We start from the raw sequence: 72,089 nt of genomic DNA on the forward strand, positions 1-72,089 counted from the left end.
GTGTATGCATATGTGTGTGTCTGTGTGAGAGCCTGTGTGTGTGGGTGGGTGAAATGGGATCTTGAATGTATGTGTGAGGGTGAGAATGGAAGCTTGAATGTGTGTATGTGTGAGAATTGGAGCTTGAATGTGTGTATGTGGGTGAGAATGGGTGTCTGGGTATGCATTGTGTGTATAGCCTGTGTGTGAGACTGTGCATGCATAAGAATGGGAGCCTGGGGGAGGGGTGAAAGAGTGAGAGCTTATGTGTGTGTGTGTATGATAGAGCATGTAGAGTAGAGCTTGTGTGTACATGTAGCAAATGTGAGTTTGTGAGGGGAGGAGAGCATATGAGAGTGAAAGCTTGTGTGTGAGGGAATCTGTGAGAGAGAGTGTGTGTGAGGGAGGAAAGTAAGAAGACAGTAGGAGAAGAGAGACACTGAAAAGGAATTAGGATATGAGCGAGAAGGGAAAAATGGAAAAAGAGACCAGGAACAGCTGAATAGAAAAATACAAAGATCAGACAACCAGCTTGACCAAGGATGAATGGGACTATGTATCCTCTTGCACTGTTTAAGCACAAAATAAAAACTATCATCAATGACTAGCTGATCACCTCGATCCTCTACCAGTGCCCCAGAAGCCCTGGACATAGCTGTCTATGCATTTTATTACTGATCTGCCTCCTTCCTCTGGAAACACTGTCATCTGAGTGGTCGTTGACTGATTTTCCAAGATTGCCCATTTTGTCCTTCTTGCTACTTTACCTACAGCCTTGAGACTTTCCATCCACTACTTCCACTATATATTTCAGTTACATATACTTCCTGATCATATCAGCAGTGACTAAAGAGTGCAATTCAGATCAAAGTTTTTGTTGTGTCCTCTGCAAAAAGCTGAATGTGACCTTAGTCTTCTCATCAGCCTATCACCCCCATACTAATGTCCAAATGAAGAGGGTTAACCAGATACTTGAGACTTTCCTTAGGGTCTATGTCTCAACCAGGCAGGATTACTGGGTGCAATTGCTCCCTTGGACTGAATTCTGCTACAATAATCAAGTTAGCAAATCTTTTGAATCCTTTCCATTCTACATCGTGTATGGAAGACATCCTAAAATACTGATACTCCTCCAGTAGTCCACAGAGACTTCAATGGCAGACCATCTCTTGTCTAATCTGCAGGAGATTTGGGAAAATACCCAAATACTCTATCTCAGGGTAATCAACTCCAGACTTGTACTACCACAAGCCAGTCAGGTTTTCAAGATATCCACATTGAATATTCTTGAGATATTCATGCATATTCAGAGTGGATATCCTATAAACCTGACTAACTTGTGGCACTAGAGGACTGGAATTGTCTACCCCTGTTCCATCTAATTCAGTTGGAATGGAAGTCAAATAAATAATACAGGAAACAATGTAAAAAAAACACAAGTAGAGAAACTCTGAAGCCTTGAAAATGCTTTCCAACATAGATTTGTAGAAGGGTTTGTGCATGGGTATAGGAAGTTTGTGGTGGGAGTGTGTTTGGGCAAAATGAAAGATGTAGGTATATGAGGTGGCATGTGTGTGGTGTGTATGGGATTGTGCATGGTAGATGGTGTTTTAGTGTGTGAATGGTTGGATGTGATTAGTGGGAAGGTATGTTTGGTAGAGTTGCCAACTGGCTTCAGATTTTCAGGACAGTTTGATCCAGTCCTCATTCAACTCACCTGCATGCAGGTACTTATAGTCTTGCTTTTCTTATGGAATGCAATAGGGAAATCAGAATAAATCCCAGCATACAATGGAGTAAAACCAGGACTGTATCAAACTGTACTGAAAATCTGGAGCCAGTAGGCAATCCTAATGTTTGGAGATTGATAGTTCCATGTATCTCTTTTTGTTCTGTTATTACTGTTCTATGTAAACTGGCATGATGTACCTACGAATGTCGGTAGATAAAAACCTTAAATAAATAAAAATAAATAAATGTTTATGTTAGAATTATTGGGTTATGAGTGTTTGTTTCTGAGGGGATTGATATGTGGGGTTTATGTGCAGTTTTGGGAAAGCAGAGGTTGGTATAAATGGGAGGAATTATGGAGGGGTTTTGTGTATAAGTTGTGCTTTTTGGTGCGTATGGCTGTGTGTTTATAGATTGTGTATGTGGTTGTGAGGGACTATGTTGTTGGGGTTATGTGTTAGTTGGATGTGTATCTGAGAGTTTTGTTGCAGAGGTATGGCTTAGGCAATTGTTTGTATGAAGGAGTTTAGAAGTGTTTGAGAGAGCAAAGAATTAAAAAAACGGCATCTTTTATTTTTTCTGTGCATAGGGGTATAGATGTAGGTGTGCTGGGAGGAGATGAGTGTTTGGAGTGAGGGCTATGGAGCTGTGTGTGGTATATAGTTTGGGGAAAGATGGTGTTGCTTGTGGAAAGGTTGCCTGTATGTATGTTGTGAATATGTATCAGTATGAGAGAGGGAATGGTGGTGTGTGTACTTTGGAAGCACTTTTTGTGTCATCCTTTTCCAGTTGTTTTAGTTATTTTCCCTGTCTGTCTTTCTCTGACTGTGGCAAAGTGCTAGAAAGGTAGGGCTGGGGGGGACTTGGAATGAAGTTCAGCATTCTAACTATTCAAACATCTTCTAGCAGTTTTGCATAGAAATCAATGGGAATTTCAGTTGCTATCTATTTAACCCTATTATCTTAAGCAGATGGAGCCATACAAAAAGAGTTTGCAACCTACTGAAGATCTTAACTGAGATGCCAGATTCGTCATAGCTTTGAGTGGCAGGCAACTTGATCATTCAAGTTCTATAACATTTGTGTCTGTATATCCTGTACTAGTGCTGCATTTTGGCTTTCATTTATCCTACTCCTCTCTTCATCCAGAAGATGGCAGTGCAATATTATGTAGTAATGCATTTCATAGAAGCTGCTATTCCTATTTACTAGAGAGAAAGCAAACATGAAACTAACAAAAAATGACTTGTGAATTAATTCTGAAAGTGAGATATTCTTGTCAAGAGGAAAAAAAATATATTAAATAGTGAAGAATAGCTAAAACAGTTCAAAATTCCAATATAATAGTTTGAGAAACAGTAATTGTATTATGATAAGCTGTCTAGCAGGAAGTATTTTAGTTATATAAAAATTACTGTTAGCTCACCTGGTGGTAGGGATGTTTCCATTAGAATTTTTTTTAAAACCACAAAAGCAATCAGATTCAGCATTCCTTTAGCAGTGAAGATGCAAGGTCTGCTGTTTCAATATATATATATATAATCTGAGATGTTTTATATGTAATTTATGTTATTAGAGAAAACAGTTATTAGAGAAACCAGTTTAGGAGATTAGAGAAACTAGTGTCTTATTCATAGTAACATAGTAATCAACAGCAGATATAAACCAAAATGACCCAGCCAGTCTTGTCAGCAAAGTGTTTAGGGTTGTTTCTGCCACTCTATGCAGGTTACCCCCATGCTTTCTGTTTAGAGTTGTAGCTACCACTCTGTAAAAGTTACCCCTTTGCAGACAAGTTAACACAGGTTACCACAGTTTTTTCATTTTCATTCTGTTGCCACTATCCCACATCCTTTTCAGTTCCACTACCACTGGCAGGGACTGGTCACCACTTCCTCTGGGATGGCATTTCAGGTATCAATCACCCCATCCACGAAAATGTATTTCCTGATGTTGCTCCACAGTCTATCCAAGGAACTTTATTTATTTATTTATTTATTTATTTATTTTATATCATGATCCCTAGTTCTACAGCTTCCTTTCCACTGGATATGGTTTTGTTTTGTGCATTTTTAATACCTTTCAGGCATTTAAAAGTCTGTATCATATTCCCCATTTCTCCTTTCCTTTAGGTTATACATATTTATGTAATTCTTTCTCCCAGGGTCCACTTTCCCAGCCCTGGGAAACATGTAGGTAGCTCACCCAGAGAGGTGAATGTCTCAGTATCTCTAGGTATTGTGGGCTGGGGGGAAGAATACTCTTCAGGGCCTTAACTGGGATGAAGACACTTCCATTCCTCTCCTTCCATAAACTCCACTGTCCACACAGTACTTGTGTTCCAAAAGAATAAATATTTATTTTATTAACACAAAAATAATAGTAGCCAGATCATCAGTTTAAATCATAGTCCATTTCAAAATGCACTTTACTTGGTCAGATCACAAAAATAGCAGTCCCAATCTTATAGTCTTTGTTTATTATTCTATTATTCTTCTTAGATAATTTTTTAAAATCAGTTCCCAGTCTCCAAATCACTTGTAAATCCACACTGCTGAGGTTACTCCGAGAGTATCAATTAACCCGGTTCACTTCTCCTGCTTCCTCACCTGTGGAGGTTACTCCTAATACTTTATACGCCTGGTTCGCCTCTGTATTGAATTTGATCACTTGGTCACACAGGGGCTGTTTCTTATACCCCTAAACAATGATCTAGTCACCCAGTTTTTAAGAACATAAGAACATGCCTTACTGGGTCAGACCAAGAGTCCATCAAGCATAGCGTCCTGTTTCCAAAAGTGGCCAATCCAGGCCAAAAGAACCTGGCAAGTACCCAAAACTAAGACTATTCCATATTACTGTTGCTAGTAATAGTAGTGGCTATTCTCTAAGTCAACTTTATTAATATCAGGTAATGGACTTCTCCAAGAACTTATCCAATCCGTTTTTAAACACAACTACTCTATGGGGTAGATTTTAAAAGCCCTGCGCGCGTAAATCCTGCTGGATATACGCGTGCAGGGCACTCATGTGCCGGCGCACCTATTTTGCATAGGCCGCCAGCGCGCACAAAGCCCCGGGACGCACATAAGTCCCGGGGCTTCGTAAAAGTGGCGGGAGGGGGCATGTCCGGGAGAGTGTCGGCAGGCCAGGTGTGTGTCTGGGGGCGTGTCCGGGGTTAGGGGGCGGTCCGGGGCGGGTCCGGGGGCATGGCGATGGTTCGGGGGCGGGCCGGGAGGGCGGTCCCGAGTCCCCCGGCATTGCGGCCTGTGCCGGGGGATGCCGAGGTGGCGCGAGCAAGTTACACGTGCCTCAAGCAGGCGTAACTTGCACAACAAAGGTAGGAGGGGATAGGTAGGGCTGGGGGGTGGGTTAGATAGGGGAAGTGAGGGAAAAGTGGGGGGAGACGCGGAAGGAAAGTTCCCTCTGAGGCCGCTCCGATTTTGGAGCAGCCTCGGAGGGAACGGAGGCAGGCTGTGCGGCTCGGCATGTGCAGGCTGCCGATTTGCGCAGCCTTGCGTTCGCCGACCCCAAATTTTATAAGAAACGCGTGGCTACATGCGTATCTTATAAAATCCAGCGTACTTTTGTTTGCGCCGGTTGCATGAACAAAAGTGCACGCGCGTGTACTATTTTAAGATCTACCTCTAACTGTACTAACCACATCCTCTGGCAACAAATTCCAGAGTTTAATTGTATGTTGAGTGAAAAAGAACTTTCTCTGATTAGTTTTAAATGTGCCACATGCTAACTTCATGGAATGCCCCATAGTCTTCCTATTATCTGAAATAGTAAATAACCGCTTCACATTTACCCATTCTAGACCTCTCATGATTTTAAACACTTCTATCATATCCACCTTCAGCCGTCTCTTCTCCAAGCTGAAAAGTCCTAACCTCCTTAGTCTTTCCTCATAGAGGAGATGTTCCATTCCCTTTATCATTTTGGTTGCCCTTCTCTGTACCTTCTCCATCGCAACTATATCTTTTTGAGATGCAGCAACCAGAATTGTACACAGTATTCAAAGTGCGGTCTCACTATGGAGCGATACAGAGGCATTTTGACATTTTCCGTTTTATTCACCATTCCCTTTCTAATAATTCCCAACATTCTGTTTGGTTTTTGGACTGCCACAGCATACTGAACTGATGATTTCAATGTGTTATCCACTATGACGCCTAGATCTCTTTCTTGGGTGGTAGCTCCTAATATGGAACCTAACATTGTATAGCTATAGCATGGGTTATTTTTCCCTATATGCATCACCTTGCACTTATCCACATTAAATTTAATCTGCCATTTCGATGCCCAATTTTCCAGTCTCACAAGGTCTTCCTGCAATTTATCGCAATCTGCTTGTGATTTAACTACTCTGAACAATTTTGATTCATCTGCAAATTTGATTACCTCCCTTGTCGTATTTCTTTCCAGATCATTTATAAATATATTGAAAAGTATGGGTCCCAATACAGATCCCTGAGGCACTCCAATGCCCACTCCCTTCCACTGAGAAAATTTAATCCTACTCTCTGTTTCCTGTCTTTTAGCCAGTTTGTAATCCACAAAAGGACATCGCCATTTATCCCATGACTTTTTATTTTTCCTAGAAGCCTCTCATGAGGAACTTTGTCAAACACCTTCTGAAAATCCAAATATACTACATCTACTGGTTCACCTTTATCTACATGTTTATTAATTCCTTCAAAAAAGTGAAGCAGATTTGTGAGGCAAGTCTTGCCTTGAGTAAAACCATGCTGACTTTGTTCCATTAAACCGTGTTTTTCTATATGTTCAGTGATTTTGATATTTAGAACACTTTCCACTATTTTTGCTGGCACTGAAGTCAGGTTAACTGGTCTGTGGTTTCCCGGATTACCCCTGGAGCCCTTTTTAAATATTGGGGTTACATTAGCTATCCTCCAGTCTTCAGGTACAATGGATGATTTTAATGATAGGTTCAAATTTTAACTAATTGATCTGAAATTTCATTTTTTAGTTCCTTCAGAACCCTGGGGTATATACTAGGGATGTGCAGAGCAAAATTTTATGTTCATATTTTTTATGTCCGAAAGGGGGTCCCACTTGCGGCCAATATGGACATAAAAAAAATCCAATGAGTTGGGTATATGTACATATGTGCAAAAAAAAAATTTAAACCCCCTCACCCTCCTTAATCCCCCCCCCAGACTTACCACAACTCCCTGGTGATCGAGCGAGGAGTGAGGACGTCATTTCTGCAATCCTTGGCGAGAAGCATGTGACGTCGGTGGCACGTCGAGTGACGCGGCGTCACGTGATTCCCGGCGAGTTCGCGCCGGACGGCTCGTTCGGCCCAAAAAGAACTTTTGGCCAGCTTGGGGGGGCCTCCTGACCCCCTCAAGCTGGCCAAAAGTTCTTTTTGGGCCGAACGAGCCGTCCGGCGCGAACTTGCCGGGAATCACGTGGCGCCGCGTCACTCAGACGCGGCGTCACGTGATTCCCGGCAAGTTCGCGCCGGACGGCTCGTTCGGCCCAAAAAGAACTTTTGGCCAGCTTGGGGGGGCCTCCTGACCCCCCCAAGCTGGCCAAAAGTTCTTTTTGGGCCGAATGAGCCGTCCGGCGCGAACGAGCCGGGAATCACGTGATGCCGACGTCACGTGATTCCCGGCAAGTTCGCGCCGGACGGCTCGTTCGGCCCAAAAAGAACTTTTGGCCAGCTTGGGGGGGCCTCCTGACCCCCTCAAGCTGGCCAAAAGTTCTTTTTGGGCCGAACGAGCCGTCCGGCGCGAACTTGCCGGGAATCACGTGACGTCGCGTCTGAGTGACGCGGCGCCACGTGATTCCCGGCTCGTTTGCGCCGGACGGCTCGTTCGGCCCAAAAAGAACTTTTGGCCAGCTTGGGGGGGCCTCCTGACCCCCCCAAGCTGGCCAAAAGTTCTTTTTGGGCCGAACAAGCCATCCGGCGCGAACGAGCCGGGAATCACGTGACGCCGGCGTCACTCGACGTGCCGCCGACGTCACATGCTTCTCGCCAAGGATTGCAGAAATGGCGTCCTCACTCCTCGCTCGATCACCAGGGAGTTGTGGTAAGTCTGGGGGGGGGGATTAAGGAGGGTGAGGGGGTTTAAATTTTTATTTTGGCTCAACAATCGCGATTTCCCACATATCAAACATATCTATGTTCGATATGTGGGAAATCCGATCGTTTATGTCGAATCAATTTTTTAAGTAAAAAAAAAATATGAGTTGCGTTTTACTAATGCGGTCAATCCGAATGCACACCCCTAGTGTATACCATCGATCCAGGTGATTTACTACTCTTTAGTTTGTCAATCAAGCCTACCACATCTTCTATGTTCACCGTGATTTGGTTCAGTCCATCTGACTCATTACCATTACCCATGAAAACCATTCTCTTGCACTGAACTTTCTCACAGAAGTCACGCACTTGTACTCAGAATTTAATCAGATCAAAACCCAGTCACTGCACTGTGGGAGCAGTTCCAGGGATGGACCAACCTGCTTCTTTGGGCCAGTGTAGTGTCCTGAGCTCAGCACTGGAATAACCATCTGGTACCTCTTTCCTGTGCATAAACATAGACATAGTTTAGACCTTACTTTTGTTAACTTCATCAATGTTTTACAGTACTTGATAAGATTAGGTAGTGAAGCCATACCATGGTCAGACCATTATCTACCATAATTTTCTTGTTCACTAAAGCCAAAATGTACTTTGATCCATACTTAAAAAAACAAACAAATTTTTATAAACATTCAAATGCTGATCCTGCCCTATTCACTGTAACTTTAACACTTTTGTTATCCAATTTTCCACTAGATATAATTTACGAAACTGTTTCCTTATGGTACAAATCTATTGCAAAGGTAATAGCTACTGTTGCCCCTATTAAATGTATTATATCCCACTGGAATCATAGTTCCCCATGGTTTACCGAGTCCTTAAAGATGATTAAAAAAAAAAAAAAGTATTGAGACGTCATGGGACTGGTTGTGGATAAAACCTATCCCTATGAGAAAAAAAAGCCTTTATGGCTTTGCTGCAAAAATATAGGAAATAAATGGACAAAACAAAAAAAGCATATTATGCAAGACAAATTCAATCAGCTTCCGGGAACCCTCCTACAGTGCACAATATTGTCAAATCTTTGACTACTTTAAAATCTACTACTGATAACCACATAAATCAGATTTACTGTAATGGAATTGCTTCTTTTTTCTCAGAAAAAGTCCATGATATTATTAAAGAATTTACCAGTCTTCCAAAGCCAATTCTTAATGTGACAAACATTTAAGTTAAATGGTTTACATTTGATATCATTGGGATTGCTACAATAAAAAAAAATAGATACATTGAATTTATCATTTAATTCTTTGAATCCATGTCTGACTGTTCTATTAAAATTATCAAAACATATATTTGTTTAATATCTACTTAGCTCCTGTGTCCCTGAGTTTTGACTGCTTCAACATAAGCATAAAATTTATGCAGACAATATTCAATTTTTTTGTACCTTACAATTATCATGGGCTGACACCCTATCACATCACTAGGCCCAGCAAAATTGTCTGTACCCTGGACTAATCAGCATGCACATTTTTGTGCACCTATGTTTTAGGCTCTATAACCGAAAAAAAAAACAAACCCATAATATTCATGTAAAACTTTATGCTCTGAATAAGTACAGACAAAAGTTAACCACTTTGTCAAATTATTTCTGTGAAAACAGTGGTTTCTTTACTGTTAGTATCTTATGATTTTCATTAATAAAAACACATTCTAGTATGTTGGCTTATTAATAGTAAATATAAACATAAATGGAAAATAAAACATAAAACTAGATGCAAAACCAACAAAAACCATAAAAACAGAACTCAAAATATTGACTACATGTACTGTAAAATCTAAATCTGTACTGGGCATGGCAAAACCCTAGAACCACCCCTTGCACTTTTTTGTGCACCTATGTTTTAGGCACTGTATAACTGAAAGAATATAACATTCTTATAAAATTGATGCTCTGTAATAAGTACAGACAAAAGTTAACCATTTTGTCAAAGTATTTGTAAGTTTTGATGGTACAGTCTCTGACAACAGTTGTTTCTTTACTGTTAGTATCATAAGATTTTTAATATAAAACACATTCTAATATTTTGGCTTGTTGATAGTAAATATAAACATAAAGGGCTAGATTTTAAAAAATATATAGGGCAATGCTTCTCAACTACATGGCATACTGGTGAACCTTAGAAAAGTCCTTTGTGTACCCCAGTGATGGCAGGCTAACATGATCCTTCCCCCCCCCCCCCCCTCACCCCATTTGGTCTTTGTCATGACTCTATAAGACAATGCTCCAGATCACCTGTTTGTTGCTTCAGCCCTTCCTTTCTTTCTCTGCAGTAATCAATCAGCACTGAAGAAGATGGGAGAAGGGAAGGTGCTGCAAACTCACACAACAATAATGAAGAGCAAAGAAGAGCCTTTTGTCTCTACTATAATCCCTCTCTTCCTGCCCATTCTCCTCTCTTAAGCACCACCACCAAACTACTGCCTGCCTGCCTGATATACACTACAGCACTCTTCTCTGATGTGCTCTGTTTTCTGGCAGTGGACATTGTTCCAGGCCCTAGATGTTTGTATTACAGGGATTTGGGACTCAGGTGACAGCACAGGAGAGGAGGAAGTCAGTGACACCTGGAGCTCATAATAATTTGTCCACATAACATTTTATTTGCCATTTAGATGCCATGTTTCCCATTCTTGCAAGGTCCTTCTAAATTCCTCAGTCTCCCTACATTTTAACTAATTAGAATATTTTTTGCCATCTAGAAATTTGATCATGCCACTTGTTACTTCCTTTTCTAGATCATTAATGAATGTTAAACCATACAGATCATACATTATCATACGTTATTAAGTATTTAAACTATAGTTCAGGGGTTTTAGGAGACGGTCAATGAAATTGGTATGTTACCCACAAGTGATACAGAAATTGGGAGGATAAAATAACAAAATCCATCAGTTCAAAACAGGAGAAAAGGTGACTAGGAAGAACAGCAAATTAAGGGAGAAAGCTATGACCACAAATACTCATAGTCTGGCATTAAAATCTCAGACCTGCAGGCTCTAATGATGGAGGTGGACTTGGACATAGTTACTACTACAGAAATATGGTTTACTGAGTTTAATGATTGGGATAGGTCATCCCTAGATATACCTTATTAAGAAAGGGCAGAGAAGACAGAAAAGGGGGAGGAATAACCCTTTATGTCAAAAACAATATCCAGAACTCAAAAGCACCAAAATATTCTGGGGAATGTGTGATGAACTATCAAATCAATGAATTAATGCCCCATCGATATCTTTTCTCTAAACATTCAAAATAAACTATTGTATGCTCAAAACAATGAGTCATATATTAATCCAAAAAATTCACTAAGGGCTGCGGAGTCTCTGATGGCTCCTATAGCCCAGCTGTTTAACCAAAACATTTTTGGAAAGATAGAGGAAGGGTTTCATATATATGAGTGTAGAACCCCCATGGGTGAACTCTTTTCGTGTATAATCATTAACCAAACCTCATCCATCCAATGTTTTTATCAATGATTATGTACACCATAGGTGAAAAACTGCATGTATTTTTTTCTCTTTTTAAATTATGTGCCAAAAATCATTAAAAAAGCATGCTTTAAATGTCCCGACTTATCTGGTATAGTTTAAAACCCAACGCAGCCATGTTTCTGGTCGGCTGAAAGACCTTTCTTCAGGGGATATTCTCCTGTTATAATCAGTCGGTGTACCAAGATAGCTGAAAATGGATAACACGATATTTTATATAATTTCCTCAAGGCGCCGTGCCACAAATGTGATTGCTGCATCAATACGCCGTCATTGGCATGTATTAGCTCTGCATGACATTTTTAAAGAGACACCTCTTATTGTGACCACTTGTGGAGCTACATGAAAGATAAACTTGTACATGCTCAATCTTTGCCGTATCCCCAGGTTTCTATAACAGGACATCATCAGTATGGACAGTGTCCCCACTGTGCTAATAGAATAGATGGAAATAGTTGGCAAGAACCAGTTACAGGATACCAAGTTTATCATAAGCATAATACAACATGCAATTCAGATCATGTAATCTATGCGATTATTTGCCCTTGCCCTTGTGTGTATGTCGGTAGGACTGCCCGCAAAATCAGAGAGAGATTGAATGAACACAAATCCAAGTTGAACACATCCACATTAACGGCACCGATAGTAACACATTGTTTGCAGCAAGGCCATTCTTACAATGAATTAAAATGGACTGTGATCGATCATGTACCTCTTACCATAAGAGGAGGAGATCGGGAAGGTTTATTGAATAAACGAGAGGCATTTTGGATTTTTACTTTGAAAATGCAAGCTCCCCAGGGGTTAAATGAAGCACTTGATTGGGTTTCATTAATTTGAATCATACGTCATTACGTCACAGCAACAAGTGTTGTGATTGGTCGTTGAGCCATCTGTACACTCAGGTTAAAAGCAGAATCTGTTAGTAAGCAGCGTTCAATGGTGGAGGAGCGCTCATGGTGCCTTGAGGAAATTATATAAAATATCGTGTTATCCATTTTCAGCTATCTTGGTACACCAACTGATTATAACAGGGGAATATCCCCTGAAGAAAGGTCCTTCAGCGGACCAGAAACGTGGCTGCGTCAGGTTTTCAACTATACCAGATAAGTCGGGACATTTAAAGCATGCTTTTTTAATGATTTTTGGCACATAATTTAAAAAGAGAAAAAAATACATGCAGTTTTTCACCTATGGTGTACATAATCATTGATAAAAACATTGGATGGAGGAGGTTTGGTTAATGATTATACATGAAAAGAGCTCACCCATGGGGGTTCTACACTCATATATATGAAACCCTTCCTCTATTGTTCCAAACATATTTTGGTTAAACAGCTGGGCTATAGGAGCCATCAAAAACAATATCCAAGCACTGATATGCAAGGGAAGGGAAGTAGAGAAAAAGCATCATGGGCTGTCCTAAAAAAAGATGATGGTGCTTCCATTTACATAGGTGTGGTCTATAAGGCTTTGACTTAGCAAAGCAGGGAGAGAGATCTGGTTGAAGATATCCAAAAGATGGGAAATAAGGGGGAAGTATTGCTTGTTGGAGACTTTAATCTTCTGGATGTATAGTGGAGTATCCCTTCTATGGAATTTACAAGATGTAGAAAGATAATGGATGCCTTTCAGTGTACTCTGCTCAAACAAATGGTAATGGAACCGATAAGGGAGGGTGTGATATTCAACCTAATGCTCAAAAGTGGGGATATCTCTAATGTCTGCATAGATGTCCACCTGAGTACCAGTGATCATCAGATGGTATCATTTTGTATTGCAAATAAGATATAGAGAAGTCACATGAAGATTCAAGATTTGAATTCAAAAAATACAGACTTTGTCAAAATGGGGATGTTCTTGGAGGAAGAACTAGAATATTGGAAGAAAATGTGTGAGGTAGAACAACAGTGAGCCAAATTAAAAGGATCTATTACAAAGGCAACAAATCTATATGTTAGAAAAGCAAACAATAGTAAGAGGAAAATAAACTGATCTGGTTCTCAATGGAGGTGGTTGAAATAAAGGCAAAAAGAACAAGGTTCAAGAAGTATAAAGGATTCTAAAAAGAGGAACACAGGGAGGAATATCCGGTGAAACAGAAAGAGATGAGGAAAGAAATAAGGTCAAGGTCAAGGGGAGGAAAGGATTGCCCAAAGAGGTAAAGTGAGGTGATAAAACATTTTTCAGATATTTCAGAGAAAGAAGGGAGGCCCAAAATGGAATAGTAAAATTGAAAGCTGATGAGGTACAATGTGTGGTTAGAGATGAAGAAATGACAGAAATATTAAAGAAATACTTCATTTCGGGATTCACAAAAGAAAACCCTGGAGAAGGATGTTTGCTGGTTGAGAAGATCGAAGATGGGGGTTGGATAGATGAAACTCCATTTACAAAAGAGAATGTATGAGATGAGTTAGAAAAACTGAAAGTGGACAAGGCTATGGGGACAGATGAGATACATCCCAGAATATTAAGGGTGCTCAGAGATGTTCTGGTGGATCCTCTGAAAGATCTGTTCAATAGATTCCTGAAAACGGAAGTGGGGTCATGTGACTGGAGAAGAGCTGTGATGGTGATCCCACTTCACAGAAGTGGAAGCAGAGAGCAGGCTGGAAACTACAAGTCAGTTAGCCTCACCTTGGAGGTAGGCAAATTAATGGAGTCATTGCTGAAGGAAAATATTGTGAACTATCTGCAATCTGACAGGTTGCTGGAGCCAAGGCAGCATGATTCACCAGGAGAAGGTCCTATCAGACATAACATTGATTTTTTTGATTGAATGACTAGAGAATTAGATCAAGGAAGATCGCTAGATCTGATTTACTTGGATTACAGCAAAGCTTTTGATACAATCCTGCATAGAAGGCTCATGAATAAAATGAGAAGCTTGGAACTTGGCACAAAGGTGGAGGAGTGTACTACAAACTGGATGACTGACAGAAAACAGTGTGTATTGGCAAATGAAACAGACTCTAAAGAGAAAACATTGTTAAGTGGAGTGCCCAGGGATCAGTTTTGGAACCATTTCTGTTCAATATCCTTGTGACATTGCAGAATAGATAGATGGTAAAGTTTATTTGCAGATGTTACTAAGATCTGCAACAGAGTGGACATGTCTGAAGGAGTAGAGAGAATGAAATATGAGTTAAGTAAGCTTGAAGAGTGGTTGAAGACTTGGCAGCTGGGATTCAATGCTAAGAAGTGCAGAGTCATGCATCTGAGTTGTGGTAACCCAAAATAGTTGAATGTGATAGCAGGTGAAAGACTAATATGCACAGACTGGGAGAGGGACTTTGGGGTGATAGTGTCCAATGATCTGAAGGTGGTGAAGCAATGTGATAAGGCAATAGCTAAAGCCAAAAGAATGCTGGGCTGCATAGAGAGAGGTGTAATCAGTAAGAAAAAAGTGGTGATAATGCCCTTGAGGCCTCACCTAAGTACTGTGTTTGATTCTGTAGTCCATATCTGAAAAAGGATAGAGACTGGATAGAGACGGTCCAGAAAAGGGTGACCAAAATGATGTGGAGTCCATACTGGAAGACTTATGAGGAGAGGCTGAAGGATCTGAATATGTATACCCTGGAAGACTGGAGGAGCAGAGGAGATATGATACAGACCTTCAGATACCTGAATGGTTTTAATGATGCATGTGGACGAAAGCAAACAATAGGACTAAGGCTCACTATATGAAACTATAGGAGGGGTGACTTAGAACCAATGTCAGGAAATATTTCATCATGGAGAGGGTGGTAGATGCCTGGAATGCCAATTTGAAAGAGTTGGTGAATACAAAAGCAGTAAATGAATTCAGAAAGGCGTGGTATAAACACTTTGGATTACTAAAGACTAGAGTTGGACATTAAGAAAAGGGTGCATGGAACAGCAGCTGCTACCTCTAACAGAAGGCATGGGGATTACTATCCTTAATTAATTAGCATACATGATGTTGATGCAATTGCATCATCATTCTCTGCTTTGATGGTAGAGGGGTGGGAGAAAAGGGGAATTGGATTCAGACAACAACAAAAGCTGGAACCTGACTTTTATGGTTTAGCGTACTGATATGTAGACATTATGAAATAACACAGGACTGCCTCTAAAGGCCAAGTCCAAAAGCAAAGCACATTCAAGCAGCAGCATTGTATGAATTATCAGGAAGGCTGCTCACTCTGTAAAAATGTTGTAAGCAGTAGTTTTGTTGTGGTTTTGAAAGTTGCTTGGTTTTGAATTTTAATATTACTACCTTTAACATAAGGCTTGGGGATAATCTTCACAGAGTAGTAGTTACTACTCTTAACAGAATCATGGGATAAACTTGCATGGAGCAGCAGTTATTTCCATAAGAAGCTTGTTGAACAGGCAGGATGGTCCTTTTGATCTTTTTCTGCTATAATTACTATGTATATGTATATATTTATTTTATTTATTTCTAAAACTTTTATAGACCAATGTTTGGAACATGCCGTCACAATGGTTTACAAGCAAGAAAAAATAAACACAAGAAAATTAATGAACTGTAAAATAATAAAAAATTAAAAATAAAGTTCATTAAAAATGTAATTGAATAAACAACAAGATCTGAATATAACATAATAATCATTAATAAAAATGTTTAAGAATTAATTAAATAATTAAATAAGTACAAGCCTTCAAAAATCATAAAACACTATAAATAACTACTAGGATAAAAATAGAAATTCTAAATATTTAACTAAATTGATAAAAACTAAAACTAAATAAAAGGTGGTCAAAATAATCAAAATAAATAACATTCTAAAATAATGCAATGTAGGTGGAAATAAATTAGCCAATGCCATCCTTATATGCTTGCTCGAAAAGCCAAGTTTAAAGTTGTTTTCTAAACAATTTTAAATCACTCTGTAACCTCAGATCTACTGGAAGAGATTTTCACAATCCGGGTCCTGCTAACAAAATGGCTCTTTCTCTAACTGTATGTACATGTATAGATCCAAGGACAAACATACGGCTGTACAATAAAATGATGCAGGTGCCATTTTGTGGACAACAAACCTGACGCTAGTCTCAGGGCAGGCCAGCACCATATTTAAACATAGAGAGGCAGGAGTGCTTGGGGATAACTCCTGCCCCTAACCATATCAGAAGGCATAGCAAGGGGGTGGGGGAATAATCTGCATGGAGTGGCAATTACTATCCTTAACAGAAGACACATGGGAAAACTTGCACAGAACGGCATACATTACCCTAAATAAAGAAGCTTGATGGGCAGATGGGATGTTTATTGGGGTCATTTTTTTTCATCATTCACTATGTTACTATGTAAGACCCCCATAGAAAGGCTAAGTGGGGGATCGGGGGTACTCTCCAGCCCTGGCGTCTTTGAAGGAGAGATGACAAGGGGAGCTAGGAGGCACAGATAGGCCCTGTCTGGGCTTGGTTTGGCTCAGCATGGGGTAGGGGAGAAGTATAGGAGCATTAGCGATGTCTTTAGGGCCTGAAGAAGCAAACAGAGTGCTTAGGAAGGTCCTTTTTTTTGGGGGGGGGGGGGTTGCTTTAATGTTTGGGGTTTGTTTTTTTTTGGTTGTTTGTTTTGGTTTGGTAAATCAAACTGAAATAAATATTATAGAAATTGAAAAAAATGAAGGCAAACAAAAGTTTTTGTGTGCACATCCCTTCCGTATATCTGCTTGGTAGCATAAGATATAACACAACTTATTATCAAGCTTTTTGAGCAGTTCCATTTTCTGCTGAATGGATAGCATACACCTTTTCCTTTTCACTCCTGAACTTTACTCTGAAGAAAGCTCATAAATCAGACTCTCTCCTGGACTTGATTTTCTTTTTTGAGCCCCTTTACTACCAGGCTCATGACTGCTATAAACACTGAGAACAGATGAGGAACTGCTGATCTGTCATGGCTGGTGTTAATTATGAATAGATTGTGAGCAGAGCTGGGTTATGGCATCTGTGCAATGCACACATTCCAAATCATAGAAGGCTTTTTCCTGGGTAATGGATCGGAACCTGGGAGATATACTTTTTCATCTTGACAAAAGGAATTTCCATATATCTGGACATCAGGCAAAAGTGCTCTACCATACTAAAAATCTTGATATATTTGTATTCTGCATAATTCAGATAAGCAAAAGAGTAAATCATCACAGGGCAGAATCAAATACTCTTCAAACTGCCCCACATTTTATTTTCATTTCTTGCAGACTGAGGAAAAATGTCTCCAATATCTTATAATTCGCCAGAAAAACAAATATTTATTTATTTTATTTATTTAAAAATGTTTCTATACCATCGTTTAGTTAAATACTAGGGATGTGCAGAGCAAAATTTTATGTTCATATTTTTTATGTCCGAAAGGGGGTCCCACTTGCGGCCAATATGGACATAAAAAAAATCCAATGAGTTGGGTATATGTACATATGTGCAAAAAAAAAATTTAAACCCCCTCACCCTCCTTAATCCCCCCCCCAGACTTACCACAACTCCCTGGTGATCGAGCGAGGAGTGAGGACGTCATTTCTGCAATCCTTGGCGAGAAGCATGTGATGTCGGTGGCACGTCGAGTGACGCGGCGTCACGTGATTCCCGGCGAGTTCGCGCCGGATGGCTCGTTCGGCCCAAAAAGAACTTTTGGCCAGCTTGGGGGGGCCTCCTGACCCCCTCAAGCTGGCCAAAAGTTCTTTTTGGGCCGAACGAGCTGTCCGGCGCGAACTTGCCGGGAATCACGTGGCGCCGCGTCACTCAGACGTGGCGTCATGTGATTCCCGGCTCGTTCGCGCCGGACGGCTCGTTCGGCCCAAAAAGAACTTTTGGCCAGCTTGGGGGGGCCTCCTGACCCCCCAAGCTGGCCAAAAGTTCTTTTGGGCCGAACGAGCCGTCCGGCGCGAACGAGCCGGGAATCACGTGACGCCGACGTCACGTGATTCCCGGCAAGTTCGCGCCGGACGGCTCGTTCGGCCCAAAAAGAACTTTTGGCCAGCTTGGGGGGGCCTCCTGACCCCCTCAAGCTGACCCCCTCAAACCAGAAGTTAACTGTGCCCCTGGTATCACATTGTATTGAAGCAAATCATAAGTTTGAAGATCTGTTATTGTTTTCCATTGATCAAGTAAAGATCAATTGGTGAGGCAGGGATATCGATAAATTATTATGTGAAAGGAAATGGCACTAGATCTTTAAATTAAATATTATGTATCCATTAGGATTAAATAAAGACATTGCATCTCAAGTCTAAGATGAAACATTTTGATTCAGCATGCGTTTTACTGCATGAAGAGCTATCTGAGAGGTTCCTTAAGATTTCAAATTAATAATCTTTATATGTCGAGTAGAAAACCATTGGATAATAGTGGCCATGTGAGTTGTAATATCAGCTATATATTTATGCTTTCTTATAGAGAGATACGCACGTAGCCGCGCATATCTTATAAAATCTGGGGTTGGCGCGCGCTGCCTGTTCCCTCCGAGGCCGCTCCGAAATCGGAGCGGCCTCGGAGGGAACTTTCTTTCCACCCCCCCACACCTTCCCCTCCCTTCCCCTACCTAACCCACCCCCCCGGCCCTATCTAACCCCCCCCCCACCTTTGTTGGCAGATTTACGCCTGCGGAAAGCAGGCATAAATCTGCACGCGCCAGCAGGCTCCTGGTGCGCCATCACCCGACCCAGGGGCTGGTCCGGAGGCCTCGACCATGCCCCCGGGCCAGCGCCACATCCCCGGGCCCGCCCCCGAAATGCCGCGTCACTCACGGCATGCCCCCAACATGCACCCGACACGCCCCTGACACGCCCCGACACGCCCCCCATGCAAGCCCCAGGACTTACGCGCGTCCTGGGGCTTGCACGCACTGTTGAGCCTATGCAAAATAGGCTCGGCGCGCGCAGGGGTGTTTGGGGTAGGTTTTCGGGGGGTACGCGCGTATCGTACGCGCGTAGCCCTTTGAAAATCTACCCCTCTGTGAGTGAGCCTCGCTAGTTCCTTGGTGCCTAGGCATTTCTTTTTCTGGCGGATATAAGTGCTATTTTCACATGGTTTTGCCTTAAAATTCAGATGTATGAGAGTATTTTCAATGTTTTTTTGATAGAGATTTTTTTCAATAAGCACAAGCAATATCGATTTAGTATCTATATGCATCCATTATTTATCACTGAGTCACTCTGGAGGTGTTTCAAAAAACTGTTTACAATGGGGTAGATTTTATAAATTTGCGTGAGGGCGTACTTTTGTTCGCGCCTGGTGCGCGTGCGTAGCTGCGCGTGCGTAGCTGCGCGTATCTTATAAAATCCGGGATTGGCTCACGCAAGGTGGTGCACATTTGTGCAACCTGCACGCGCCGAGCCCGGCGCGCATTGCCTGTTCCCTCCGAGGCCGCTCCGAAATCGGAGCGGCCTCGGAGGGAACTTTCCTTCGCCCTCCCCCCACCTACCCCTCCCTTCCCCTACCTAACCCACCCCCCGGCTCTATCTAAACCCCCCCACCTTTGTTGCCAGATTTACGCCTGCCCCATAAAAAGAAGAAATAAGAATAAATATTCATAAAAAGCAAACTATACAATTATATAATACAGTGATTTATTACAGTTCTTACACAGTTCGTACATTGATGGTAATGTTTCCACTGTTTTTGTAATCAATATAACTAGAACAATTTGGAACAAATCAGTGTAATACCAAAATAATTTATAAAGTGAATTAAACAGGATGACAGTTGATAACCAAGAAAACTTCAAATGTTTTAGTCTGTGGGAGCTCTATTGTTGAAAGAGGGGAGAAAAATCCTAAAAATATCCTGACATAAATACTAAGGGGAATCCTTAGCCCCAAGGTTTGCTATAAGAAAGTATTTGGAGGGTTATTTTACCTTGAGTGTATGTTAACTAAAGATCATGATGGGAATGTATATTGCATATTTTACCAGGTATCCCCTTTAAATAGAAATAGGAAGAGACTCCATCAGAGGGAGTGTCTTTTGAGAACCATATAAACCTCTGTTCAAAATTTAGTGGGAGGAGATCCAGGGGAAAACACCAGAAGGCTCGCATGCCCAGAGTGACTCTCCCCAAGGAGAGAGCTGTGCAGGGGCTTTCCTCCTCAAGGGAAAAGGCCCAAGAAAGGAGGAGTGTTTTCTGCCCAAGGGGAAACAACTGGGGGAATCTGGATTTGGTCCCTAAGATTGAAGAAGTGAGTTGGGGCTCCACAATAGAGAGCCTAGGAGGTGTAGTCCAGGAGGTTGGAGGCTTGGGAAGACCATGGATCCCTTGCTTATGGCCCCAGGAATGTTTCTGTGTCATTCCACGAAGATACTGAGTGGGGCCAAGGTGGTAAGAAGAGCAATGCTGTATTCAAAAGATAAGTAATGATGTGACTGCTTGTAAACATGGGGAATGTATTGTAATCTATCCTACTGAACTGAAAGAGGGAAAGTAATTTTGGCATTTTTCCTAGTAACTTTATGATGTACAGAACCGGAGGAAGAAAGTTGTTAGGGTTTTGGTTTTTGGTTTTCTTTTTGCCATTTTTGCAGATATTGCTATAACATCAGTGCTGTGTGAACCTGTGAATCTGATTAATTCAATGCATTTTATAATTAATTTAATGTAATTTCTGGAAGCCTAGAGTTTGCAAAAAATATTTTGTTTGAATATACCCTGAGAATACAACCCTTCTTAATCTCAAGGTGTGGATTAATCTCGACAAGAGACCCCCAGACTATGACCCGAGGGCCAAATGTGGCCTTGGCTGAATTTCATCTGGCCCCAGCAGCAATAGCAGAAGGAGCATGATCTAGCTCACAGCCATGACAACATTGCTGTGGCATTGTAGTGGCATTGATCTGGCATTGTAGTGGCATTAGTGGGAGTGCATTCCGCTGCTACCTCCAGCTCAGATAATTGAAAGCTGGAAATGCAAATAGCAGCATCTCAGACTGGCATGGAGGGGCATGCTGGTACAAAGCCATCTCTGATTGGCTGTATTAATCATTGCTGGTATTAGTGCTGCTTGTGCAGGTAGAGCTTCTTGGACAAAAGACAGGAAAACAGACTGTAATACAGCTTAAAGAAGAGTTTTCGGTCATTGTAGTGGATGGTGCAGACCATGTGGAGGAAGGCCATGCTGGTATCAAGCTGCCAGGGAAAATCATGTAATGGTGGTTCCTATAGTTCCCAACTGTGCTGTCATCTCTTCAGAGATGTGGGGTAGGGGGAATGGACATTAGGGATGCGAATCGTTTTTGACGATTTAAAAAAATCGTCCGATATTTTTTAAATCGTCAAAAATCGGTACAGTGTGTGATACAATAGAAATTTTCACGATTTATCGTGAAAAATCGTTACTCCCGTTAGTGTCCACTAACAGGAGTTATTTGGGGGGAGGGCGGGAAAACTGGCACACCAAAACAACCCCTAAACCCACCCTGACCCTATAAAACTAATCCCTTACCTTCCCCCACCCCCCCAAACCCCCCCCCCCAAAAAAAACTTTTTACGAGTACCCGGTGGTCCAGTGGGGGTGCAGGGACCGATCACCCACTCTCGGGCCATCAGCGCCATTTTGGCTGCCACTCAAAAATGGCGCCGATGGCCCGATTAAAAAAAGCCCCACCCGTCCCTTTAAAGATGACCCCTTAGCTTCTCCCACCTTCCTGATCCCCCCAAAACATTTTTAAATTACCTGGTGGTCTAGTGGTGGTCCCGGGAGTGATCTCCCGTTCTCGGGCCGTCGGCTGCCAATCATAAAGATGGCGCCGATGGCCCTTTGCCCTTACCATATGACAGGGTATCCGTGCCATTGGCCGGCCCCTGTCACATGGTAGGAGCACTGGCTGGCCGGCGCCATCTTTAAAGATGGCCTCCGCCATCATAAAGATGGCGCCGGCCATCCAGTGCTCCTACCATGTGACAGGGGCCGGCCAATGGTGATGATGATTTTAGGGGGTTATGAGATCAATAAATTCAGTAAGGTGTCAGGTTATAAGTTGAATGAAACAAAGACAGAGATACTAGAAATTTGGACCTTCCCTGAGACAAGGGAACAGTTAGAAGTATTATATCATTTCAAGTGGGACAAATAATCTATTCTATGGGATCACAACACCTAGATATTTATGTGGATAGGTTCTAAAATTTGATCTACTTGCCCCTGTTGAGGGATGATTTGACTATATGGGCCCATCTCCAAATTTCATGGTTTGCTAGAAAAGACTCCATTAAAATAAATGTTCTTTCTCAATGTCTTTTCTTATTAGATATGCTGCTTATCCAGATTCTGGCTAATTGTTTCCATAAACTTTAAAAAACTGAACTCTGATTTTGTCTGCAAGGGAAGAAACCTACAGTGTAGTTTCAGGTTCTGCAGGCCCTTAAGTCTAAGGGTAGAGAAGGGCTCCCTGATGTTAGGAGCTATTATTGTGCTACCCTATTGAAGAGTGTTGTGTTTTTGGTTGAATAATTTCATAGATAAGCATTGGATTCCCAAGGACAGAAATTTTGATATTCATTTATGGGCCTCCTATCCTTTCATTTTCTTGATTTTGAATTCATAGTATAGGATCTCCTCTCCTATGAAACTCCCATTATTTCCTTCATCTCTATCTCTCCTTTTTAATAAGCTGGACCTCCCAGATTATTTGTCTAAGACAAATTTCCCATTGTTGTATGCTTGTGGCTTTCAGAGGGTGGGCTAACTTTTTTGATGATAAGTCCTATATTTTGATGGAGGTCTTCAGGAGAGGTTTCATACTACTAATATCTTTGTTTTTTAATACGTGCAACTGAAGGACTGCTTACTTTGAGAGTTTTCAAAACTTTTGTTTTCAAAGGGCTTATGGATTTTGAAAGTCTAGTCTCAAATACTTCTGGTAATAAAAGCCTGATAACTATTGTTTATAGAATATTAATGGATAGGAGTTATGACAAAAACAGAAAAAAATGGAAAAAATCTAATTTACACCAAATATATAAAACATAGAAACAGTAAATTATTTGAACTCTTATAAAATATTTTTCCAACACCAAAAGTTTAAAAAGACTATATAATTGGGAGAATATGCATCAAATGGGCAGCTTTGAAAGCTATTTTTCATGCAAAGCTATATGTCCTGACCATTATCACCTGTCTCACAATAATTTTTGACATTTTTAATTATGCATTTAAAAATGTCCACTCTACTTTTTATATAATAACTCCTTAATAGCACACTCCTTTGGGAAATAATCAAATTTCAGAAATAAATGTATGGAAATGTTTCACATATAGACAAATATTAAGTTTGAATTACTGAAAGGGAATTTCTCCAGAACAGACTTCCACCTCACATCATCCCAGATATCTCACATCAATGTTTTGACCCAGCTACAACCCATAGGACAGACTTAGTAGGTCACTTTGTATATTCATTCTTTCATTTATATGACTTCTTCATGTTTACTATGGGAGTTTGATCTGTTTGAGGTATAGCTCTTGGCTTATCATGAATATTTGAATGGTAATTTTATATTGTGTTTTCCACATAGTATTGTATTATCACCTTTGGTTATTTTAATGATCTTTTGTTTCAATAAAAAAAATTAAAGAGAAAGGCATTTGACAAAGTCCCTCTTTATAGTCTTATCAGAAATTAAGTCATGGGAAAGGAGGCAATATCCTGTGGTCGATTGGTAATTGGCTATAGACTAGGAAACAGAGAGTAGGACTGAATGTTCATTTTTCTCAAAGGAGAAAGGTAAAAAGTGGAGTGTCCTAGGGATCTCTAGTGGGATCAGTGCTTTTTAATATATTTATAAATGATCTGGAATAGGGAGCAATGAGTGAAATGATCAGATTTGTATATGACACAAAATTATTCAAAGTTGTTAAATCACAAGTCATCTGTGAGGAATTGCAAAAAAACCTTACAAGACTGCAGGCTGGGCATCTAAATGGCAGATAATTTTAACATGGATAAGTGCAAAGTGATGCATGTAGGAAGGAATAATGCAAACTATAAGAACATGCTGCTGGGTAAATTATTAGCTATCACAACTCAGGTAAAGGATCTTAGAGTCACTGTACACAATACTTAGAAATTCTCAGCTCAGTGTGTAGCAGTGATCAAAGAAGTAAATAACATGTCAGTTATTATTAGGAAAGGAATGGAAAATAAAACACAAAATGTAATCATGCCTCTGCATTGATCCATGGTGCAACCATATATTGAGAAATATATGCAGTTCTAGTCACCCCATCTCAAGGGAGATACTGCAGAACTAAAAAAGGTATGATAAAGGGAATGGGGAGATTCCCCTATAAGGAAAGGATAAATAGGTTAGGCCTTTTCAGCCTGGAGAACAGATAGCTGAGTGGAGATATGATAAGTGTCTATAAAATAATGAGTGGGATGGAACAGGTAAATAGGGAATGGTTATTTACCCTATCTAATAGTACTAGGACAAGAGAATACTCCATGAAACTTATAAGTAGCACATTTAATACAAATCATAACAAGTAATTTTTCATTCAGTGCACAATTCAACTGTGGAATTTGTAACCAGAGGAGGTGGTAAAAGCAGTTAACATAGCAGGAATTAAAAGGGGTTCAGACAAGGGGTTCCTGGAGGAAAAGCCCATAAACTACTAATAGCTATGTAGACTTGGGAAAATCACTGCTTATTCCTAGAATTGTGCAAGAAGGAGTGGATATATTATTTGGGATCCTACTAAGTGCTTATGACCTGGATTGGCCAATGTCGGAAACAGGATGCTGGAATTGATAGAACTTTGGTCTGTCCAGTATGACATTTCCTATATGTGTAAGTTCAGATCTTGTTTGTTTCTCTATAGTATTAGGGGGTGAGTTTAAAATCAATGGGGCAGATTTTCAAAGGGTTACGCGCGTAACTCCCGAAAAGCTGCCCCAAGCTGCCCCTGCACGCACCAAGCCGAAGCCCCGGAGGCAGGCATAACTTTCACAATAAAGGTCAGGAGAGGTTTTAGATAGGGCTGGGGGGTGGGTTAGATAGGGGAAGGGAGGGGAAGTTGCGAGGGGGGGGGGGCGGAAGGAAAGTTCCCTCTGAGGCCGCTCCGATTTCAGAGCAGCCTCGGAGGGAACGGAGGAAGGCTGTGCGGCTCGGCACGTGCAAATTGCACAATTGTGCACCCTCTTGCACACGCCGACCTTGGATTTTATATCATGTACGCGGCAGCGCGCGCATGTTATAAAATTGGGCATAGATTTGTTCGTGCCGGGTTGCGCGAACAAATCTACGCCCGCGCGCAGGTTTAAAGATCTGCCCCAATATGTATTTGTTAAAAGCTAGGATATACAGCCATTTTAAATTTGGCTTTACATTGGGAATAAAGGTTTTTATCTTTATGTTCTTATATATATATATTTGCTCTTCCTCATTCCGCCCTCCCTCCCTCATCCCTCCCCCAAATTATTGACTTTATTTATCTATAGCATTTATAGGCTGCTTACACCAAGACCCTAAGGCTTACAATAAAAAAAAACATACATGATAAAATATATAAAACAAGACACCCATAACATCATAGGCCAATGTCAGCATTTTTCATGCCTAAATCATATCAAACTTTGAAGGGACAGGAGCACCTGGGGATTCCCTTTGCCCAATCTTGACTTATTCTAATCCATAGTGTTGTGCTGAAGATGGACCCTTGGCCTGGTGCAGGATTGGTACTCCCTCTGGTCGGACCCAGAGAGCGCCTGCCACCAGGAGGCGGAGCACACAACAAGACAGAGGCTAGCTGGAGCTTCACTAATAACAGTCTGGGGTTTCCGCAGGTTGAGCCCTTGGGTACCCGGACCACCTGGACTTAGATGGGCCTCCGGTGGTCTCCCAGAGAAGTATCGGAGAGGTATGCTCACCATGAGCAAGGGTGCGCGGCTGAAGCAGAGTGGAGAAGCTAGACCTGAACCGGAAGCTCCGGAGACTTCGGAAAGGCAACAGTTCAGGAGGTCTTCCGAATGAGACAGGCAGCTCCTGCAGGTCTAGCCACATGCAAGCCACAGTTGTTATCCAAGTACGTTGGCCCGAAGGTCAGAGGGGGCCAGAAGAGAGTGTCTGGGTAAAGCACAAGGGTCAGAGCCAGAATATCAGTCCAAGAGGGGTCAGACAAAGTGAGGGCAATACCAGTATCAGTTCATGCGTACTCAAGGCAAGCGAGGGTTGGTTCCAGGCGGCAGACAGAAGAGTGGTCAGACAGGCAGTAGTCGGTTCCAGGTGGCAGACAGTAGAATGGTCAGGCAGGCAGAGGTCAGTACCAAGAAGTCAGACCCGATAGGTACTACCTGGGAAGGACACAGGAACAAGGATATGCTGGGACTGGAGACGCGGAACAAGAGACACTGGATCAGAGGCAAACTAGCACACACAATGGTGTCGACCTGATTGCCAAGGCAAAGAGCAGTAGTCCGAGCCCTGCTTATGTACAGGCTCAGGTGATGTCATCAGGGTGCACCGTGGATGGGTTTCCCATGCTTGGCTTTTTAAATGTCCTGGAGTCTCACGCGGGTGCACTAGAGGGCGGGGCCAACCCTGTGGAAGATGCTGAGCCCCGACTCAAGGAGCGCTGCAAGAGGGAAGGCCCCGATGGGCCTGGAGTCGCCCGGGGACAGCGCAGATGAGCAGCGCTGGCAGAGGCCGAAAGTGGGGATCTGGTAGATGGGCACGCCTGGTAAGCAGACCCAGCCACGGCACCTACTTGGCCGGGAAGCGCAACACATAGATAGAGTAAGATCATGCATTTTGAAGAGTGGGAGGATAGGGAGAAGGTCTGAAGTGTATCAACTATTCAATTTCACCAGTGCTAGAGGTTATTCCATGGGAAGAGGGGAAGAACCCAGACCCTTCATTTCATTTCTTTTCATTTAATTGAATTGAACAAACATAAAAAAAAAGAAAAAAACAAAAGAAAAAAACAATTTAAAAAAATGAATAAAAAAAAAATGCAATGATAAAAATTAAAGAAAATTATTTTTCCCCATGTAAATCCCTATTGATTGGCACAGCACACAGCTGTTCAACTGTATTCACTATGGAATATAATAAAATAAACTCTATAAAAAGCCATGTGACAACCTGCAATTCATATATAATATTATCACTTAACTTTGCTTCACCTTAATTTGCTACAGTGTTTTTCTTTTCTCCAGATTATTGGAAATGAGGCAATTAGCAACATTAGTATGGTTGATGGTCTTGTCTGAAGAAACAGTAATAGGTTTCACAAGATTAATAACATGAAGAGCTGTAAAATGGAACATCTGCAAAATAATCATTAAACATATTTGTCATAGTAATTTCACCTGTTGTTCATGAATGTAAGTCCTAGTCAACTTGCCAATATTTTAAACCTGAGTTTGTAAACCAGAGAAGGAAAAAATATATTACTATGGTGTAATATATCATGTTTATTAGTATTACACCTAAAAGAAAGTAATTACAGTGTTGCCTGTTAAAATTTAACAAAAGCTGTTAAATGGATTATTAATACTAGGAAATAAAGAACAAGTAGGGACTTATGCACTAATGGTTAGCATACATGTTAAGATCATTTAGCATGCACAAAAATATAGTGTGCTATGCGTGCTAAACAGGTCTCCAATGTCATTAGTGGGTATGTGTATTAGCACCAATCCACATTTAAATGAAGAAACATCATTAATAATTAGGTTTTATTAATACTGATCCACTTTTATACCCTAAGCAACAAGATTTTACAAAGGGAGCCTCATTAAACTGCACATCTCCTTTGAGTTACAAATATGTATTGCAGTCTGAAAGAATAAGATATGATACTTTTTATACTTCAAAACAATAAGTGAGTGAGCAAATGACTAGCAACAGGGATTTTGAATATGGAGGTAGAAATTCTATTCTATAGGCTAGTTTATTTTAGTTGCAGGAGAGTTGAGGAAAAGGTACAGACTTTGGTAGGTTTTTCTCATTTCTTTCAACAGGTAACAGAAGTGCCTAATAGCCAAAAGATAGCCGTGTAAAATCATATCAAGCAACTGTCATCACTTTTACTGCTTTTATTTCTGTTCAGAAAGCTGTCCTGATCCACACTGAGGAACTGATTCAGTGAGAAAGATGTCTGCAGGTTTACTTTCTCAAGATATATGGAACTCTAATAAAAAAAAAAGCTAAATAAACTGAGAATCGTCTGGGAGAATGATGACCACATTGATGAAATGCTTATCAAGATATCATAAATGGAAAACACAAGCAGAAGGAAAGGTATAACTGAACCCCTAGATGACTAGATGACTAGATTACCATGCCTAGTATATCCTACAGCCTGTGTTATGCATGCTGGCTGAGGCAGACCCACAATCTGGCCCCCTCACCTCTCTCAGATGAATCCAGTGCCTGGTTCCTAATCCCTGGCAGCGGTGGGCCGCCGGCTCCATCCTCGGGCCACTCCTGGTGCCTCCAGCTCAGCTGCAGATCCCTGTGCTCTGCATCAGGCCTCTCCGCGTGGCCTGCAGAGACGCCACCACTCAGCTCCGCACCTCCCTAAGCGCGCGCACATGCATCATTGTGTCTTAAGTAGGGCTCGAGGCGGGAACCTGGCCGTGGCCCTGGATGATGACCTCAGCGGAGCTCTAGTACTTAAGACTGGGCTCCGCTCCCTAGGATTGCCTTTGCAACAGGTCTCCACGCTGGTCGTGCACTCGTTGCCTCCTGGTGATTCTCCTTCGTTCCTGGTTCCTGATCCTTGCTGACTCCTGTTCCTGGTTTCCTCATTCCTGTGTTCTTGATCCCTAACCTACTCTTGGATTGTCTTTTCGGATTATGAATTCTGCTTTGCCTGACCATGCCGTTGACTCTTTCCAAGCCCGAACCTCTGCCTTGCCTGACCACACCGATGACTGTCTCCAAACCCAGACCTCTGCTTTGCCTGACCATGCCTTTGACTCTTTCCAAGACTGGACCTTTGCTTTGCCTGACCACGCTATTGCCTCTCTCCTTTTCCGGATCTCTGCATTACCTGACTATTCTATTGCCTCTCTCCAAGCCCGGACCTCTGCAGTGCCTGACTACGCTCTTGACTCTCTCCTCGTCCAGAATTCAGCCTTGCTTGCCACTGCTTCCAGATTACCGCCGGCCTTGATTCCAGCTTGCCCTATGATGCTTCTTCAGTCTATGTCCTGGACTTGGCCTATTCAGGTTTCGGCCTGTTCTTGCTCAGGTGCCCCCTGTTTGACTTTGGTTTTATTGGCGCTGGGTCTCCAGGACTCTACCTCGTCCAGTACAGACTTCTTCTCTCCACTGTTGCTGCCTCTGGGCTGAACCCTCGATCCTTCCATCGATGACGACATACGGAGTCCCACCTAAGTCCAGCCAGCCCCAGTACCCAAAGGCTCAACCCATGGGGAACAAGGACAGGTATTGGTGAAGCATCAGCCAGCCTCTGTCCTTCAGTCCACTCTGCCTGCCGATGGTGAGGACCAGTAGGATTCCTCCTACAAGTAGCGTCAATCCCACCTCGGCCCAAGGGTCCACCTCCAGCGCAAAAGGTTGCAAAGGCCATTGGCTCAGCAAAGCCGCGTGCCCTCCAGGATATTCCTGGCCTGGCTTCAAAGGTACAAGAATAGCAACAGTTTCTCTAGGCACTGGCCTCCTCTCTTGAGCATCTACATGCCCAATTTGATCCCCTATCCGGCAACTCAGTTCCAATACCGGCTTCCTCTCATCAACAGCCATCTCCTTCCACTCCTAAACCCTTGTTGGCTTTACCAGCTCCGCCTCGTTTCAATGATGACTCAGCGGACACAAAACACCAATGCTGAGTCCTGCTGTGTCCCCAACACTGCCAGTTGGGCCACACTTTAACAAACATGCTGCTGCTGCTTCCTAGGCCCGAGAAGCCATTCCCAGGGCCACCACACATTAATACTGAGTCCTGCTGTAGACCAAATACTACTACTTGGGCCACCTTCAACAAACATGCTGCTGATGCCTCTAAGGCCAAATAAACCATTCCCAGTTCCACAATATACCAATTCTGAGTCCTGCTGTTCCCCAAACATGGTCAATTAGGCCACAATTCAGCAAACACGCTGCTGCTCCTTCCTAGCCTGAGAAGCCATTCCAAGGGATTCAACACACCAATGCTGAGTCCTACTGTGTCTTCCAACGACACCAGTTTGGCCATACAATCTGGCATCCTCCTGCCATATCTCCAGAAACACTACTGAACACAAAAAGGACTGATACCTTCTGCCTCCCATGGCCTTGAAACATCACAGGAGCTAACATGCCTTCTGTCTACCTTGCCATGTTTTCCATCACTGGGGCCAACAAGCACTGATACTTTCTGCCTGCCTTACCCTGTTTACTATTACTGGGGACAGCATGCATTAATGCCTACATAAGAACATGCCATACAGGGTCAGACCAAGGGTCCATCAAGTCCAGCATCCTGTTTCCAACAGTGGCCAATCCAGGCCATAAGAACCTGGCAAGTACCCCAAAACTAAGTATGTTCCATGTTACTGTTGTTAGTAATAGCAGTGGCTATTTTCTAAGACAATTTAATTAATAGCAGGTAATAGACTTCTCCTCCAATACCTTATCCATTCCTTTTTTAAACACAGCTACACTAACTGCACTGACCACAACATATTCCAGAGTTTAATTGTGCATTGAGTGAAAAAGAACTTTCTCTGATTAGTTTTAAATGTGCCACATGCTAACTTCATGGAGTGCCCCTTAGTCCTTTAATTATCCAAAAGAGTAAATAACTGATTCACATTTACCCATTCTAGACCTCTCATGATTTTAAACACCTCTATCATATCCCCCCTCAGCCATCTCTTCTCCAAACTGAAAAGTCCTAACCAATGTGTCTCTGATGTGGTGTTGGTGAAAGTGGGAACAAGCGGTATCAGCAGGAAACAGGAAGACCTGACCTCAGCAGCACTCCAACACATCTCCATTCAATCGGCACCCCCCCCCCCCCTATTTTACTGCTCCCTCTCTCTCACAGCAGACCTGGTCTCTTTATTTGTAATATACCACTGCTCACTCATGGGATAATGATAGCAGCAGCAGCAGTATTGGGTTTCCCTTTCTTTTATTGCTCTGGACATCGGGCTTTCCCCCAGGTATTTTTTTTATAATTTCTGGGCACCCTATTATATTCCCCCCCACTAAAACTCAATGCTGTCCCCAATATTGCTTATAACCATCTAATTACACACATATCACATTCACACTTTGACCCTTTCCAGTCAAGGTAAGATGGAAGATAGAATACTTAAAGTTAAACATATTTTAATGTTTCTTATCACAGTACATTCTAGTCATAACAAGTTTCCTCTCCCATTTGAAGACACATGTAGGTAAAGAAGCAACTTTTCCAATTCAATAATCCATTGCAAAAGCTTCATAATTATTTCTCTTGCACCTTCCAGCTTATCTTTCTCCTTGCTTTTATGGGGATATGAAGTAGTCAACTTCTATTACACATTATCTCTAATACATTACAAAGTGTTCGTAATAGTCATGTAATTTTCCCCTATTATATCAAATGGGCCTTTTCATTGCATCATCTGTGATTTCATTTAAAGTAAATCTTTCCTCTGCATTTTTAGTTTCTACCTCATAATATTCTGGAGGATCAGTTTCTGGTTCTGCTTCTATTCTTTCTATTGGCATCTCTATTAAATACCAATTTTTCTTGTTTGTTTCTTCTCTAGATTCATCTGAGGTAGATGGGATCTCAGTTTGATCATTGTTAGGTTTGGGTTGTATTTCAAATGGATTATTATCCCCAATGAATGATTCAGGGATTAGAAATAGTTTTATATTATTTCTATGTACAACATTTGTTCTACCATCCATTGATCTAATCTTATAACTTTTTTGGGCAGGTTCATATATGTGTATCAACTTGTAGGGATGTTTTTCCCATATATCTGCAAATTTTCTTCCTCCTCTGCTTTCAAAGTTTTGTAGTACCACTCTGTCTCCCACATTGATGTTTGCATCTCTGGTTCTTCAGTCTAATCATCTTTTTCAATGTTGAAACTGTCTGGTGGATGTTTGTTGTGCTATCTCATAGCCTGTCTTTTCTGATGTTGTTCTACCAACGGATTCAGACCAGATGATGATTTTTCTATTTGTGTCATCCTGGCATTTCTCTCAAAAAGTAAAAACCTGTGAATAGCCTGTGGAGCTATTAATGCAGCTATTATATGCCATTATTAGTTCAGGAAGAAATTCTGAACACCTCTTCTTTTGCTCACACAATTTTTAAAAATATTCTTGCATGGTTCAATTGAATCTTTAACATTGGGCAATTCCCTCTGGATGGTATGGCATGGTTCTACTCTTGTTCAAATTATAACATTTGCACAGATCTTTATTATGGCTGATTCAAAATTTCACCCCTGATCTGAATGTAGCTGAGTGGGGCATCTGTAATGGTTTATCCATTTGTGAACAATAGCTTTTACACTAGTTAATACTGTCTGATTTTTAGTGGGTATTGTTGTGGAGGTGGAGCCATGGCCTGAGGTCGTGTTGGTGTCACGTATGGGGGAAACCCCCACAGGCCCCCACTATCGGGAGGCCAGACCAAGCAGGAAGTGGAGGCCAGACAGAGCTTTGCTAATACCAGCCCTCATACCCCGCAGGTTGAGCCCTTGGGTACCAGGGCCAGCTGAAATTAGGTGGGCCTCTGCATGGATGATCCTGAAAGAGTAGACCAAAGAGTGAAATGCCAGAATGCATCAGTGATGAAGGGTCCCAGCAGGAGGCGAGACGAGGTCCGAGATTAAGTCCAGGCAGGCGGTCAAGGGCAGGAGGCTAAGAGCATGGTCAGGGTCAGGCAGAATGGTCAGAGGCAGGCATCAAGGTTCGCAGTCAGGTTCAAGTCCTGGTCAAGCCAGGGAGGTCCGTCCAAAGTAGGCAGGAGCAGGAACTGGAACAGAAGCAAGTACTGGAGCAGGAACTGGAACAGGAACAGGTACTGGAGCAGGTAGTGGAACAGAAACAAAACACACAGAACAGCATGGAGACCTGTTGCCAAGGCAGGCCCAGACTGTATGAGCCAGTTGATATCCTCATCTGGGGCCACTGGAGACTTTCCCACCATGGCCCCTTTAAATCCCGGGGAGATGCACGCACACGCGCACCTAAGGCTGACGAGCTGAAGAAGAGGAGGTGTCGGCAACTCCCCACACAGCAAGGAGGGAGGCCAGGTCAGCCCCGGAGAAACTCACCATAGAGCTGGAGGGTCCAGAGAGTACGAGAAAAGTGTGGGTGCAGAGGTAGCTGCCCTCCTCCACCAAGGAAGTCAGGTAAGCTCCGGAGACCCAGCATTGAGGGTGAGTGAACCCGGCCGAAGCCTGGTCATGGAGCACAAGATGGCCGGCGCCATCTTGTGCTCCTACCATGTGACAGGGGCTGACCAATGGCACCGGTAGCCCCTGTGACATAGTAAGGGCAAAGACTATCAGCGCCATTTTGATTACTGGCAGCCGATAGCCTGAGTGCAGGAGATCGCTCCCGGACCCCCGCTGGACCACCAGGGGCTTTTGGCAAGTCTTGGGGAACCCTCCTGACCCCCACAAGACTTGCCAAAAGTCCAGCGGAGGTCCGGGAGCGATCTCCTGCACTCGGACAGTCGGCTGCCAGTATTCAAAATGGCGACGATAGCCTTTGCCCTTACTATGTCACAGGGGCTACTGGTGCCATTGGTCAGCCCCTGTCACATGGTAGGAGTACAAGATGGCGCTGGCCATCCAGTGCTCCTACCATGTGACAGGGTCCGGCCAATGGCACGGATACCCTGTCACATGGTAAGGGCAAAGGGCTATCGGCACCATTTTGATTAGTGGCAGCCGACGGCCCGGGAGCAGGAGGATAACCCGGAGTGGGAGATTGCTCCCGGGACCCCCACTGGACCACCAGGTACCTGTAAAATGTTTTTGGGGGGGTCAGGAGGGTGGGGGAAACTAAGGGGTTAGTTTGAAAGGGTCGGGGTGGGTTTCTTGTTTATCGGTCCGGGCGCAGCCGATAAACAAAACCGTGATCAGGCCCAATGGAAAAAAACCCACATGTGAATCGGAACCGGAATCCGATTCACATCTCTTCTACAGATTGCATTGTCCGTATAACAACTGATAGGAAAGACAAAAAAAATATAAAACCAAATCTTTTTGAGAGGTATGAGTGGAGCACTGAGACTGTGCTTCCTCTCTGGTCAAATTCATCATTATCTCTCTTTAAATTCACAACAGTTTTTTTGCTTTTCTGGCTTCACTAGTTCACTGTGCAGTAATGTCATCAGGTTCAATTTGTTTCTAATGTTGGCTAGGTATTCCCTAAATCAGTGTTGGTCAGCCTGTCTAAGTCCTTGGGTCACCTATATAAAAGTTCAGAAATGTTTCTTTTATTTTTATTACAGCAATGCTTGATATCTTAAATTGTACCTGTGCCTTAACCCATCTTATATTGCTGTGCTGACCTGCTTACTGGTTGATAGCAATGCCATTTCCACATAATCCCCAGATACGGCTTCAGAATCTCCAAGGTTGCAATGGTAGTCCTTGCTTTCCTGGGTTTTTTTGGCCTCTCCACTAATTTTGGGGGTTGTCAGAGGTTACCATTTTTTAATTCAAAAAGGTTCATTGAGTTGTTTTTTTTTAAATACAAAACATATTTCCTATTTTCCACTAAACACATACCGGCCACCACTGGTTCCAAAAATCATTCCTTAGCCTATTGTGGACACCTGCAGTTATTGTTAAAAATTTCTCATTTTTAACTCTCTAGTAGCATCTGTGCAGTGGTCCTCAGGATCCTGTGTGGTGTTCCCCACAAATATTCTCCACTTTTTGATTGTTGTAAGGGGTCTTTAGCCCCCATAATATATAAAGTTCCCATCAGAGCTGGCACTGATTGCACAAGTGACTTATGAGGTCAAAAGTTGGGGTTGGTCAGGTGGCCAGGGTCTCCATACTTGGCTTAATTTCCTTTATTTTTAATTACATTGAGGACCCTACCTTGGGTCATAAGCATCCCATTAATGTCATCAGTGACATCAACGGGCCCTGCCTGGCCATCCATATTGCGGTTTCAGGGCTTCCCAGAGGCAACAGCAGTGAAAAGGATCAGGCACTGGTAGGCAGTCCTGGCAGGCAGAAGAAGTCCCCGCAGGGAGAAGGAGCAGGCAGCATGCACAGTAACATCATCTCATCAGGACTTCCCCAAGGCCTCAACGTGTCTCCAATGTGGTGTGGGTGAAGGAAGGAATGAGATGCTTCATCAGGAAACAGGAGGGCCTGTCCTCAGCAGTGCTCCAATGCCACTCAACTCTACCGTATCCTCCCTTTCACTGCTCCCATTTTTCTCACAGCAGAGCCAGCCAGCATCCTTCTTTGCAGCTTATCACTACTCACTCATGGGATCTTGGCAGCAGCAGCAGCATTGGGTCTCCCTCTCCTCCATAGCTTTTAAAATTGGGCCTTCTCCCAAGTATTTATTTATGTATTTATTATTTCTGGGTACCTTATTACACATAGATGCATCAAGCTATGATTTTTTGTGGGAGCTGTCCCACTATCACAAAGGGGCAGATTTTAAAAGCCAGCTGGATTTACGCGTGCAAAAGCAAAGCACACGTACGTCCCGGGGCTTTGCTTGGGGGGCGTGTCGGGGGCGATGCAGCATTCGGGGGCATTCTGGGGGCGTGACCGAGGCCTCCGAACCAGCCCCGGGCCGGGGAATGGTGTGCTGGCAGCCCGCCGGTGTACGCAAGGTATGCCTGCCTCACAAGGCGTAACTATCTGCATAAGGTAGGGGGGGGATTTAGTTAGGGTGGGGGGGGGGGGGTTAGGAAGGAGAAGGGAGGGGAAGGTGGGGGGGACTGGAAAAAAGTTTCCTCCGAGGCCGCTCCGATTTTGGAGTAAATGGGAGGAGTAAATGAAAATGAGGGGTGCTTAATGTTGCGTGCGATAACATAATGCACACTATCACAGGATTTAATCTGTAAATAACTACACCTTTTTTCCTGGCGTTATTGTTGCAATAGCTGAACTGGGATTTGTGATAAATATTGCAAATCCCATTTCGGGGAGGTGGGGAGAAAGAGAGAGAGAGAGAGGCACACATATTAGTCAACTTTTTATACCACTGTAAGAGGGGGAATTCTGAACTCGGGGTGAGGTTTTGGTGGTAGGCTAAGTTTTGGGGGGCAGTTTTACATGCACAGTCAGAGGTACAAACAACACAGTTACCATCAGTAAAGATGTTATATGATTTGCAGTGACGAAAGGAATAAAAAGATGAGATTTGTACAATGTACTTTTGACCTAGCTTGATGCACTCTCTACCTAGCTGCTATCAAGCTAGGTCGAGAGTACAATGTACAGATCGTATCTTTGTGTACTTTTCCTCACTCCAAATCACATAAAATCGTCACTGATGTCTACTGTGCTGTTTATACTTCTGACTGTGCATGCAAACCGCCCCCCAAAATGTAGCCCACTACCAAAACCTCACCCCAAGTTGCTAGTTGCCCTTTTTACAGTGGTATAAATTGTTTACTTATATGACAGCATTATAAAGAGTCTCTCATTCTCTCTCTCTCTCTCTCTCTCTCTCTCTCTCTTTCTTTCTTTCTCAGCAGGAGCCTAAAATGTGATAAATCCTATCTGGGATGTGATAAATTTAACACATATTGTAGTAAAATAGCTATGCAATGTGGTATCAGGAAAATTACCCTAACCATGACCCTTTTTATTGTAGGTGCTATTTTCACAAAAATTATAGCAAAATGATAAATCTAGGCCTAAGATTTATTATGGTATGATCAGAAGGGAAGTTGGCAAGACAAATTTGTTGTGTGTATAAATTAAACCACTTTGGGAAGAACATGTTTCAAAATATTTCAGGCTATCAGAATTAATACTGGATTCTTAATATTTTATGTTTAGAAACAGTTCTCCCTTTATCCTAAAATCTACTAATAAGGCATTATTGTAAAACAGGGCTTGAGAACATTAGCAAGGCAGGATGGAAAAGGTTACACTCCTAATGTCCTAGCTGGAGCTCTTCCATGTAGAAATAAGATATCTCATCTACTATTATATATTTATGATTTAAGCAGCTGTGACATCCTGGCCCCTCATCTTGCTTCCCTGACTCCCCCTCCCCCATCCCTGCCTCATCCCCCACTTTCATCTGAAAAGCAAAACAACTTCAAAGAACCATAGAAAACACTGATGCATGGAATTATGGAATTATGGCTTTATAAAAAAAAACAATAATCCGGTATGTAGCAGTACCCAAACCAACAGTCCCTTATTTTTCCTCTTTTTAAAGGATAGTTTGTCAGTATTAGCATGGCCATCAGAGTAATCCATCAAGGTGCCGCTGTCAGACCAACTAGGCTGCTGTGTTCTCCACTTCAGTTTTATACCCCCGCCATGTGGCTTGGCTGCCCTTCTTGTACATAACTAAACCCAGCACATATCTAAAAACAACTGGGATCTTCCAGTACTGCACAAACCACAAATTCTGGTGACCAGAAATGGTGTAGCCTTCTGATACTCTGTCCTCGATAATTTTCACCCAGAAGAGTTCCTCCCCTTCCCTTGAAAGGGTTAGCACCTGATCACTTGAAAAGATTTCCCCACAAATACACTCCAGGGTTTAGATAGTAGGGATGTGAATCGTGTCCTCGATCGTCTTAACGATCGATTTCGGCTGGGAGGGGGAGGGAATCGTATTGTTGCCGTTTGGGGGGGTAAAATATCGTGAAAAATCGTTAAAAATCGTTAAAAATCGAAAAATCGAAAAATCAAAAAACCGGCACACTAAAACCCCCTAAAACCCACCCCCGACCCTTTAAATTAAATCCCCCACCCTCCCGAACCCCCCCCCCCCAAATAACTTAAATAACCTGCGGGTCCAGCGGCGGTCCGGAACGGCAGCGGTCCGGAACGGGCTCCTGCTCCTGCATCTTGTCGTCTTCAGCCGGCGCCATTTTCCAAAATGGCGCCGAAAATGGCGGCGGCCATAGACGAAAAAGATTGGACGGCAGGAGGTCCTTCCGGACCCCCGCTGGACTTTTGGCAAGTCTCGTGGGGGTCAGGAGGCCCCCCACAAGCTGGCCAAAAGTTCCTGGAGGTCCAGCGGGGGTCAGGGAGCGATTTCCCGCCGCAAATCGTTTTCGTACGGAAAATGGCGCCGGCAGGAGATCGACTGCAGGAGGTCGTTCAGCGAGGGTTCCGGCGCCTCGCTGAACGACCTCCTGCAGTCGATCTCCTGCCGGCGCCATTTTCCGTACGAAAACGATTCGCGGCGGGAAATCGCTCCCTGACCCCCGCTGGACCTCCAGGAACTTTTGGCCAGCTTGTGGGGGGCCTCCTGACCCCCACGAGACTTGCCAAAAGTCCAGCGGGGGTCCGGAAGGACCTCCTGCCGTCCAATCTTTTTCGTCTATGGCCGCCGCCATTTTTCGGCGCCATTTTGGAAAATGGCGCCGGCTGAAGACGACAAGATGCAGGAGCAGGAGCCCGTTCCGGACCGCTGCCGTTCCGGACCGCCGCTGGACCCACAGGTTATTTAAGTTATTTGGGGGGGGGTTCGGGAGGGTGGGGGATTTAATTTAAAGGGTCGGGGGTGGGTTTTAGGGGGTTTTAATGTGCCGGCTCACGATTCTAACGATTTATAATGATAAATCGTTAGAATCTGTATTGTATTGTGTTCCATAACGGTTTAAGACGATATTAAAATTATCGGACGATAATTTTAATCGTCCTAAAACGATTCACATCCCTATTAGATAGTCTGCAACAGACATGGGGCAGTAGCATATTTTCCCCAGACCACAAATTCATATGAAACTTTATTGAATGACATGATTATAAGTGCAAATTGTTATAAGAGTAAATCCATGTTTAAGGTCTAGGGATTTTAATAGTTAGTGGTTGACCACATAGTATTATGGACAAAGGGATGAAACATCTGCAACTGTAAAGCTGACCAAAGCTTGCCTGGAATGGCTTAACCTCTCCTAAATAATACAGACTAAGCATAGATGAACAGAATTATTTTTTTTACTTCCTACAGGGAAGCTTAAACTGTGTACCATGAAATATAATACAATTTTAATTTGTATTTCAGTTTTGTAATATGGAAAGTGCTAACAGCAATTAAAATTCATCATTTAAAATCCAATATATAATTGGCATGTGCAGAGGCAACATTTTCATTTCTGTTCATTAATGTATTTCATAGGGCATCTCCATTTGGTTCATTTTGAATGATTTTTTTTTTTCATTTATTTTATTTGTACATTTGTTTACCATTAAAGGCAATGGAGGAAGCACATCAGCCTATTTTAGGCTCCAAAATTGAAGCTTTCTCATCAATTATAAAGAAGCTTGTGGGAAGACATCATTAGAAAGGGGAAAGAACTCGAAGGCACTTAGACTGTGGCAAAGTGGCATCAAAAGTGTAAGAATAGTCAAAGGCACCATAAAGGGGCAAAGGGGTACCAGCAATGGCAGGAGTTCTCCATGGCACTGTGAGAGGAGTAAAGAAAATGTAAGAGTGGGAAGAACACACTAAAGCTTTAAAAGAGGGTGCCAATAACACTGGCATGAACACATTAAGGCAGCATGAGAGACCTGGCACCAAGCGTGGCATCAATATCCTAAGGAACCGAGAAGGGGGAATGAAGCTGACATGGTGGCAGGAAAAACCCCAAGCCACCGATAAAGGGATAAAATAGCACAAACAGTGAAACAAATATACCAAGGCTCCACGAAAGGTGCAAAATAGCTCTTCCCCCACACTAAAGTGGCAAGAACATACCAAGGTGCACAATCTGGGGTATGACAGCAAGGCAGATAGACAGCAAGACCTTCAAGATCACAGTCTGGGTTGGCAGCAATGCTGAATAGAAGAAATATTTCTAAGGTATAAGATAAGGGGTATAGCAGCAAGGCAGAGTGGCAGGGGAGATATCTGTCTTTCTGTTGAAGCACTTGTCAGATTTAGTACAAGAGAATGACTTGTCATCAGTATCATTTATGTGACATAAATTTGATTATATTCCCTACTTGAATTTGATCTTGCTGCTGGGTGGAATTGTGGGTTCTTGTAAAATTTGCTTACCGATTGAAAATTTTGACATAATTAGATTATGACAATGGTCTTTCATCAGTATGGTTTTACAGTAATTTGTGAGGTTTACTATATTAAGAAAGCTTTTCCCATATTCTGTAGCTAAACACAGTCTCTTTCCTTTCTCGATTGTCTTGATTAGCATTAGTTCTCTCTTCCTACTAAAACCTTCCCCACCATTTACAGCATATAAAATTTTGCAGTTGTGCATGCTTGTTATTGTGCCTGCGTTGTTTCCTTCTGACAGATGGTTTTCTTATAGTCTGTATAGGCATATTGTCTGTCATCAGTATCAGATCTCTGCTTTGATTTCAGAGTTACAGGATCCCGTCACTCTTCTCTGTTTTGAGTGATATTACTGGCACTATGCTCATACACAGGATAATTCTCATCTGAATTTCCTGATGAATTTCTTTGCTTTTTATCTGAGATATATTTATTCCTGATTATTTTTCCCTAGTCAAAACAAGAGGAAGCATCCTCTCTCCCTCTTTATGGTAACATTTCTTTCCCTTCCAGAATCTCACTGAGCTTCCAGTGATGTGTCTCTGTATTACTGTTTCTGGAATCATCTTTTTCTGAAGATTGCAGCGTGGCATGGGATAAATACAAGAGATCCATAATGGTTAAAGAATGGAGATGGAGAAAAGGGGTAATCTATGTTAATTGGGATAACATACAAAGAGTGGAAGTTACTACCCTAAGGGATTAAAATCTATATAATATAAAATAAAATAAAAATAATCTGGCTGGGCAGACTGGATGCACCATTTGGCTCTGTTTCTGCCATTATTCATTATGTTATTGGTGTGTTAGAAACAGAAAAGGGGTATTTGTATTTATGTAAGGAGGGCAGACCTTGCTGATGTCATGGGGGTAGCCCACTGTCCACTCCGTAAGCCATTTTGGATTGGGTATAGGTGAAGTGGGCCCCTGTGTGGAACATAGCTAAAGTGCCACAAAGGAAAGCCTGGATGTCTACCTTGTCCACAGGCAGAGAAAGTCCAGGTTCAAGCACTGAGTGGATCAGGTGGAAAGCAACATACTCCAATAGAAGATCTAGGGTCAGGGCAGGCAGCAGGCAAGAAAAATACAACGCAGTCTTGGATCAAGGCAAACGACAAGCAGGCAAAGGTCCAGAATGGTCTGAGGTCAAGACAGGCATCAAGCAGACAGAATCCAGAACAGTCCAAGGTTAAGAAAGACAGCAGCATCCAGACTCATGACAAACAAGACAGGAACCAAGAACAAGCCAAGGAACCTGTTGGCAAGGTGAACAGATCCAGGCAGAATAAGTAGTCCTGAGCATGTGACATCATCATCGGGGTGATCATCCAACTCTTCTACCAGAGCGCACTTAATCATGCATACTGATGTGCACATACGCCATATGAATCTCTTCACCGGGTCCTAGCAACACATGCATCAGAGCACCCTGCCATGCAGTGGGTGTCTGATAGGGGTGTGCATTTGTTCCCTATAAATTGGTAATCCGCAACGTATAGGGCCATATTCATTGTATTCATGGGGAAGCAAAATTTATCGCAATTCCTCATGAATACAACGAATCTTCACCGAATTATTTGGCCGTCTAAAGGAGCCAATTTTCCCACCCTCCTGACACTCCCCCACCCCAAGACTTACCAAAACTCCCTGGTGGTCCAGCGGGGGGGTCCAGGAGCCATCTCCTGCATTCACACCCTCAGCTGCTGGTATTCAAAATGGCGCCGATATCCTTTGACCTATTATGTCACAGGGGCTACCGGTGCCATTGGTCAGCCCCTGTCACATGGTAGGAGCAGTGGATGGCCGGCGCCACCAGGGATTTTTGGCAAGTCTTGGGAGACCCTCCTGACCCCCACAAGACTTGCCAAAAGTCCAGCGGGGGTCCAGGAGTGACCTCCTACACTCAGGCCATTGGCTGCCAGTATTCAAAATGGTGCCGATAGCCTTTGCCCTCACTATATCACAGGGACCGACCATCGGCCCCTGTGACATAGTGACATAGCAATGGATGGCGTCGGTTCCTGTGACATAGCAATGGATGGCGCCGGCCATCCATTGCTCCTACCATGTGACAGGGGCTGACCAATGGCACCAGTAACCCCTGTGACATAGTAGGTCAAAGGCTATCGGTGCCAATTTGAATACCAGCAGCTGAGGGTGTGAGTGCAGGAGATGGCTCCTGGACCCCCCGCTGGACCAACAGTGAGTTTTGGTAAGTCTTGGGGGGGGGGGTCAGGATGGTGGGGGGGGGTTTGTAGTTAATTTAATTTTAGCCGGGAAACGAATAAGAATTAACATATAAATGTATTGGGGGCCCCCCTTGCCAAATGCAACGTATGCCCCCCGAAGAATATGAATCCCGAATGCAACATATGGCGTCCCTCTGCACATCCCTAGTGTCTGAAGCTGAGGAGTCTGGGAAGGCAGCCATATTCTAACAATTTTATTTATCTATTTATTTATTTAGTTAGTTAGTTACAGTATTCTTTTTGGGGACAAAACACCCCAGCATAAACAAGAGAAAAGAAGAACTAAGCTGGATTCCAAAACAGTAAGGTAGAAAACAGGAAAAAAGATGAGGTGGAAAGACAAACTTGTATTTTTTAGTTTTTTTTACATTTTAGTTTGGGGTATTATCATAAAAGAAATGTAGAATAACTAGGCTGGGGTCTAAGTAGAAAATAAAAAGAAGATAAGATATCAAAATCTCTAAGGTATAGCATTCAGGTTATGGCAGCTAGATGTAGTGGCAGCAAGACCCTCAAAGTGAAACATTTAGGGCATGTAAGTTTGACAGAGAGGCAGCAACACCCCCAAGGTGATACACCTGGTACATGGCGATAAGACCCCTAAAGTTGTATATCTGTGGAATGGCAGGTAAGTATAGTAGCAGCAAGACTCCCAAGGCAGCACATCAGGGGCAGGGTAGCTAGACATAGGAGCAAGAAGACCCCTATAGTGGTAAATCTGAGGCATGACAGGTAGGCAAAGTAACAGAAAGACCCCAGTGTAGTACATCAGTTTCATGGAAGCTAGACAAGGTAGGTGTGGCAAGAAGCCCAAGAGGGTATATCAGGGGTATGGAAGCTAGGCAGATATACACAAGACCTATAAGGTGTCTTTTGTCATCTTGGCACTTGCATTGAAGTTCTGCAAAGCTGAGCAAGGCAGACTGATTTTCAAAAACATCAACTTTACTATCAAACCTGGTGTCAGCCTGAAGCGAGGAGGGTTCACAATATTCTCTGCCATTTAGAAGACACATTAACTGGGCATGCTAGTCAATGGGCAAAAAAATATAGTGCTGAGTCACCTTGGCTAGCTCTGACCAGACTGCAGATTTGCGTGCTCACTATGCTAGTGCATTTGCATCCATAAGAACATAAGAACATAAGAAAATGCCATACTGGGTCAGACCAAGGGTCCATCAAGCCCAGCATCCTGTTTCCAACAGTGGCCAATCCAGGCCATAAGAACCTGGCAAGTACCCAAAAACTAAGTCTATTCCATGTAACCATTGCTAATGGCAGTGGCTATTCTCTAAGTGAACTTAATAGCAGGTAATGGACTTCTCCTCCAAGAACTTATCCAATCCTTTTTTAAACACAGCTATACTAACTGCACAAACCACATTCTCTGGCAACAAATTCCAGAGTTTAATTGTGCGTTGAGTAAAAAAGAACTTTCTCCGATTAGTTTTAAATGTGCCCCATGCTAACTTCATGGAGTGTCCCCTAGTCTTTCTACTATCAGAAAGAGTAAATAACCGATTCACATCTACCCGTTCTAGACCTCTCATGATTTTAAACACCTCTATCATATCCCCCCTCAGTCGTCTCTTCTCCAAGCTGAAAAGTCCTAACCTCTTTAGTCTTTCCTCATAGGGGAGTTGTTCCATTCCCCTTATCATTTTGGTAGCCCTTCTTTGTACCTTCTCCATCACAATTATATCTTTTTTGAGATGCGGCGACCAGAATTGTACACAGTATTCAAGGTGCGGTCTCACCATGGAGCGATACAGAGGCGTTATGACATTTTCCGTTTTATTCATCATTCCTTTTCTAATAATTCCCAACATTCTGTTTGCTTTTTTGACTGCCGCAGCACACTGAACCGACGATTTCAATGTGTTATCCACTATGACACCTAGATCTCTTTCTTGGGTTGTAGCACCTAATATGGAACCCAACATCGTGTAATTATAGCATGGGTTATTTTTCCCTATATGCATCACCTTGCACTTATCCACATTAAATTTCATCTGCCATTTGGATGCCCAATTTTCCAGTCTCACAAGGTCTTCCTGCAATTTATCACAATCTGCTTGTGATTTAACTACTCTGAACAATTTTGTGTCATCTGCAAATTTGATTATCTCACTCGTCGTATTTCTTTCCAGATCATTTATAAATATATTGAACAGTAAGGGTCCCAATACAGATCCCTGAGGCCCTGCACTGTCCACTCCCTTCCACTGAGAAAATTGCCCATTTAATCCTACTCTCTGTTTCCTGTCTTTTAGCCAGTTTGCAATCCATGAAAGGACATCGCCACCTATCCCATGACTTTTTACTTTTCCTAGAAGCCTCTCATGAGGAACTTTGTTTAACGCCTTCTGAAAATCCAAGTATACTATATCTACCGGTTCACCTTTATCCACATGTTTATTAACTCCTTCAAAAAAGTGAAGCAGATTTATGAGGCAAGACTTGCCCTGGGTAAAGCCATGCTGACTTTGTTCCATTAAACCATGTCTTTCTATATGTTCTGTGATTTTGATGTTTAGAACACTTTCCACTATTTTTCCTGGCACTGGATTCAGGCTAACCGGTCTGTAGTTTCCCGGATCGCCCCTGGAGCCCTTTTTAAATATTGGGGTTACATTTGCTATCCTCCAGTCTTCAGGTACAATGGATGATTTTAATGATAAGTTACAAATTTTTACTAATAGGTCTGAAATTTCATTTTTTAGTTCCTTCAGAACTCTGGGGTGTATACCATCCGGTCCAGGTGATTTACTACTCTTCAGTTTGTCAATCAGGCCTACCACATCTTCTAGGTTCACCGTGATTTGATTCAGTCCATCTGAATCATTACCCATGAAAACCTTCTCCATTACGGGTACCTCCCCAACATCCTCTTCAGTGAACACCGAAGCAAAGAAATCATTTAATCTTTCCGCGATGGCCTTATCTTCTCTAAGTGCCCCTTTTTACCCCTTGATCATCTAACGGTCCAACTGACTCCCTCACAGGCTTTCTGCTTCGGATATATTTAAAAAGGTTTTTACTGTGAGTTTTTGCCTCTACAGCCAACTTCTTTTCAAATTCTCTCTTAGCCTGTCTTATCAATGTCTTACATTTAACTTGCCAATGTTTATGCTTTATCCTATTTTCTTCTGTTGGATCCTTCTTCCAATTTTTGAATGAAGATCTTTTGGCTAAAATAGCTTCTTTCACCTCCCCTTTTAACCATGCCGGTAATCATTTTGCCTTCTTTCCACCTTTCCATGTCCTTGATGGGCTCTGTGAGACAGCATCTCACAGAAATTTCTGCTGCAGTCTCTTTGCTAGGGTAGGCCAAGAGTCTCTGTTGCCAGCTGCTTTAGCTATGGCCTATTTCAAGAGAAATGTTTGGTGCAGGCAATGCTGCTTGGTTAAATTGAGGTGGGGAGGAAGTGATAACTGACATTATGTTACTCCTATTTGTACTACTCTCTGGCGTGACCACACTTTCTTGTGCTACATCCTCACTGTGCCTCTGCCTCTGGTGTTCCTATTCAAATGCATGTACCTGCCAATACCTCCTTCATGTATGTGAAATGCTTGGACTGGAGGGTGAGACTCCCTTTCATCCATGTGTCAAAAAGTATGGCAAGCATTCAGTATATGTATGTATTGTTTTGTCTCAGAGATTTCAGTCTCACTTGCTGTATAAAGAGTCTGCAAACTGCAAAACTCTGCTTCCATTCCCTCTTCCTCACAGGAGCCTTTTATCTTTTCCTCCAGAATATGTACTGTAGGGATGACTCCACCCAGGGTGATACTTTCAGAACTCAGATTCTCCATGGCATTCTTGAAAGCTTCAGGATTTATATCAGCTGCCTCATCATTTCCCAAACATGATCCCCCAAGGGGTGATCCACACTTATCTCTGTTTTTCCAGACAGATGAAGAGAGGGTACAGGCTGCTTCACTAACCTCTGCAACATGAGACAGGAGGAATTCCAGCAGGTGCCAAAATCTTGAATTAGGTACTTATGAGGCATCCCAAATTGTTTCTGCTTCTCGTGGAAAAGCAGCTCCCAATTCATACTTCAATGGAAAGGCATTGTTGCACTTCTAATTTAATATATTTATTTATATTCTGCTTTTCAGTCACATCAAAGCAGATTACAATATGGTAATGTAGGTATTTCCTTCTTTCCAGAGGACTCACAATCTGCTTGTACTTGAAGCAATGGAGAGTGAAGTGTCTTGTCCAAGCTCACAAGGAGCAGCAGTAGGATTTGACTCCTTGATTCCCTGGTTTGTAGCCCAGGACTCTAAGCACTAGGCTACTGCACTCTCTCAGGGCCTGAAAGATAAATGTAGTAGATGTAGTAGGCCCCTAAACTGGAAGAAGGAAATGTTGTCTTTCCTTACATGTTGGAGCATGTGCAAGCATGCAGCAGATCACCTCGCTATCAAATGGAGAAGAAACAGCCAGGCCTGTTGTCAAGAGCAAGAGCATGGGGAAGCAGCAACAGGGACCATGCATGGTTGGGAGGAGGAACAACTGCCACTGTAGAGATTAGGAAACTCAATCCCTTATTTCATAATAAAAATTCCTGGCTTCAGAATAAAATTGATCTTCAGGTCCCAATTTGTCTCCAGAGCAAACTGTTAAATTCAATGTGACATGACCAAAATACTTTGGCATGAAACCAAAATCTCTTTTAGTGGTTTATTACACAAAGTACAATTCTAAAAGAAAGATAAAGAAAAAGCAGTTTGCTCTCCCTGTATCCTACACAGGCAACTCGTTATATACTTTACATTTTCATTACCCACATAAACAGCCAATCAATACATTATTACCCAATTCCTTGCATCATAGTCTCATAACATCATCACCTCATAGAGCCAATCAGGCAGGAGATGTATTCATTCATATTATAATATACTGATTACTTCACCCCTTTTCTCCATCTGATGTTTTTCACTCTTAAAACTGAAAACAAGTTCATCTCCTATAAAAAAAAGTGAACAATTGCAGTTTCATTTTGATATAATACCCCAGGTGCAGGCTTCGAAAAACATCTTGTTACCAGACAGTTATGATTAAATTAGTCATTTAAACAAACTGCTTAGCTCAGCTATTTGTTCAAACAATACTATTTGCAAAATTGGCCTGTATTGAAGACTCTAAGACACCTAGAGGGTCTTTTCTATTCTAAATTCCACACCACCACCCCTCCCCTGCGGTCATGAACAGGAGAAGGAGTCAGGATGCACATGCACAGGAGCAAAAGGTAGAGCATTGGCAGCACTTGAAGCTCATGGGATTCTTCTTTTTATTTTGGTCCGTACAGGCTGAAGAAGGAGGTTGTTGGGGGGAGGGCAGAATGAGCAAGTGAAAGAAGTGTTTGAAAGTATGTGTGTGTGTGTTTTCCTGAAAGCATGTGTGGAGAAAGCATATGGATATGTGATTGAAAGCGTGTGTGTGTGAGAGAGCATATGTCTGAGTGTGTGATTGAGATTATGAGGTAGATCTTAAATAAGTACGCGCGTGCGTACTTTTGTTTGCGCAACCGGCGCGAACAAAAGTACGCCGGATTTTATAAGATACGCGCATAGCCTCGCATATCTTATAAAATCCAGGGTCGACGCGCGCAAGGCTGCGCAAAATCGACAGCCTGTGCACGCCAAGCCGCGCAGCCTGCCTCCGTTCCCTCCGAGGCCGCTTCGAAATCGGAGCGGCCTCGGAGGGAACTTTCCTTCCGCGTCCCCACACCTTCCCCTTCCTTCCCCTACCTAACCCACCCCCCGGCCCTACCTAAATCCCCCCCCTACCTTTGTTGTGCAAGTTACGCCTGCTTGAAGCAGGCGTAACTTGCGCGTGCCACCTTGGCATCCCCCGGCACAGGCCGCAGTGCCGGGGGACTCGGGACCGCCTTCCCGGCCCGCTCCCGAACTGTCACCACGCCCACAGACCCGCCCCGGACCGCCTTGTGACCCCAGACATGCCCCGTACATACCCCCTCCCGCCCCTTTAACGAAACCCCGGAATTTACGCGCGTCCCGGGGCTCTGCGTGCGCCAGCGCGAATGCCCTGCGCGTGTAAATCCGGCAGGATTTACGCGTGCAGGGCTTTTAAAATCTAGCCCTAAGTGTCTGGGTGACAGAGAGCATATGTGTGTGTGTCACAGAGCGAGAACCTGTGTGTCTGTGAGAGACAGCATGTGAGTATGACATTAAGCCAGTATATGAATGTGGGTGTGTGTTAGAGAGAGAGCATGTATGTGTGGGTGGGACAGAAAGAAGAAAATATATGCACAACAACATTCCCACCCCCTGTGAATCCCATCCCATCTCCCCAACTAATCATGGTCATGGTTAACAACACTTCCAAAGACTGCTTTTATAGACTTCAAGTTCTAAAACGTCTGAAACCTCTACTATTTTTCCAAGATTTCAGAACAGTTCTCCAAGCGTTGCTATTTGCCAAGATAGATTACTGCAGTGCCCTTTTCCTTGGCCTCCCCAAATCTACTACCAAACCACTGCAGATGATTCAAAATGCTGCGGCGAGATTATTGACCAACACCAGCCGTGGAGATCACATTTCTCCCATCCTTAAATCTTTACATTGGCTACCAGTGAATTTTAGAATACTTTATAAATCAATCACCCTAATTCACAAATTCATTCATCATCAACTCCAACTCGACCTCGAAATCCCTTTCAAATTACACTCCTCCAACAGACCAATTAGAGATATTCTCAAAGGTACTCTGAATTTTCCCCAACTAAAGCCACACGCCTTTCCTCGACCAAAGTCTGAGCGTTTTCAATAGCAGGACCTTCTATCTGGAATAACATTCCCTCAGGCCTCAGATTAGAACCCTGCCTCTTAACGTTCAGAAAAAAACTCAAAATGTGGCTATTTCATCAAGCCTTTGCTGACCCTCCAGACAATCTCTAGTCACCATTATTCTCTCCTGGACGAATTTATCCCCTCCCAGACGAATGGTTTGCTATCCTCTCGAAAGATGGACTTCCAGGTTAAAGCACCTTAAGTTTTAACCCACATCCTATACTATTATGTTACAATACTTCCTGCCTTTATTTTTTTCCAGCTATTTTTAGCTTCCAAGTTTCTACACCTTGTTGAATGTAACTTTACCTTTTTTCTCCTCTATTGTTAATCACTTTATTTATTGCTTCAGTTATCTTTGTTATATGTAAACCGATCCGATATGGTTATCACTATGAAGGTCGGTATAAAAAAGTGTTAAATAAATAAATAAATAAATGAAAATCGCTGGGTATCTGGAAATCAAAGGTTCTTAACTTTGGCGAGCATGTGAATTTTTAATACCTATTGGTTTAATTATTGGATGTTACTTGATGTGTCTGCTGATTTGAAATATCTTATTGGTGTTTATAAAATGTTTATAAAATTTAGATGAATTTTCATTATTGGGTGTTCTATTTGTCACCTGTTTTAAAAATATTTATTCTTTTTATTAGTATAGCTTTACTCTTCTGATTGATGTTTCATATTTTGTTTGATGTTTTATGAGGAATGATGCTTCAGTAACTACAGCAAGGGTTATTTTTCCCTATATGCATCACCTTGCATTTGTCCACATTATATTTAATCTGCCATATGGATGTCCAATCTTCCAGTCTTGTAAGGTAAGGTTCTCCTGGAATTTATCACAATCCGCTTGTGATTTAACTACTCTGAATAATTTTGTGTCATCTGCAAATTTGATCATCTCACTCATCGTATTCCTTTCCAGATCATTTATAAATATATTAAAAAGCACCAGTCCAAGTACAGATCCTTGAGGCACTCCACTGTTTGCCTCTCTCCACTGAGACAATTGACCATTTAATCCTACTCTCTGTTTCCTATCTTTTAACCAGTTTGCAATCCATGAAAGGACATCGCCTCCTAACCCATGACTTTTCAATTATCTTAGAAGTCTCTCATGAAGAACTTTGTGAAACGCTTTCTCAAAATCCAAATACACCACATCTACTGCATTACCTTTATCCACATATTTATTAACTCCTTCAAAATAATGAAGCAGTTTTGTGAGGCAAGTCTTCCCTTGGATAAATCTATGCTGGCTGTGTTCCATTAAAGCATGTCTATCTATATGCTCTGTGTTTTATTCTTTATAATAGTTTCAATGCTTTTTCCCAGCACTGACGTCAGGCACAAAGAACTGTAGTTTCCTAGATCACCTCTGAAGCCCATTTTAAATATTGGGGTTACATAGCAGAAGTAAAGTTGCACGACAGTGGACCTGGCCATGTGCTGGAGCATGTATTTACATGCACGTATCTTGTGCCATACCTTGAAATGCCCACACCTTATCAAGACCATGTCCATACCTCACCCCTTTTTAAATAAAGTCAGATGTGCATGTTTCTGGGTGGCTTCTAAATTTTGGTGGACACCCTTGAGCCTGAGCTGTGTGTTGATCTCTTGATTTTGGCATGCGCTAGTCTTTTAAAATTCACCTTTTAGGGAATAGCCATTATTTATCACTGTGCAATAGCAGCATGGGATCAATTTACTGTTTAGGATCTTTCCAGGTATTTTTGACTTGGATTGGCAACTGTTTGAAACAGGGTACTGCACTTGATGGACCCTCAGTCTGACCCAGTATGATAATTCTCAAGCAAGAAACTTTGAGGTCCATATTCAAAAGCATTTAGCTGGATAACTGATAAGTTATCCAGCTGAATGAAAATTTGGGCTCTTATCCAGCTAAATTCTAACCACATAATAAGTTAGATGGCTAGAATTTTGAGGGATAATTTAGGGGCATTCTGGAGTTTTAACTGGGGGGAGTTGAGTTAGCGGCCTTGGAGGGAATGGGGAAAGCCATCGGGGCTCCCCTCAGGCTCGGTGCATGCAAGGTGCATATGTGTGCACCCCCTTGCGTGCACTGAGCCTGGATTTTATTACATGCGTGTGGCAGTACGTGCATGTTATAAAATCGGGCGCAGATTTGTTCGCGCTAGGTTGTGGGTATATTTTAAGATCTGGTCCACAATGTTATCAAGCAGAAGTCTGGCTTTATATTACAGAATCTGTTCCCTATCAGAGAATCTAGCCCTGACTTATGCATTGATTTCCTTGGATAGCCTTTCTGTAAAAATCTCTAGGTCAAATCCTTCCGTTGGTACTGGTTTGGTTCGTTATTTCATTTATTTGCCATTTAAATTTATTTAGTCATAGCAATCGGAGCCGGACCATTGAAAGGCACCAAGCCAGCAGGCGCTCATGAAGGGGAGGGCTACCCACCAGTGCTGAACACCTTATAACATCTAACATCCAAGGTAGAAAAGAAAAAAAATTGCCTTTGAAATTGAGAATACTGTGGGGAAAGCCATGATTGTGAGACCCACCCCCTCCCCAGACATCATAGCAATCAGAGCCAATATTTGCTGCAATTGAATCATCGTGGCTGAGAGAGAGAGAGAGAGAGAGAGAGAGAGAGAGAGAGAGAGAGAGAGAGAGAGAGAGAGAGAGAGAGAGAGAGAGAGAGAGAGAGAGAGACTTACTATAGTGCCTATGCCCTAGACAGGTATTTTAATCCCTATGGGAGGGCCACCTGCTAACTCGGGGTGGGGATTAGGTATCAGTTGTTTTGATAGATCATTTTTATAAGGGGCATGATGTAATTGATTCGATTTCTCATGATCTTCTCTCTTGCCTTTCTGTCGATTAAATTAATTAAAAAATTGTGTTTAAAATTCTTTACACTAAATACACTAAATAGTTCTTTACACTAAATAGTTTTATGGTCAGTCCTCGGCTTAAATAACATCTATGGGACGATTTGCATCTTTATTATTTTTTGAAAAATTGCCGTTCTGATATATTTCGTTTTTGAGATACACTTCGATAACAATATTTAAATATATTAGTGTACGACAATTTTTTGATTTTTCCAGTTTTCACAATAATTGTTTGATTTATTCTTCTATCCATAATTCCTTTTGGTTCATTAGTTACTAGTACAATTTTTACAATTTAACATAAGTCTAGTATGAGTAAAGTTTGTTTCAATCACAGTAACTAAAAAAATAAAAAATAAAAAAAGATTTCTTATGTTTTGCAGTATGAATTATGTGATTCCATGTGCTTCTGGTTAAGTAAAAGAGTCTTTGTTCCAGAAAATCCATTTTTTTCCAAAAATTATTTTTTTCTTATTAGAAATGTTTGTTTTTAATAGGGGGTGTTTCATATATATATTTTTTAACAGATACTGATTTATATTAATATATAGCTGACCTTTATTTATTTTAATATAGATGAATGTACATTGTTGACTTTATCCAGACCATCATCTGAACACTGTTCTTTGATTATTCAGGTATTATCTTCTGATGCTCTTTTTTATCTTAGTTGTTGTTGATTTTATTGTCTCATTTTATTTGTTTATCCTCTCCATTGTCATTATTAGTTAACTTATTTATGTATTTATTTATTTATTTATTTTTATGTTTTCTGATGATTTGATGCCTATATGTCTGTGTGATTTTAAATATTTAAGTTTTTAATATTAATTTTAATATTTATGTTATTAAACACTTTATATGTTTGTTTGTAGCCCCTGAGGCAGCCACGACAGGTGGCGAAACGGCCAGAGTCGGGCAATTGTACTTGATTTCTCACATCTCCTTGATTAAAATTTGAAAAAGACGCTCTTGTGGCATCCTCTTGTTTGTTGCTTCACTTCTCACAATAGCATCTTTTAAGGAAATCATCAGGTCATTCATCAAAATGCATTATGGCATTAACATACATGATAATGCACGAGTTTATGCGATATCGCATATGATTACAACACTATCGCACAGCGCAAATGCAAATTTTGGAAAGGGACGGGATTAGGGAGGAGTTAGTTTTAATGCCAGCTTTTGCATGGTTTTAATGCCAGAAATAACTATACCTTTTTTCTCTATTCAAGCTGTGTGATATGACCGAAACAGCTGTAACACAATTCACAATAACTTTTTCAAATTGCATTTTGGCCATTTCTTAGCTTTGGAGGGGGGAGAGAGAGAGAGGGAGTGGAGGGAGGGATATAGAGTGAGAGAGAGAGAAGTATCATGGGGTGCGAAAAGTTTACTGCACCGTGTGATACTACCTATGTGAACTGCTACGTTACCGCACAGTGTGGTAATTCTAAAAATTACCCGAAACTCCCCCCCTTTCTCTTACTGTGGGCCTTATGCAATGCAATGTTATAGCATTTTGATTAATCTAGGGGCAAGTTAGAAAAAAATAGGAAAATGACTACCTCTTTCTGGAATGCCCTACCTCTTGCTCTGCATCTTGAAAAAGATTGTAATAAGTATAGGAAGGGTCTTAAACAAAATACTTTTTAGCAAGACCAATGAAACTTTATTATGTTGTGTAGACTTATTGTGTTGCTTTTGTCTTTTATTACTGTTTTTTGTTTTTATGATTTCATTTTTATGTTTTTTGGTTTCTTATGTATTTTTTTTATATATATATAGCTGAAGATAGCCTATGAAGCTTAGTATGTTGTCTAGGTTTTATATCTTGTGTTTGTCGTTTACTGTTATATTTTTTTATGGTTACATATTTATGTTTTAGTACTGTTATGAATGTGGGCCCTTATATCGCGGTAAGACTACCGTCGACGGGCAAGGCCTTGCTCACCTAGGACTCTTGCTAGAAGACTTCACCCTGGAAGCACGCGACCCCCCCAGGAGAGGCCCGTAGGGGTCTGGCCACTGGGACTTAGGCGATTCCTCTGAGGACTGTAGAAGGTCTGGATGCAGGCGCCTCCTGCAGGTCGTGGGTTCCAGACGGCTGGCGCCTCCAGCAGGTCGTGACAGTCTTGAGGATGGAATTCAAGAGAAGTCCAAGTCCGGTCCAAAGTTCAAAATACCAGCGAGATCCAAATCCAGTCCAAGTGAAAAGCAGGAGAAAGGTCCGCAGCCGTACCAGGGTCGAGGCAGGAGAAGGGTCCAAAGCCGTACCAGGGTTGAGACAGGAGAAGGGTCCAAAGCCGTACCAAGGTCGAGCCAAGAATCAGTCCACGGAGCAGGAGAGGAGACGGGATGACGACCAGGAACCAGGAGCCAGGAACACACTCTAGGCAGGAACCTCAATACTAAGGCAAGGACTGGATGCACAGCCCTTGCCTTAAGTACAGGAAGCGGAAGGAGGAGCTGTGGAGGGAGCCATGACACTTCCTGTCATGGCCCCTTTAAGAATAGCAATGCAGTCGCGCGCGCTGCCCTAAGGAGAGCAGGGGGAGGAGTCAGCTGGCCGCGGAGCCATGCTGCCGGCTCGGCACAGGCGGCGGTGAAGACGTGAACAGGCAGGGCAGGCTGTCCAGCAGATCCCCGGCGTCCACCTAAGTAATCCGGGTGAGTCCCCTGCTACTCCGGGTCCGTTCTTCGTCGCGGCCGACCGCGGCCGGCGGCCATGACACCCGGTCCCGGTCGCGGTCTTCCGCGGCCGATAGCGCTAACAGTACCCCCTCCCTTAGGCCTCCCCCGAGAAGGCCGGGGTTTACCGGGGTGTGCGGAATGAAAGTCAGCGAGCAAGGATTTGTCCAAGATATTCTTTGCAGGTTCCCAGGAGTTCTCCTCCGGACCAAAACCCTCCCAGGCCAGGAGATACTCCCAAACGGAGCCCCGTTTCCGGACATCCAACACTTCCTGAACACGATAAACCGTTTCATCCAGTGCCTGAAGGGGTGCAGGCTCCGGCGGCTTCCGATGAGGCCATCTGAGGATCAATGGTTTAAGAAGAGACACATGGAAAGAATTGTGAATGCGCAAGGAAGCCGGCAACCGGAGCTGATAGGTCACAGGACCCAGTTGTCGCAACACCGGAAAGGGACCAATATAACGAGGAGCCAGTCTCATAGAAGGGACCCTCAGGCGGATATGCCGGGTGCTGAGCCATACTTTCTCCCCGGACTGAAACTGCGGAGCTGGACGTCGATGTGGATCCGTAAATCTCTTCGCGGAACAGGCCGCCTTCCGCAACAGCAGTTGCGTATGGGACCAAAGACGTTTTAGTTGGGAAGCAGTCAACTGAGCAGCCGGAGAAAGCACAGGCAATGGTACAGGTAAAGGTGGGCGAGGTTGGCGACCGAAGACAATCTGGAAAGGAGTTGCTCCCGTAGAGGTGCCCGCATGTGAATTATGGGAAAATTCCGCCCAGGAGAGAAGGGATGCCCAGTCATCTTGACGAGAGTTAACGTACAGCCGGAGGAACTGTTTGAGCGAACGGTTAGTACGTTCAGCCTGACCATTCGCCTGCGGATGAAACGCCGTGGTGAAATCCAAGGAAATCCGGAACTTTTTGCAGAGATGAAGCCAATAGCGAGCCGTGAACTGCGGTCCCCGATCCGAAGTGATATGAAGAGGCAGGCCATGGAGACGGAAGATGTGGAGCATGAACAATTGAGCCAGTCGTGGGGGCAGACGGGAGGGAGGGAAGCGGAATAAAATGGGCCATTTTAGAAAAGCGATCCACCACCACCCATATCACAGTATTGCCCTCGGAAGCGGGAAGTTCAACTATAAAATCTGTGGAGATATGCGTCCAAGGGCTGGTGGGAACGGGCAATGGTTGTAATAAGCCCCAAGGTTTCCCGGTGAGAACTTTATGTTGAGCGCAGACTGGACAAGAGTCCAAATAAGCCCGTATATCCTTATGCATCTCGGGCCACCAATAATACTGTTGTAACAGCGCCTGCGTTCGCCGTCGTCCCGGGTGTCCCGCCAGTCTGGAGTCATGACCCCAAGCTAAAACTTTATTGCGTAGTCGTTGGGGCACCACCGTTTTCCCGGGTGGTACAGTGAAGGTAGCGGACAGGATGATACGGGCTGGATCAATGATATGTTGTTCTGAGTCCACAATATCTTCAGGGGAGAATGAACGGGATAAGGCGTCGGCTTTAACGTTCTTATCGGCAGGGCGATAACGTATTTCCATATTGAATCGAGTAAAAAAGAGAGCCCAACGGGCTTGACGTGGGTTTAATCGTTGAGCTTGTTGCAAATACGTTAAATTTTTGTGATCCGTAAAGATGGTGATGCGATGTTGGGCTCCTTCTAGCCACTGTCTCCACTCGTCCAGCGCCATCTTAATAGCCAGCAGCTCCCTGTCGCCAATGGAATAGTTACGTTCCGCTGCAGAAATTTTTTTAGAGAAATACGAACAAGGATGCGTAGCTCCGGATGTAGTAGTCTGACTCAGGACGGCCCCAACTCCTTCAGCGGAAGCATCGACTTCTATAAAAAATGGACGCTTGGGGTCGGGGTGCCGAAGACAGGGCTGCCGAAGGAAAGAGTCTTTAAGGGTTTGAAAAGCTTCTTCGGCCTCCACAGGCCAGATCTTGTTGTTAGCTCCTTTACGAGTCATGGCAGTCAAAGGTGCAGTAATTTTGGAGAAATTCTGAATAAAACTGCGGTAGTAATTAGCGAACCCTAAAAAACGTTGAAGTGCACGCAGTCCATTAGGCTGAGGCCATTCTTTGATACATTTTAGCTTAGCAGGGTCCATTTGAAATCCTCTGTTAGATATAATGTAGCCCAGGAAAGGTAGGGACTTTTTTTCAAAAATACACTTTTCAATCTTAGCGTACAATTTATTTTCTCTTAACCGCTGTAATACTTGAATGACGTGTAGTCTGTGAGCTTGTAAATTAGCCGAGAAGATCAAAATGTCATCCAAGTAGACCACAACACAGATATAAAGCAGATCTCGGAATATTTCATTAACGAAGTTTTGAAATACAGCAGGGGCATTAGTCAGTCCAAACGGCATCACCAGGTATTCATAATGTCCGTCTCTCGTGTTGAATGCCGTTTTCCATTCATCACCCTCGCGAATTCTGATAAGATTGTAGGCCCCTCTGAGATCCAATTTGGAAAATATTTGAGCCCCTTGTAAACGGTCAAAGAGTTCGGCAATCAAAGGTAATGGGTAGTGATCTTTAATGGTGATAGCATTGAGTCCACGGAAATCAATGCAGGGTCTCAGAGTTCCATCTTTTTTTCCCACGAAGAAAAACCCAGCTCCGGCCGGGGAGGTAGAACGTCGAATGAACCCTTTTTGTAAATTCTCCTGAATATAACTGGTCATAGCCTGAGTCTCTGAAGCGGATAGGGCATAGACCTTCCCTCGGGGAGGAGAGGCCCCAGGAACAAGGTTAATGGCACAGTCAAAATCTCGATGAGGCGGCAGGATCTCCGCAGCCTTTTTAGAGAAGACATCCGCGAACTGGCTATAATGGGCAGGTAGCCCTTCGAGTCGTGTAATGCATAGGTAGCTGTCGGTAGGCATGGGTTCCTGAAGACAGGTCTCTTGACAAGCAGTTCCCCATCGCAGGAGATTCAGGGTTGTCCAGTCAAACTGCGGATTGTGCTGTTGCAACCAAGGAATCCCCAATACTACGGGGTGCATGGCCCTCTGGATAACGTAAAATGACATTTGTTCGCAATGTTTGGGTCCAATGTGACACTCCAGAGGAACAGTCTGATGGGTTATCCTCCCCGGTAGCGGGTCTCCATGAATAGAGGATATAATCAATGGTGTAGGACAAGGCTGCAGAGGAATATGGAGTTTCTCCACGATCTCTTGAAGAATAAAACTCCCTCCGGCGCCCGAGTCTACTAGCGCCATGGTGGAGAAATGTAGGTCCTTAAGAGCCAGTGAAATCCGGAGAGTAAGTGGAGGAGCTGGAGAGGTACTGCCTAGGGTTACTCCTCCGCCAGAGCCTAGGCTTTGAAGTTTCCCGGACGAATCGGGCATCGGGCTATGAGGTGACCCGATCCTCCACAGTACATACATAGGCCTGACCGACGACGTCTCTGTCGCTCCTCAGGGGAAAGAGGACCACGTCCCAGTTGCATAGGTTCTTCAGTACTACCTCCAGAAGATGTGGAAGGTTGTGGGATGGTGGATACTGGACGAGGAGGGTTCCAGGAACTGGTTCATTTGGAATTAGTTCCTTCACGGGCTCTTTCTTGCAGCCGCCGGTCTATCCGGTTCACTAAGTTGATGATAGCGTCTAAGGACTTCGGTAGTTCTCGAGCCGCCATCTCATCCTTAATTTTTGGCGACAACCCCTCTAAGTATATAGAACGTAAGCAGTTCTCTTCCCAATGCAGTTCTGAGGCCAAAGTTCTGAACTCGATAGTGTAGTCTGCGAGGGCTCGATTACCTTGTCGTAATTGTAGCAATTTAGAACCGGCTACCACCTGTTGTCCTGGATCATCGAAAATTGTAACGAAAAGTTCCCAGAATTTTTTAAGGTTCTGCAGGATGGGGTCTGATCGTCGCCAATAAGGAGATGCCCAGGCCAGGGCCTTTCCTTCCAACAGTGACAAAATGTACGTGGTCTTAGTAAGATCGTCTGGAAACGAAGAGGCTTGAAGTTGAAAATGCATATTACATTGATCAATGAATCCCTGACACAAACGGGGATCTCCCGCGTAGCGTGGAGGTATAGGTAACGGAATTGTGGATCTGCCAGGGGTTGGCACCAACACTGGTACGGCAGCAGCGGCGGCCTGAGCAGCTGCCATGGCTTCCATACGTGCGTTCATTCGTTCTAATGATGATGCCATGGATTCCAGAATCCTTTGTTGTTCCATAACCTTCTGAGCCAACCCTGGAATGGCTTGGCGAGCCGAGGCCTCCGCCGGGTCCATGGCCTTAGTATTCTGTTATGAATGTGGGCCCTTATACCGTCGACGGGCAAGGCCTTGCTCACCTAGGACTCTTGCTAGAAGACTTCACCCTGGAAGCACGCGACCCCCCCAGGAGAGGCCCGTAGGGGTCCGGCCGCTGGGACTTAGGCGATTCCTCTGAGGACTGTAGAAGGTCTGGATGCAGGCGCCTCCTGCAGGTCGTGGGTTCCAGACGGCTGGCGCCTCCAGCAGGTCGTGACAGTCTTGAGGATGGAATTCAAGAGAAGTCCAAGTCCGGTCCAAAGTTCAAAATACCAGCGAGATCCAAATCCAGTCCAAGTGAAAAGCAGGAGAAAGGTCCGCAGCCGTACCAGGGTCGAGACAGGAGAAGGGTCCAAAGCCGTACCAGGGTCGAGACAGGAGAAGGGTCCAAAGCCGTACCAAGGTCGAGCCAAGAATCAGTCCACGGAGCAGGAGAGGAGACGGGATGACGACCAGGAACCAGGAGCCAGGAACACACTCTAGGCAGGAACCTCAATACTAAGGCAAGGACTGGATGCACAGCCCTTGCCTTAAGTACAGGAAGCGGAAGGAGGAGCTGTGGAGGGAGCCATAACACTTCCTGTCATGGCCCCTTTAAGAATAGCAATGCAGTCGCGCGCGCTGCCCTAAGGAGAGCAGGGGGAGGAGTCAGCTGGCCGCGGAGCCATGCTGCCGGCTCGGCACAGGCGGCGGTGAAGACGCGAACAGGCAGGGCAGGCTGTCCAGCAGATCCCCGGCGTCCACCTAAGTAATCCGGGTGAGTCCCCTGCTACTCCGGGTCCGTTCTTCGTCGCGGCCGACCGCGGCCGGCGGCCATGACACCCGGTCCCGGTTGCGGTCTTCCGCGGCCGATAGCGCTAACAAGTACTTGTCATATTTTTGATATTTTAGAATTTTCTTTGTTAGACATTTTTTCTTTTACTGTATGTCAACTTGAATTTTTATGAAAAAAAGATGATTTTATCAAATTAAACTAACTAACTAATCTGTATAACTAAGCATGGTATCATATTGTGTGAGGTCCTGCCCAGTCACACAAAGAGTCTGTAGAAATACCTTTGTTTAGTTAATCATGTTTTGGGGTGTTTTCTTGTCCTTTCTTGCTACCTCATTATTTTCATTCCCTTATCTTCCTTTGTTCTTTTTCCTTTTCCCTTCATTAAACTTGAAAATGTTTCTGTGACAAGGGAAAAATATGTTTCAAAGCTGTTAAAAATGATCAGAAGTCTGGACAAGAAGAAATGGCACAACTATTTAAATAATAAAGAAAACATAAAGTTACAGCACTGTCCTTCTTAAAGGAGAAAAAAAAATCTCTATTCAAGCAAGTGTACTTTCCCAGGTTATTATAGTAAACCAGTCCCTCGGAAAGGCCCTTCCCTTATCAGTGGCTACTGAAAGTAAGGAATTTCTGATGATAAAAATTATAAGAGGTTCTAAACAAATAAAGAACATACGCTTTTTGGGGGCGGATTTTAAAAGCCCTGCTTGCGTAAATCCGCCCGTATTTACGCGAGCAGGGCCTATTTTCCATAGGCCTGCCGGCGCGCGCAGAGCCCCGGGCCTCGTGTAAGTCCCGGGGTTTTTTGTCAGGGGCATGTCGGGGGCGGGGCCGATCGACGTGGCGTTTTGGGGGCGGGACGCGGAGTTTTGTGGGCAGGCCCGGGGGCATGGTTTCGGCCCGGGGTGGTCCGGGGGCGTGGCCGCACCCTCTGGAACCGCCCCTGGGTTGCATCTTGGCGCGCCAGCGGCCCGCTGGTGCGCGTGGATTTACTTCTCCCTCTAGGAGGCGTAAATCCGTGGACAAAGGTAGGGGGGGTTTAGATAGGGCCGGGGGGGGGGGTGGGTTAGGTAGAGGAAGGGAGGGGAAGGTGAGGGGAGGGCGAAAGAGAGTTCCCTCCAAGGCCGCTCCAATTTCGGAGCGGCCTCGGAGGGAACGGAGGCAGGCTGCGCGGCTCGGCGCGCGCCGGCTACCTAAAATCGGCAGCCTTGCTCGCGCCGATCCTGGATTTTAGAAGATACGCGCGGCTACGCGCGTATCTACTAAAATCCAGCGTACTTTTGTTGGCGACTGGTGCGCCAACAAAAGTACGCGAACGCGCATTTTTTAAAAATCTACCCCTTTGTTCTTTTCTTCACTGGGTTCTTTTATTTTGTATGGGCAAGCCCAGCCCAGTAATAGTTCTCCAGAGGTTGAGATGGGAAGCATGGTTTAAATAAACAGTGAAAAAAAGAATACAAATAAGTAGAACATTTTAGTTTTACACTTTTTACTTACAAATCTAAGCACAAAAGGACTATTTCATTTAAAACTTTTGAATTGTTGTGGTTTTTTTTAGGTTTGAAAATGTAATTAATTTCAAGGTACCAGCGGTGTCCAAAGAGTAATATCAGATAAGTAACTTTAACAAGTTTTTCTCATAAGACACTATTTATATTAACATTAGCATATTGGTAAACTTTGTTTCTATTTTTCTTTCCTTAACTCTAGAGTGAAGTTTAGAAGAAACTTCAACAAAGTAATTGCAGGTATTTCCCTGTTTGTAGATTTTGTTTTTGTTTTTTTTGACTCTTTGTTTTCTCTATGTATGTCCTGGCTAGAAAACAAATTAAAATGTCTTCCAAATAGTCTGCTCACAATTCTGAGCTTGGGTTTTCTGGTTTATTGCTGGAATCCTATCCTCCCAGTTCTTCAGGTAACTTTTACATCATTTTCTAGTCACTGGGGAGGACTTTGAGGGCACCAGCTAAAGCCAGCATAGCACTCCCTGTTTTGTTCTGACCAATGTCTACAGCAGATATTTGAAGAACATACTGATTCAGGTGAATCATGTGAAGGATTTGAAGAATTAGAGGAAAAGAATATTGAAAATCTAGAAGCTGAGTAGTGTTTGGAGAATCTAACTACTAGTAGACACAGGTGGTAATTAATACTGCCTGAGTCAAGAGCATCTCCCAGAAACAGCAGGATATCTAGAACATGAGAGATGCCCCTAGACTTTTATCTCCTGGTCTACCCAACTCCCTCCCCAGAAGCAGTACCCAAGGATCCAGAAAGATGATCCTATAAGTCATCAGAAGTGCAGAGGTACTATAGAGTTTTAGAGGATAACATTTTGCAGAATACATTCAGTGACATAAGTCCATCAGTAGAGGAAGGGCACTGGGCCATAAGTGGTATGCAGAATCATTTGCAAAAACATATATTGGTTGGTTTTAGAGGAGGTTGTTGCTAGTATGGCAACCCTATCCTCCACTCAATGCTGCAGCAACAGCAGGAAAGCAACAAAAAAGGGAAAGTTCATCTCCCAAGTTGACTACCTAACCCTGTGCCCCTGTGAAGTGGCAGGCCAGTGGCACCCAGCCACATATCAATGGTGAGAAATAAATGGGATAGAGCCCCACATCATTCTCATTGCAAGAGGAAGGCAGCATCAAAAGGTGCATTAGAGAACTGATTACTCTGGACCACCTGCCTTTACAGATGATTGAGAACATGGGATTTAAATAGCTTTTGCACCTCTTAGCCCCATATTACAAAGTGCTTTCTGGGATATCATTTTATAGGCAAATTATCCCCACCCTGTGTACTCAGTGCCATATACAGATGCAGGTACAGCTGGCCAAAATGGAGGGGAACATCCATTTTAACCATCTCATCTGGACCAGCCAGAATGATATGCACACTTACCCCTCTTTGATGGCACACTGGTAGCAGCTGGACGAGGTAGGGTCAGGCAGCTGCTCTAGCAGAGGCAAAATGATACAGGACAAGTGTGTTATGCTGCATTTTCAGGTGATAGACCAGAGCCATACTTCAATCCATATCTTAGCAGCAAAAAGTAGGATAATGGAGGAGTGGCTGCTAGGCCAGAAACACATGACTCTTCCTGGGGGGTTTTTTGTTTGCTTTTTTGCTATGTAGATGTCTGGTGACCTTCCTGCTAATGTTGTTGGTTCCCTTTTTCCTCTTTTGGTGCCTTGGGATATTCATGTGTCTATGTGCCACTTTTGCCCTTCTTTTCATGTCCTGAAGTCTTCCTGCCATTATTGATGACCTGGGGTTAGAAGATGCAAGAATTGCTAAGCTAAGCTGTACATTGTGTAAATTAAAAAAGAATAATCAGAAATGTGTTGTAACTATTCTATTTCTTTACTTTACAGCAGCATTATAATAATGCTACTATATCATTTGAATATTCTCTTCTGAGTCTGCTTCAGGGTCATTAGCCTTAGGGCTAACTTCTTGTGTTGCAGGGATTCCATGTTTCATAGCTATGCTATATAGAATACAGCAAACCATAAAAAATCTGACAGGCCTTGTCTGAGTGACTGAGTAATTGCCCCACTGGGTGATCCATGTGTCTCAGCAACACAGAAAACTCAGCAACACAGCAACACCGCAATACATATTTAATATATGTATATTAGTTTCATTAAATCTATGGTAACCCTCCGCTACCCTACCCCCCCCCCCCCACCTTCCAACCCCCTTACAATCCCTCATTCCCACCCCCTCCCTCAGAATACCTTGTTACCCCAAAAAGCCAACTCTTATCAGTTCTTACCAGTTTTGACACGTTACTCCCCATGCTTAAGCTGTATCCAAGTTTTTCTCTCCCCCTGTTCTATGTAAGACAACGTTGTCACTGTTTTTTATGGTTGCCATGTAAACCGGAGTGATAATTAACACTGTTATTTGAACTTCGGTATAGAAAAGTTATAAATAAATAAATAAATAAATAAATAAAGCTTGATTTCAAAGTGCCAAAGGTTCTTTCAGTAATCATTTTGGTGCAGCATGGTGCTTCATTGTAACTTGTTGAGCTGAAGTCTCAGGTTATGAGAAAGGCATCATAAGCCATATGTCATGAGCCAGGTCTTGCTAGGATAGCTATGATCACTTGTGAGGGATGGAAATGATTGGTTGAGGATGGGAAAAGGAAGCAGCTGTGCAGACTTGCATATGAGTGAGTGTTGGAAGATGGGAGTGAGGTATGGAGTCCTACAGCCCCATGGAGCCCCTTGGGTGGGAGTAGGCATTAGGGATGTGAATCGTTTTTGAACAATTAAAATTATCGTCCAATAATTTTAAAATCATCTTAAATCGTTAAAGAACATGATACAATAGGAATTCTAATGATTTATCGTTAAAAAAACGTTAATCGGGTTAGTGCGCACTAACCAGGAGTTCGTGCGCACTAACAGAAAATGATGCAAATTGACATTTTTCAGGTCAGTTAGGAATGAATATGTATTCCTATTGGCTGGCTGCCCTCTTATTTATTGATGTTACCAAGGTTCCCACTGCGGTGATGGTTGGGGGGATGGGAAATGGAAACGGTTGGTAGCTTGACAAAAAAAGTAATGTGATCAGTCAATGTGACTAAAACTTGTGCCTATCCCTGATACCGGGAGTGTTGTGATCTTCCTGCACACGGTTCCCTAACCCTGATACCGGGAGGGTTGTGATCTTCCTGCACTGAGCACGGATACGGCACTGCATGCAGGAAGATCACAACACTCCCGGTATCAGGGATATGGCACTGAGTGCAGGAAGATCACAACCCTCCCGGTATCAGGGATACGGCACTGCATGCAGGAAGATCACAACACTCCCGGTATCAGGGATAGGGCACTGCATGCAGGGAGATCACAACACTCCCGGTATCAGGGATATGGCACTGAGTGCAGGAAGATCACAACACTCCCAGTATCAGGGATATGGCACTGAGTGCAGGAAGATCACAACACCCCTGGTATCAGGGATAGGGCACTGTATGCAGGAAGATCACAACACTCCCGATATCAGGGTTAGGGCACTGTGTGAAGGAAGATCACAACACTCCCAATATCAGAGATATGGCACTGAGTGCAGGAAGATCACAGCACCCCCGGTATCAGGGATAGGGCACTGCATGCAGGAAGATCACAACACTCCCAGTATCAGGGTTAGGGCACTAGTGTGTGCAGGAAGATCACAACACTCCCAGTATCAGGGTTAGGGCAGTGTGTCCAGGAAGATCACAACACTCTTGGTATCAGGGATAGGGCACTGTGTGCAGGAAGATCACAACACCCCTGGTATCAGGGTTAGGGCACTGTGTGCAGGAAGATCACAACACTCCCAGTATCAGGGATATGGCACTGAGTGCAGGAAGATCACAATACCCCTGGTATCAGGGATAGGGCACTGCATGCAGGAAGATCACAACACCCCTGGTATCAGGGATAGGGCACTGCGTGCAGGAAGATCACAACACTCCCAGTATCAGGGATACGGCACTGCATGCAGGAAGATCACAACACTCCTGGTATCAGGGATAGGGCACAAGTTCTAGTCACATTGACTGATCACATTACTTTTTTTGTCAATCTACCAACTGTTTCCATTTCCCATCCCCCATATATTGTCAGTGGGAACCTTGGTAACATGAATAAATAAGAGGGCAGCCAATAGGAATACATATTCATTCCTAAACTGACCTTAACTGACCTGAAAAGTGTCAAATTGTATCATTTTCTGTTAGTGCGCACTAATCGGAAAAAACGATTTTTTAACTAAAACATCGTGCCAAACACGATTTTCTTCTCCTGCCAGACGATTTCGATCGTTAAGACGATCAGGCACACGATTCACATCCCTAGTAGACATGCAGATAAATTTCAAAAGGAGGCTGTTAGACAGTGAGAAGATGTGCAGAATGGTGAATGCTTGAAAAAAAAAAGCATGTACTTACACAGCAACAATTCTCTTGTTTTTGCCCACTTTTAAAGAAATGAAGTATGCCTGATTGTGCCAGGACAAATAAGTCATGGAAAGAACAAGGGTAGTTAGCAGAAGCATCAGTGATAAGAGTTTTAGCAGTGCAAGAATCCTGCATATTAAGGTAATGGATTGATTTCCTGTTTCTATAACTCCCTTCTTGTTCCCAAACTAGAAGAAAAGTGAGCAATATGATAAAAGCCAATCATGATTTGCTTCTGTGGATGTGAGTGTCAAGGAATTGAATACATTGTCTGGTTATCCTGAACAGTGTCTGAATACTGAGAAGAGGCCACTTGGTTTATGCCTATACTGTCCCCCAGAGTAATCTAAGAGATTCTGATAGCTAGGAATCCTAGGGCATTGGCGACTTTAATATCCACGGGCAAGGCATTGCCCCTGTGGGTTTGATTTTTCAAATCCCTTTTTAACTCCTGATAGAAATTGTGAATAGATTGTTTGTCAAATTTATAACTGACAACACTGGGTTGTCTGTTAATCCAAAAATCTTTATGTCTATAGACTCTTGCAGGAGAGTATCTCTTCTTTTGGTGTGGCCTCTGCCTTTCCTCCTTGTCAATGATGAAGATCCAGAGCAGACAACCACTCAGGGTGGGGCAAAGCAAAGAAAGAGGTTCCAGACCCCCAAATGAAAGCACCTGAAAGGCCGCTAGTAAATACTTCCAACCTGTGCTAGAAACCATTGCAAGAAATAATATCCTAACTGGTCCTTTAAGCAGTATCTAGGAATTGTACCCAAAATCTGTGCCAAAAGTAGTAACTGTTTACACATCAACCTGTCCCAAAGCAGTGGTAAATGTAATCCAGGATAGCATACAATTGTAAACATAGCACCTTGGAAGGAGGAGGAAAGAAGTGATAAAGCAAACACCCAGTCTAGCTGGAGAAAATTAAATTTTAATTCCCTGTATACATAGCATGTGGAAATGTCTGCGGGTAAATGGCTTAACATCATCCTACAGAGAATGCTGAAAATCTGTGACATGTGTGTACATTATAGTCCCCAGACCATCTCTAAAATGACACTTTTTCATGCATGCAAAATTGTGCATGGAGTGGAATATGCACACATTTTTTTGCCTGGGTTAAAATGAGCAGATATACAGAAGTGCCATGCATGTGAATATAATACTATTTTTTTACATGAATATTCTTCTCATTTTGTTCTGAAAATTACCCCCAATAAATGTAACTGTAATTTTTCTCTACTATCACTGGATGGAAGCATAACATTTTAAAAAGTCAGCATGCAGAATACAGAATAGAAATGAAAGATCAAATTATTTTGAAGATTGTACAAGATGACAGCTGTAGGCTATGGGGAAGGAAATAGGATGTGTAATGTACTGAATATCAGACAGGATTAGAAAAGAAATTAAGGATGTAATGAAGAAAACTAAACTTGGAATAGAGTGATACTGTTACTTTCATAAGGGAAATCACTATTAATTCATTTAATTAACATTACAATCTCTAAGGTTTATTCCTAAAATCTTAATTTTCTCTAACAGTTTTTTTTTAAGACTAGAGCCTTACATTTTCCCCTTTGGTGTTTTCATTAAAAAAAAGCAATTATTCATATACCAAAATAACATTTCAGCAGCATTTTATGGTAAGAATTAAAAATGTACTTTTTCCATTGCCAGGAGGTATAACTTAGTGATTACAGAAGAAATATAAGCTGAGCAGAAGAGAAAAGGCTATCAAACTGCAAACATAAAGCAAGAATACCAGTATAGTTTTTTCTTTTTTTAACATGAAAAACTGATCAGAAATTTCAGTATGCAAAAGAATATAGATTTATATAATGTTGCCCTTTTAAATGGCTAACTAGATTAAAAATAAACCTAATAACAATTTCTACTCCAATTGTTCTCTACTGGTCCTTGTGAAAACTGGATTTTATTACTTTATTAGGTCTACATTTAAACCAAGATGATATCTAGTAGGGATGTGAATCGGGCTTCGGACAATTGAAAATATCGTACGATATTTTCAAAATCGTCAGAAATTGGGGGCTCCCCCCAAATGATAGGAAAACCCCACGATATTGTACATGGGGGTTCTCTTATTGTTTTGGGGGAGGGCGGGAAAAATGGCACACAAAAATAACCCCTAAACCCACTCCGACCCTTTAACACTAATCCCTTAGCTTCCCCCACCCTCTTGACTCCCCCAAAAACTTTTTACAGGTACCTGGTGGTCCAGTGTGGGTCCCGGGAGCGATCTCCCGCTCCCGGGCCATCAGCTGCCATTAATCAAAATGGCGCCGATGGCCCTTTGCCCTTACCATGTAACAGGGTATCCGTGCCATTGGCCGGCCCCTGTCACATGGTAGGAGCACTGGATGGCCCGCGCCATTTTTAAAGATGGAAGGAAGGCAAAACGATTACCGACATGGTTAAAAGGTGAGGTGAAAGAGTCTATTTTAGCCAAAACATCTTCATTCAAAAACTGGAAGAAGGATCCAACAGAAGAAAACAGGATAAAGCATAAGCATTGGCAAGTTAAATGGAAGACATTAATAAGACAGGCTAAGAGAGAATTTGAAAAGAAGTTGGCCGTAGAGGCAAAAACTCACAGTAAAAACTTTAAAAAATATATCTGAAGCAGAAAGCCTGCAAAGGACTCAATTGGACCGTCAGATAATCAAGGGGTTAAAGGGGCACTTAGAGAAGATAAAGCCATCAAGAAGGATTACATTATTTCTTTGCTTTGTTGTTTACTGAAGATGATGTTAGGAAATACCCATTCTGGAGAAGGTTTTTCATGGGTAATGATTCAGATGGACTAAACTAAATCACAGTGAACCTAGAAGATGTGGAAGGCCTGATTGGCAAACTGAAGAGTAGTAAATCAGCTGGACCAGATGGTATATTCCCCATGGTTCTGAATGAATTAAAAAATGAAATTTCAGATCTATTAGTTAAATTTTGTAACCTATCATTAAAATCATCCATTGTACCTGAAGACTGGAGGGTGGCTAATAGGGATGTGCAGAGCAAAAGTTTATGTTCATAAGTCCATAAGTCGAAAGGGGGTCCCATTTGCGGTCAATATGGACATATGGAGAATTCCATAAGTTGAGTCTATGTCCATATGTGCAAATACAAATTTAAACCCCCCCCCCCCCTTAACCCCCCCCCCCCCCCAAGACTTACCAAAACTCCCTGGTGGTCCAGCGGGGTCAGGACGCCATTTCTGACCTCCTTTGCAAGGAGCACGTAACGCGGCGTCACGTCGGAGTGACGCGGCGTCACGTGATTCCCCGCGGGTTCGCTCCGGGACCCTCGTTCGACCCAAAAGGAACTTTTGGCCAGCTTGGGGGGGCCTCCTGACACCCCCAAGCTGGCCAAAAGTTCCTTTTGGGTCGAACGAGGGTCCCGGAGCGAACCCGCGGGGAATCACGTGAAGCCGCTTCACTCCGACGTGGCGCCGACGTCACGTGCTCCTCGCAAAGGAGTTCAGAAATGGCAGAAATGGCGTCCTGACTCCTCGCTGGACCACCAGGGAGTTGTGGTAAGTCTTTGGGGGGGGATTAAGGAAGGTGAGGGGTTTAAATTTTTATTTTGGATCAACAATCGCGATTTCCAACGTATTCAACATAGCTATGTTGAATAAGTTGGAAATCCGATCGTTTTCGCCTCATCACTTTTTTAAGTTAAAAAAAAAAAATAAGTAGCGTTTTACATTTAAGTTCAAAACGAATGCACACCCCTAGTGGCTAATGTAACCCCAATATTTAAAAAGGGCTCCAGGGGTGATCAGGGAAATGACAGACCAGTTAGCCTGACTTCAGTGCCAGGAAAGCTAGTGGAAAGGGTTCTAAAGATAAAAATCACAGAACATATAGAAAGACATGGTTTAATGCACCAAAGTCAGCATGGCTTTACCCAAAGCAAGTCTTGCCTCCCAAATCTGCTTCACTTTTTTGAAAGGGTTCATAAATATGTAGAAAAGGTGAACAGGTAGATATAGTGTATTTGGATTTTCAGAAGTCATTTGACAAAGTTCCTCATGAGAGGTTTCTAAGAAAAGTAAATAGTCATGGGATAGTTGATGATGTCCTTTCGTGGATTACAAACTGGATAAAAGACAGGAAACAGAGAGTAATAGTAAATGGTCAATATTCTCAGTGGAGGGGGGTGAGCAGTAGAGTATCTCAGGGATCTGTACTGGGACCCGTGCTTTTCAATATATTTATAAATGATCTGGAAAGAAATAAGATGAGTGAGGTAATCAAATTTGCAGATGTTACAAAATTATTCAGAGTAGTTAAATCACAAGCAGATTGTGATACATTATAGGAGGACCTTGCAAGACTGGAAGATTGGGCATCCAAATGGCAGATGAAATTTAATGTGGACAAGTGCAAGGTGATGCATATAGGGAAAAATAACCCATGCTGTAGTTACACGATGTTAGGTTCCATATTAGGAGCTCCCCGTAGGAAAGAGATCTAGGCATCATAGTGGATAATAAATTGAAATCATCAGCACAGTGTGCTGTGGCAGTCAAAAAAGCAAACATAATGTTAGGAATTATTAGGAAGAGAAATGTGAAGAAAACGGAAAATGTCATAATGCCTCTGTATCGCTTCTTGGAAAGACTGTACCTTGAATACTATGTACAGCTCTGGTCGTAGAATCTCAAAAAAGATATAGTTGCAATGGAGAAGGTACAGAGAAGGATGACCAAAATGATAAAGGGGATAGAACAGATCTTCTATGAGGAAAGAGTAAAGAGGTTAGGGCTGTTCAGCTTGGAGAAGAGATGGTTGAGGGGGATATGACAGAGGTCTTTAAATTCATGAATTGGTTATTTACTCTTTTGGATAATAGAAGGACTAGGGGCACTCCGTGAAGTTAGCATGTAGCACATTTAAAACTAATCAGAGAAAATTCTTTTTCACTCAACACACAATTAAGCTCTGGAATTCATTACCAGATGATGTGATTAAGGCAGTAAGTGAGGTTGGTTTAAAAAAGTTTTGGATACGTTCTTGAAGGAGAAGTCTATTACTTGCTATTAGTCAAGTTGACTTAGGGAATAGCCATTTCTTAATAATAACATGGGATCTATGTAATGTTTGGTTATTTGCCAGGTATGTGTATCCTGGATTGGCCACTGTTGGAAACAGGATGCTGGGTTTTGATTGCCACTCGGTCTGACCCAGTATAGCAGCTTCTTATGTTCTCATATTCTTATGTGTTAGATGAGAGGGTTCCATAAGGGGGATGATGTAGAGGAACTGCTCTGGCTCCTCTGCTTAAATTTTCAAATCACTAGAGGCTGGTGGGGTGCCAGAAGGAGTTAGTAGTTCCCCCCCGAGCAAAAGGAAAAAACTTTTCTGAGTCATTAGGGAAGCACAAGTCAATACAAATTATCCATTCCGAACCTAAAATAAAAACCCAAAGCATAGAGGGCCGTGAGCACAATTTACTAGGCTGTTTTTAAATGTACAGAGAGGATCAGGTGATACAGAATGTGGAGGACTCATGTGGCCAAAAGAAGAGCTAGGGAAGCAATAAAATTCTTACAAGCCTCTTTTGTTTTCTTCCCTCCCCAACCCCACTGTTATGCTGGCTAAGGTCAGGTAACATCCTCACAGGAGCAAGGCAGGACTGCAGGGTTGGACTGGAGTTTATCTTCTGCCTAGCCAGCCCCTTTACCCACAGTTGAGCCTTTGGATTCTGGGGGCCGCTAGGGCTTAGCTTTGGTGGCAGAACATCATAGTAAGGCAGTCTGGATGAGGCTGGGCAGGCTGGATAAGGCACAGCAGGCACAGGGTGGAGATTGTGGCAGAGACAGCCTGGAAGCTGAGGACTGGATACTGAAGCAGACTGGAAGCTGAGGACTGGATCG

This window comes from Rhinatrema bivittatum, chromosome 5 (genome assembly GCF_901001135.1).
Source record: "Rhinatrema bivittatum chromosome 5, aRhiBiv1.1, whole genome shotgun sequence".
NCBI lineage: Eukaryota > Metazoa > Chordata > Amphibia > Gymnophiona > Rhinatrematidae > Rhinatrema > Rhinatrema bivittatum.